Consider the following 70,484-nt stretch of genomic DNA (forward strand, 5'->3'; position numbering starts at 1 on the left):
AATATAGAGTACAGAGGGAGAGAAATTTAAGAGATACTGGTACTATGTACTCCTATATCAGTTAGTAGCAATCTGTGCATATAGTTAATTAATATCCATGTGTCAACCACCTGCGCGTACGTACGTAGTAGAGACGCACGACCAATCGTTGGAAATCAGCGTGGTCGATCTCAATTATAATTGCCCACATCTGTACCACCGATCGATCTGCACGTACACGACGATATATCACGAACAGTTTGATCAGTTGGTCAACACCGGCTCTGCAAGTACTACGTACTACAATATTGCAGACATTTAGTTAGTTCAGACAGTGGTGCTGTCTGCTTGGGCCGGATCGATTCACCGGCCGATTATATTGTCGGTCGATCGTTCTCTGATCCGAGTGCACGAAAAATTTGATATCTTTGATGGATGGAAAACGTTGTCAAGCTCTGATCAGAGGTTTAATGTATTGTAACTCACCAAAATGGTGCCAGCCTAACCCTCCCTTATCTCGATGATTAGATTACGCAGAATGAATAGTACGGTACTATAGAAGAATGCTAGCTGGTTTACAATGATAAGTTATGTTTGACATTCCTCCAACCACTGTGTTCCCTTCGTGCTAGCATTTGGTATTGGGCTATTGGCCCCTTCGATCTGATCCTGCAGCCAAGCTTAGCCACTGCACATCTATAAATAATGTTGGGTTTAGAATCTCATTTTGGCAATTGATAATGGAGAAGCACAACTAAAGAAAATGGAAACAATGCTTGCGTATCATATTTGTTTTTTAATATGTGTTTGGCTAAAGAGATGTGATGGATCAGGATAAAATGAACCAATTTTCAAGGGTTTGAGGGATGGAATGGTGTAATCTCCGAAGAAGAATACTCCCTTAACATCCCGATGAACTCTCTACCTTAAAAATCCGTAAAATCTAAATCGAGAGCGCTCTCGATTTAGTCATAATGAGCGACCTTATCATCCAATCAGCCGTTGTCCAGATATGTCTTGAAGAATCATACTTTACTATAGTAATAATTGATCAAGCAAATAGAACAAATATTTCTATCATCTATGCTTCAAATAAAATTTTCTCTTAAATTACTCATCTGATTTACAATCCGATTACACCGTTGTGTTCGTAACAATTAAATCTTTACAACAAGATCTCACATGATTATATTTTGATGAAAAATCACAAATTACTTTTGTAATATATCTAAATTGTAATTTAAGATTTCACTAAGTTACTTCTTAGACATATAAAAGTAATTCAATATAACCTAAAAGTAATTTACATATATTATAGAAGTTGTGATTTTTCATCAAAATATAATCATGTGAGATCTTGTTGTAAAGATTTAATTGTTACGAACACAACGGTGTAATCGGATTGTAAATCGGATGAGTAGTTTAAGAGAAAATTGTATTTGAAGTGTAGGTGGATAGTGTTTATCATAGATGGAGTGGTAGCTAGTTTAGACAAATCAGCTACCATAGCTGTGTAGCCATGTCCTTAAAAATCTGTGGACCCATAGGCCACACCGTCTCATCTCTCGTGGCAAACAGTGGTAGGAATTATTTCATTCAGAAAACAAGAATATGCCTACCTATCTTACCTCATCTCCAAACCAAAGTACCGAACACACGTTTAGATTTTGCAGACCCAGAGTTTAAAAATTATACGCCGATTGTAAACTTGTGGAGTAGATCTCGTCCAATGAATGTAACCTGGATAGTTCACGGGTGATAGATTGGGCTGCCCACTCTCACATATACATTGCTGAACTATATGTCCATATTTTTTTAAGACTATATATATATAATTATATGGCCGTCTGATCCCTACGTCCTTTATGTGAGTGTACAATGTCACGGAAACTATATATTCTCTCTCATCGTACTTCGCTTCCTCGTTCTAATCTCGTTTTCATTCATTTGAAACGGACTACGTTATGGATATGATTCTCTCTTCTCATAATGATGCGATGTGAAAATTTTCAAGCAATTAATGTTGACTAGCGAATCTAGCTAATTAATTAACGACGTTATTGGTTGGAAGAGGAGATACTGCAGAAGATTAGTTTACAGGCCCACAATCACGGAGGTGATGAGATGATCTGATTTTAATTAATTTGATCTTCGTTAGACAAATGCTTGGCCTTTTGTTCTCTTTTTCCTTGGCGCTAGTCCTGTCTATCAAGAGGACTTCTATCACCCCATATGAATGATGCATAACCCCCAATCATTCGTTCAGAGAACAAAAATATAACAAAAAGAAAACGTAAAATCTATTTGGAGGCCTCTCGTTTTTACCTTAACCAGTGACGCCTAAATATGGAGAAGACGTGGAGTCTACTACATCGTACTCGTACTACATGCATGCATTTTTTTAACGGGATGGCTATTTGGCAGTCACATGTTTTTTCTTGGCTCTATCGTTCGTTTTTTAAGCCATCGGATTTCTTTGTGATTCGTACTGGCTTGTAGTTCATTTTGTAGTATCGGTGTGTGGGCTTATGAGCTTTTTATTTGTGTCTAGGCTTTTGGGCTTTTTTTTTTGTGTGTGGTAATTATGTGGGACCCACATCAGAAATTTTTTTCGACAGCCTGTGTGGGACCCATGGGCACTGTTCGAATTTTGAAATCCGCGCTTGTCTTTTTTGTGCCGACGGAGAGAGAGTGAGTCAGATAGAGGGAGAGAGAGAGATATATTTCTCTCGTTCTCGTCGTCTCAGGCGACGTGGCAGCGATTCCGTCGGGCGGAGCGGCGGAGTTTCCGTCGGGAGGAGCGGTGGCGATTCCGTCCGGTGATTGTGCAGTCCTGTTGCGCAGTTTGCGGGAGGTGAAGGTGGCAGATTTATTTTCCATTTTTTATTGATTTCTTCTTCTATTTGTTGCTCTTGTGTTGATTCATCTCTTCATTTTTCTCTTCTCGTAGTTTTTGGTTTGCTGGTGGCTACGACGCGGCTGTGAAGTTGGAGCTGATTTTGGTGAGTTTCCCCTTCGTTTTTCTGATATTCCCTTGTGTTTTAGGTCGTCGATTCGTGGGGCTTGTAGATCTGAGTTTGTTTCGACTCGGAATCTATGTATGTGTTTGATATGGTGAATCCCCTTGATTCATATTCGTTTATGACTCGGTGATCTCTGTGTTCTTAGCCCTATATATTGTCTTCTTGTGCACTAGATCTGCGCTTTTGCTTTTGTGAACTAGTTACGTGCTTTTTTATTTTGTTCTAGAACTGTGTTTTTTGCTTTTTTCTGAACTAGATGTGTGCAAATAAGGGAGTAATGTACATATGTTCACCTATCTATATGCACTGATTGTTTTTTTAGTAATGCATTCAGGATGTTTTTATTCTAGAAATCTGCAAATGCTATATGTTAATTCAATGACAACCTTATATGAGCAGTTAAATTTGTTATTGATATTATCAATTGTTTTTTGCATGACTAAGATATGCTGGTTTGTACTAAGTTTCAAGTTTTATGTCTTTATTAGAATGGTATTTATGGTTGTTAATTTTTTTTGTCTCTGATGCATGTTCCATGTTCAGGTTCAGTATTCAAAATGAGAAAAGTACTGTTATGTTTATGGTTGTGATTTGTGTTCTTAGCCCTAGATATTGTTTATGTGGACTAGATGTGTGATTCATTTCATTTTAGATATATCTTTTTATGATTGCTTTTTTACATTTGTGAACTAGATCTGTGCTTTTGCTTTTGTGAACTAGATGTGTGCAATGTACATTTGTTGACCCTTCTGTATATCCTTGATTTGCATGTTCTGTGCACTGATTGATTTTGTAGTAATGCTTTGATGTCAGTTTCTAAATCTATGCAAGAAAATGCTATATGCTATTTAGGTGGATGTTTATGCACTGATTCAGGATGTTTTTTTTTCTAGAAATCCACAAATGCTATATGCCATTTGCATTTTAGTTTGGTATTTTTAATCTTTCAATGACAACCTTACATGAGGAAATAACACAAGTTATTGAAGATTTCTGTACTAGAATGTTTTTTATAGTAGTCAATTTTTGTCTCTTCATTTTGCATGCTCAGGTTTAGTATTCAGAAGGAGAAGAGTATTGTTAATACATTTGTTCAGAAGGAGAAGAGTATAGTATTCCTAGTCATCACTATACTCTGATATATGACATGAGTTTGTGCTACACATTTGACACTACTCTATGAAAATAATTATTTCTACTATATGAAAGTAATATTATTTTCATATGACATGGTGCATTTAACTTGTATGTTTTATTCTGTTTTGTTATATATTTTAGTCCATAATACTTATGTTTTGAGATCTTTTTTCTCTCCTTGCAGTCATGGGTCATAGAAAAAGATCAAAAGTTGATATTTCTAGTGAATCTAACAGTGACAATGATTGTAGTTTGAGTTCTGATAATCATGATAGTGATGTTCATTTATCTAATCATGATGAAAGTTCTGATAATCATGTAAGTTCATTTGTCATGTTCATTTATCATGGAAGTTTATTTTTTATTTCAATATTTTTTTTGAATCTTCTTGTTTTTTTATTAAGGACCAACATTTTGAGGAAAATGATCCTTTGCTTCATTTAACTAAAGAAGAGCTTATGAAGAAATTGAAAATAAAGCTTGGTAAAAGGCCATTTACAGATGACCATAAAAAGAAGGTATGATTAATGCATATTTAGATTTTTGTAATTTACATTATTTTTTTAATATGATATTTTTTTATTTTCAGAGACATAAAGTTGAATCAGACTCAATTATCGATGATGCATTGTTAGAGATTCACAATGATCTAGTTCTCCATTCTTTGAAAATGAAATTAAGCATGCTTGGTGAACAGTCTAAAAATAAGGTAATTTTATTACCTTATTACATTGGTGAATAATTTTTTCTTTAGTTTTTTTAATTTCTTTTCTTTAAATTTTTTTGGCAGAGAAAAACCTTTGAGAAAGATAACCAACAAGGGTGTGTTCTGACTGATTGCAAATTATTGTTTTATATGATCATGATCTTTAATTTTTTATAGTTTTTGATATGCTATGGGATAAGCTTGACACTTTTATATTTACTTGCTGAACATTTAGCTGTGATTGAATGCTTGTGCAAGCATGTGCTGCTCCATGTTAGAATGTCTGCATACTTTTTTTTTCTTGCAAAATTAACTGTAACTTTAAATATTTTTTCATGTAATTTTTTTCAGTTTCTTCATATATGTAAGTTTTGTACTGTTACTGCAGTCAAGAAACTGTTAATATTGATGGAGTTCACTGCAAATTCTCATCTTTTGGTTCTTCATTCAAACAAGGTGGAGAATTATCAAATTTTGTAATGTCTGTGTTCTGTCGATATATGTTTAAATCGATTCATCCTTCAAAATCCAAAAGACACTATTTCTTCTCTTCAATTGGGGTAAGTGTTTGTAATTTTTAATTTTTTTATTAAATACAACTCAGTTACTTGCAAATTGAGTATGTATTTTTTTTATTTCAGAATGATCTTATGAAACACCCTTCAAAAACTAATTTTGGAATGGTCCAAAAGAGTTTTTCTGGAGCATCACTTGCTAGACCAATTGAGATATGTGACATGGTATGTACTTATGTAATGTTTAATTGAATTAGTTTGTATTAGATTTCTCTGTTTTTACATTTGTTTTTATTGTATCATTTTTTTCAGCTGTTTTTCCCAATATTGCATTTGAGGCATTGGTTTCTGTTTGTTGTTGATTTGAAAGATGAGAGTTTTGTTTTCATTGACTCCTTATTTGAAGAAGAAGAAGAAGACTATCAATACAATGCTAGATGCAGACTGGTATGATTTTTTTTTTGCAAATTATTATATGTATAGAATAATTTATTTTTATGATTGTTTCATTTTGTCATATATCAAAATTTTCAATTGTATGGAGGAAATTTGTCCCTGAACATCCAATTAACTTTGCTAGTTTCAAGATAATATACCCACCTCGTCCAAGACAAACAAATCGGTAAATTACAAATGTTAACTCTTTGAATGTTATTTTAATTCTAGTAATTTTTATTATTTATGACTTATGTTTTTTTTATTTCTGTTTTTTTAGCCTTGATTGTGGTATTTTTACTCTGAAATTCATGGAAATTTGGCGTCCAAGAGTTCTGCTAACCAACCAGTTCTCTCAAAAAGACATTCCTAACATAAGGATTCAATATGTCAACAAATTGTTTTTCCATCCATGCAACATTGTGCTGAACTCTGCAACAAAGAAACTTGTTACTGACTATTATGCAAAGGTAAGTAGTCATTTTAACTTTTTTTAAAAAATATGTTTTTAAATTTTTTTTCTTCTGTTACCTTTACATTTAGCTTTTTTTTTCTTTTTTTTTGTAGGGCTGATTTAATTCAACAGGAATACTTTGAAAACCAAGATTACTTTAGCTCAACAGTTTATAGTAGATTTGTATAGATACAATTTCTGCGCCATATTGTAACTATTATAGTAAGATAACAACTTGAAAGGTCACATCACAAAAAGTACCAAACTTCATATATTGTAACTATTCTGAACGACTATTACAATTGTTCACTACGCAGGAATATAACTTCTCATATTCAGTATAACTATTTTCTGCTTCACTACTTTCTAACTTCAACTTTAGCCATCTGTCTTTCTTTTCTTAGTCCCTTTTTGCTCCATTAATACTTGTGTTGTTGCTTCTTGTTTTTTCCCTTTATTTGTCTTCTTTGAACCATCAGTTTGTTCTTCCTCTGCATTCTGCAATTGCAATCAAATTCAAATTAAATATTTTAAATCAAATGAGAATTCTTAAAATAAATACTTTTTTACCTTTTGTGCTGTGTTTTTTGTCTTTCTAATTTTCTTTCTTGGCAAATCAAATTCAATGTGCTTTAGTGGGCATGTTGGAAAAGTGTGATCTGTTCGTTGACAATAACTGCAATGATAAACTTCTTTACTCTGTAATTCCTCTCTAAATGATTTGTATCTTTGAGATGGTCTTCCCTTTGACTTTGCTATGTCTGGATCTATCAAAATTTCTTCATTGTTTTCTTCTGTTTCTTCAATGACTTCTCCATTTGTTGTATCTATTTTGTCTATCTCCATTTGCTGCTTTGTTCTTTGCTCTGAATTCATTGATATTGATTCTTTTTCTAACTTGTCAATCTGATCAACTGTAAATTGGAACGAATCAATACTTTTTGATCCTTGTGAGGCTATTTCAGCACATTTCCTTGACAGAATATTGAATCTGAGGATTGAGCTCTCCGATAAAGGTATAATTCTATCTTCAAAATCATATTTTTCTTTGTAATCCTTTTTTCTCCACCGATCGATAATATATTTCTTTGGAATCTTCATAATGTTGAGGTGAAGCATAATTTTCAATATGTGGGAGCAAAGAAGGCCATCTTTCTCAAATTTTGAGCAAATACAAGTGTATTCCTCCTTTTCAGAGTCAACAATTACAAGGTACTTCCTTCTTCTTACTACTTTTATTTTCTGATTCAATGCAAGAAAAACTTCATAAGTCTTCAATTTCTCGACCTCAATCAATTGTAATCTTGTTGTCCTCTTAAGTTCAACTTGGAACTTTTTGAATATTTTTGAATTGTACAGCTTGACAGCTTGGTACTCAATGTAGTAATGAGACCAAAGTTTGCTTGGCCTTTTTGTCCTTGAATTATGATCATCTAGCTGCTCCAAATTCTGAATAGTGTCCATTACTCTGACATATTCTATCAAAAAGCTTATTATACTGTATTGTGGACCAACATCTTTCTTAAACCTTGAATTTGTACCTTCACTTAGAGCTGTGCTTTTTATGAATGGACAAAAATTTGTTTTGAAGTATACTGGTATGAATCTCTTTCTAATTGACCACATGTGCTTCAAAAAGTAGATGTGCTGAACCTCATAGGAATCAACCATTTCATTCCACAAATATTCAAATTCTTCTTCAGTAACTGAATTGTTCATTATATCCTCATACTCATCATACAACCCTTCTTTTGACTTGAACAAAGTTCCAGACAGATTGAATGCTTTCCTTACTATATGAAAGAAGCAATTCCTATGTGTTGAATTTGGAAAAATCTGTCTTATTGCTGACCTCATAGCTCCGTCCTGATCAGTTATAATTGTTTTTTATGCTTTTTCTGACATTGCTTTCAAAAAAGTTATGAACAACCATTTAAATGTTTCTGCAGTCTCATCATGCAGAAAGGCACACCCAAAAACAATTGTATTTCCATGTCATGAAATCCCAACAAATGGAGCAAATGGAAGATTGTATCTATTTGTGAAATATGTTGTATCAAAACTAACAACATCTCCATACTTCTCGTACTAGTCAATTGACCTTCCATCAGTCCAAAACAAATTTGTCACCTTCTTATTCTCATCCAAATCAAATTCATAAAAGAACTTTGGATCTTTCTCCTTCTTCTTTCTGAAAAATTGAAGAACTTGCATCATATCATTGCTACTTGTCTCTTTATTTATACAAGTTCTCACATTACTAACATCCTTCTTAGTATAAGGCAAAGATGTCAGCCCTCCTCTCAAAGTTGACAAAATCACAATCATATGCCTTGTGGGAATATTGCATTCCTTTAGTGTCCTTATCATCATTTTCTCTTCTGTTGTCATATTTTTGTGTGACTTCAAGAATCTAACTTCATCTCTTGGACTCATCTTATGATTGTGATCTAAATTAACCCTTATAATTCTCCAAATCAAATTTCTCTTAGAAATTACCAGTGCACAGTTACAACTTGTGGCTTTAATCTCATTATTGTTTCTCTCTGCTACTACTGTCTCTTCTGTTTCTTCTTCTTGTGATTCTGACTTTGCTTTTCCATGTCGATTGCATTTGAATGTTACTCTAATCACTTCTCCATTCCTTTTTTTGCTTGTACTGTGGTAACTGTGAGCAATGACAACAGAAAATCCAGCCAACAAAGCATAAAAGTTAAAGAAATCGTGTGCTTCTTTAATTGATTTGAACTGCATATCAACTCTTGGAATGTACTTCGCATCAATTGCTGCATTATTTCCTTTTGTAGCTTCTTCTTGTTCTTGCTCCAAAAAATTGTTTATATCTTCTTCTGTCAACATTTCTCCATTTGCATCTAAATCATTACTTTCCACTGTATCAACATTTGTTGTTGCTTGATTTCCAATTTCAGTACTGTTGTCAGCTGAATTTTGCACCTGCTTATTCAAAAATTCAATTTCATATTTCAAACAATTATTTTTTAAAAAGTTTTTTTCTTTAATTTCACAACAATTATTATCAAATCAAATTTTATCTTTTAGATTTGAATAACATTCTTCAAATGTAAAATTTTCAGTAATGAAAAGTTCTTAGTAAATCTTACATTTTGACCGTTTGACAGATTGAACATATCAAGATTCCAATTTTCCAATTCATTATCTTCCAGATCCTCATCTTCAACCTTTAAAAATAGTTAGAACAAATAATATCATAAGTAAACTCAAACATTAATTGTATCACAAATACGATTTATAGAAACAAAAAAATAAATTAATTCATACCTGATTTGTATTAGCATAATCCATATCAAAAGGAATATCTTATGTTCTACTTGTTGTCAATATCATTGAATTCTACACAAAAAGTAATTCAAATAATAAGACAATTATTTAAAATTTAATACATATTTACTATTTTCTTTCTTCTTATGAAATATGTGAGTACCTGAAATGCTCTTGGTGTAGCAACAAAGTTTGATTCTGTTGATATTTCTTGCTGCATTTGAAATTTAAAATGTTAGTTTTACACATTAATAATATTGTTTATCTGTCTTCAACATTACATTTATTACACTTGTAAAATACCTGAACTTCAGATATTGAAGGTTGAGATGATATAATTTGTTCCATGAGACTTGTATATGAAAAATTTTGAGCCTGCAAATTGAAAACAAATTTATTTTATGACATGTATTGCTGATTTTTGTTTGATATTATAAATTCTGTCATTCCAAAACTTACTCCTAAAAGAGACCATTCATCATGTAGAGTACAATTGTTGTACTCATCACTTGAATTTGTTTTTTCTCTATTTAATTTCATCTTGTCGTTGATGCTTATTTCTTCTTGAGATGCCTGCAAATAAACATAACTCAAAATATAAACATAACTCATTACTCATTACTCATTTTAGTCTCTGCATATAAACATAACTCAAAATATGAAAGTAATGATTTGTTTTCTCTGAATTTTTCAGATTTGCTGCAGAGTCCAACAAAATTAAATAAAAGGTAAATCAAATTGCTTTACTTGTTTATATGAAATATATACTGCTTCTAGGAGTTACATGTATGTTCAACTCTATTTGCAGTGTTAATTCTATGTTTTTTTTTAATTTTTGGACTGTAATTTGTTTTTATGTTGATTACTAGACATATATATGAATATTAAGACCATTAAGACTGTGCAAATACACAATATCACTCTGTGATATTTTTTTAACTAAAGTGTTAATTTTTTTCATTAGTTACAGTGAACTAATATTGGAATTACAGTGTTTCTTAACTGTAATTTTAATTTTATTTCACTGTAACTTATTTGAAAATTATAATATCTACATAGTAAATGAGTGTCTGCATATTTATTTGTAAATGAAATTGTTTATGTCATCATGAAATCACTAATTATCTATTTTTGACAGATATTTTGACAATATATGATTCAAACCAGCTAAATTTTATTTTAACTATGATGTTTTGTCTAAATGTGATCTTTGCAGATTATATTTGAAACTAATTATGTTTCTTACCTGAAATCAATGTATTTGCGTTATGTTCTGTCAAAACTAATTGAGTCATATTCTGAATGTTTCCATGCTGAATGCTTCTTTCTGCATCTTTGTTATCTTTGTTTCCTGCAGAACATAATTTGTAATATAATTCAAATCAGTACATCAGTAATTAAATTTGACATATATAGATATATCCAAAGAAAGAAAGATATAACTCAAAGTGGTAATAGTACCTGTATCCAAAGAAATACTTCTTCCTGCTTCATAGAAATTAAAAATATAATAAGTTATTTCACTGTGATATTTGGAGAATATCTAGATGTAACAAATATTCAAATTAAAATTCACCTATAATCTCTGTATCCATAGAAATGCTTCTCCCTGCTTGTCCATTATATTTGTTTCCTGCAAAAAACAGAAGGTTTAAAACACAAGAATATAATTTGCAGTGAACTAATACTAGAATTACAGTCATTTTTATATGTAATTTTATTTTGAAGGGAGAAGCATTGATTTGTGCTTGTATTTTAAAGTTTTAGGCCAGTGATGAATCTCTATTTAGTATTAGTTTCAGCGAAAATATCTTTTTTGCCAACTCTGAAATTTATCTTTATATTAAATATCAATTTTTTTTATTGTCCTCTGTGTTGTTTGTTTACTTGTCTAAGAGCACCAATAATAAAGAAAATCTTCTCATCATCATAGGCGAAATTTTTGCCTTCACTTGTCAAGCACCTTTTTACCTTTGCTTTTCCCAAAATTAGTCCATCATCCTTGTACTTCAAATTAACATCTGTAAAGCAAAATAATCTAGTGTACTAGCTTCTTTTTGTTTTTATATATGCTAATTTGAAGTGCAAGAATTATATACTAGTTTTTGAGAATGGTGCATGTAAAAAGGTGCTTGACAATCTATAGCTAACTAATTCTTTTGAGCTTGCAAAATTGATAAAAATTTTGCCTATGTGAATATTGAAAAAAATTATAGTCTAATACTAAGAAATGTCCATTTTTTTTGTACTAATTGAAGTGGACAATTTCTGAGGCCATATATATGATATTTTTTTGTTTTTGTATACCTTTTTTTGTGTCTAAAGAAATGCTTCTCCCTGATTGTCCATTATCTTTGTTTCCTGAAAAAAACAGAAGGTTTAAAACACAAGATTATAAATTACAGTGAACTAATACTAGAATTACATTTATTTTTATATGTAATTTTATTACTATTTAACTATAATTTGTTTCAATTTGCTGATTTCAGCACCAATTTTTAATTGTGAAATTAAATAGTTTTTGAATTGAATTCAGTACCATTGTACAGCTTAGTGTTTTTGTTTTTTATTAGATTCAGCTGAAGTGTTTCAGCTTAGTTTTTTGCTTATTTTTCTCTCTGCATTTCTTCTATGCTTGGAGTACTAATAACCTGTTATGTGCTTGATGAATCTGAAACAATTTCAATTTGAAAATAAAACTGCCTTAGATTTAAAGTTCCCTGTATTTACATGCATATTGAACTAAAATTACAGTGTTCTTTCGTATATGTTTTTATTATTCTTTCACTGTAACTTGTTTGAAAATTGTTAAATGACTGAAAATAATGTAAGCAAATCTTAATTTTGCTTCTCACCAGGCAAGAAAATAATTTATACCTGTTCTTGATTCTTGTCTATTCACTTTGGTGGTGTATTCCTTGTGAATTCCTTCTGCATTTGCTGGAACTTGAGTCATATCTGCACAATCATTGACGTTACGTTTTAGTCAATACTAGACATTTCATTTTTGCTTTGAATTACTTTTTTTTAGATTTGTTGTATAGTCCTTATAATGTTGTAATGAATAGTAATAAAATTTGCTTTTAGTTGTTGATTTGATATGAAATATGTACTGCTTCTAGAAGTTACATGTTTGTTGAACTAAATTTACAGTGTTCCTTCTATGTAATTTTATAAATATTTGACTGTAACTAGTTTGTATATTGATTTGTAGACAAATATGTGAAAATTAAGACCATTATGTGCTCTTTTGAATATACTGCTATCATGCAAATACACAATTTCACTCTATGATAATTGGTGATTTCTAAAATATTTGAAATGAAACAAAAATAAAAGTCAAGTATGAGGAATACATACCTTTGGAAGTGTCTTTTGATTTTACTTGTTCATTTGTCTCCATTTCCTGTATGCTTGAAGAACCGATGACTTGTTCTATGCTTGATGAATCTGAAACCATTTCAATTTGAAAATAAAACTGCCTTAGATCATGCTTTTGTTAGAATTTGTACAGTGTTTCCTGCAGTTACATGCATATTGAACTAAAATTACAGTGTTCTTTTGTATGTATTTTTATTATTCTTTCACTGTAACTTGTTTGAAAATTGTTAAATGACTGAAAATAATGTAAGCAAATCTTAATTTTGCTTCTCATCAGGCAAGAAAATAATTTATACCTGTTCTTGATTCTTTTCTGATCACTTTGGTGGTGTATTCCTTGTGAAATTCTTCTGCATTTGCTGAAACTTGAGTCATATCTGCACAATCATTGACAGTACATTCAGATTGACTATATGAGTTCATATTAGAACAGATTCACACTATTCACCATTCTGAAAATTTCAGTGATTTGCCCAGTTCTAAAATGACAGTTACAGTGATTTGCCCAATTTACTTACAGTGGTCAGATTTACTTTCAGATTGACTCTATTTAGTTCATATTAGAATAGATTCATTTTTTTAGATCTAATCAGTTTCTACATTTCTAACCTCATTAACTTTTCTTTACAGATCTGATCAAACAAATTCCAAAAGAAGAATCAAATTCTGAAAAGAACCAAGCAGGTAATATTTGGAGAATTTTTCTGTTCACTCACCTTTGTTCTTCTTGGACTTGTCTTTTGTGCTCTTTCTGCTCTTCGATTCTTTTTTTTGGAGTTCTTTGGATTGACCTTTAGTACCAGTTTCTTTGATAGATTTGATATTCTTTCCTGACATTTCCTTCTTTTCTGGATCTTGATCTTTTCCTAAGCGTATCTTTCTCTTCTTGATCTCTTCTGAATTCATCTTGATTTTGGATTGATGTTTTGGGGGATCTTTCTCTTCCTCTAGCTCCATCTCCCTAGTATAATATGGATTGTTGCGGCGTGTGTTGTGTGATCTCTTTGGAAAGAGGTGGTCCTAGTTGTGATCTGTAATAGTTAGCTGTCATCACATGCCCATCAACTTGGATTGCAAGCTTTCTAAATATGTTTGTTTTGTGGGCTCTGTTTGATCACGTGCCTTTGTCTCTGTTTTTCTAGGGACCTTTTTAGACTTTATTGTGGGCTTGTCAATTTGTTTTTAAGATAGATGGGCTTTTTTGGCCTGTATTGGTCTCAAAAAAATAAATCTAGACTTTTATAATATGTTATTGTAGCAGTTTTTGTGAGTTGTTAGATGTAAATCGTGTGGTACAGAAATCTGACTGAAATAGGACACAAAAAACATGCGTTTGCAGTATAGACCGTCCCTTTTTTTAATAGACATGCATGTATTTTTCCTCTTCAAACAAAGTTTTCTCTCAAATTATTTATCCGATCTACAATCCAATTACACCATTGTGTTCGTTACAATTAAATCTTCGTAACAAGATCTTACATTATTATATTATGATGAAAAAATATTTATATTTATAAATTACTTTTATTATATATGTAAGTTACTTTTATCATGTGTATAAGTTACTTTTAGATTTAACTAAATTACTTCTTAGACATATACAAGTAAATTCAATAAAGTCTAAAAGTAATGCACATATATATTATAAAAGTAACTTAAAAACAAAACGGAAGTAACTTTGTCACGACATTAGAAGTAAATTCGTTGTAGGGATAAAAATATGACTTCACGTCCAATGAAAAAAGGCATTCATTAAAGTTACTTTCTTTTTATTATAAGTTACTTCCATAATATATGTAAATTACTTTTAGTCTTTATTAAATTTACTTTTATATGTCTAAGAAGTAATTTGGTGAAATCTAAAAGTAATTTAGATATATGATAAAAGTAATTTATAATTTTTCATCAAAATATAATCATGGAAGATCTTGTTATAAAGAATTAGTTGTGACGAACACAACGGTGCAATTGGATCGTATCGGATGAGTAGTTTAAGAGAAAATTACATTTAAAGTATAAGTGGATAATATCTCTCTTAAATGGAGTGGTAGCTGGCTACCACTAGCCTAGCTGTCTAGTCACGTCCGAAAGAAAAGTATGAGCTGCCGAAATTCCCACGTGCTTTCTAAAATGCACAGCGACGGCGTCTAGGGGGACACGGCAAAATTTCCCATGTTACGGTCAGGTCAAAATTAGCTTTCCTTTTTTTAGGATCGTGTGTCGAATTGTTGGTTGATCCAGGCTAATATCTAAGGCCGAGTGCATTTCTCTTCAGTGGACGAGTTATCTAAGTTGGATATGTCTCTGAGTTTCACAGCTGGTACTGTACAAGAGTAGAGAAAAGCCCCATACATAAGGTGATGATGCCTCTGAGTTTCACTTCCCAAAGCCCTAATTCTTAGCTTCAAGATGCCCGAGAACTGCCTCTCCTCACACCTTAAAAAAAAAAAAGGCCCGAGAACTTCACCTATTATAGAAAGCGCCTCGAAAGAAGAAAACACTAAAATTATGTAGTAATATTAATATTAGAAATCATGTGATTATGTCTTAGGCTAAGGTACATATAGAGATAATGAAGTTAGGTCCTACATATATCCCTCTGTTTTTTTAAATATTTGACACCGTTAACTTTTTAGCACATATTTAACGCTCATCTTATTAAAAACTTTTATGAAATATGTAAAACTATATGTATACATATAAGTATATTTAACAATGAATCAAATAACTTAATTTTTTAAATAAGACAAACGGTCAAACATATTTAAAAAAGTCAACGGCATCAAATATTTAGAAATGGAAAGAGTATAACAAAACTATAACAAATCTTTAATGTACAGTAGTGTAAGCATCCACATCAATATGAGTAGGTAACCCACGAATTTAGTGTGTTAAGGGGGAAGCTACTGCCATCAATATAGTACTACCTTGGTCTAAAAAGAAATTGTATTTTTTTACTGTTCGTATTTATAGCCATAGCTGAAGAGAGAGAGAGAGAGTGGTAATAGTATATATATACTCCCTTCGTCAAAAAAGACTCAATTCCTAAGTTTTGGTGTTTAATGTTTGACCGTCCGTCTTATATGAATTTTTTTATGATTAGTATTTTCATTATTGTTAGATGATAAAATATGAATAATACTTTATGCATAACTTATCTTTTTAAATTTTTTTATAATTTTTTATATAAGTCAAACGGTTAAACGTTAGACACGGAAACGCAGGAATTTAGTTCTTTTTTTACTGAGAGAGTACTCCGTATAAAGCAAAATTCCATGAAACCATCGAATTAAGTTAACCGGCCGCCATCAAAATTAATTGATGAGGGCCCCTTTGTTTTCATGAGGTCAGGTGCCGGGCACGTTGAAGTCTGACTGCCGAAATTGAGTTTTTGTCCTCATCATTAATTAGTACTCCATCCGTTTCACAATGTAAACCATTCTAACATTTTTAACATTCATATTAATGTTAATGAATCTAGACATATATATCTATATAGATTCGTTAACATCAATATGAATATGGAAAATATTAGAATGATTTATATTGTGAAACGGAGGAAGTAATAGATCCTAACTCCACAGATGATAAATTGATGTTACGTGCTGCTAATTGTTGTCTGAAAGCTACAGTTTTAATTAACAATTCACTTTGGTTAGTCCAATTCTGATCCACAACTTTCTTGCACGGTCCTACACATCAGTCTAGATAATTCATAATCTAGGATCGGATTGAATGGCATGGCCTGCTGATTTAATTAAGGGGACAACCGGCCGGCAATATTACGATGGTACGTTGTCAAAGAATAGAAAGGGATCGTCCCTGCATGCACTGCTTCAGAAAATGATGAGCTTTGTCAAGATCCATTCGTCGTAAACGTTCTTCAATTCACTGCCTATGTATACGTGAGGACTTTTACTGTACGTTTTACTGCGTGTATATACTTGCAGTATATAGAAGGGTATGTTTGGTATTTGTTAAAAATTTAAAATGGGTTGTTTAGTCATTTGAAATTGAGATTTATTTTCATCAAGAGTAATTGTCCATAGGAAGTAATTGTCCTGGATCTCGTCATCTGTTCGTGCTAGCGCTTCTTTTGAATGTATCGTGCATCCCCGGCACCCTTGCCTCCCGTCCCGGCGCCTCCATCCCGATTCCTTTAGGCTAGGAAGCCAAAAGAAGCCGAGCCTTTATGCGCCTAGCGTCTCCTGTGTCCCTGGACCCCGGCGCCTTGCCTCTCCCCCGCATCCAACCTCCCACAGCTTCTGTGTTCCCCAACCCACGCTGCCTCCCCCCGTCTCACATATCTAGCCTGGCCTCATTGCCCTGCCTGCCCTGACGCCGCTGAGTGTCTACACAAGCTTAGACTTCTGGTAAGACACGGACCTATATTTGGTATAACTGTAATGATTAATTTTCGCAATGGTTGTTTTGTTCTGCAATTTAAGGTGTGCTTAACTTTCATGTCGATATGAAAATTTGCTGTCACATTAAGAAAAAGAGGTGGGATTTAATCTTGTTGATTGACTTTGTATTTAGAAGATCTGCCTACGAACACTAGGCTGTCTTTGATGAGAGAAGTAGGATGAAAATCTGTAACTAGAATCGCATTAAACCTAGGTGTATAGCTAGATGAGTGAGCTATGTCAAATTAATGTCACAGAGCTGTAAATTGTGCTACTTAAATTTAGTAAAAATTAAGGTATTATCCATATATGTCATAAAGCTGGTTCCATTGAACGTTTATATATTGCAAGTTGTCATAAATCATTTGTTTTAACATTTGCCAATAGTTCGTCAAGCCTTTATTACTTTGTAGTTTGTAGGATGTTTTTCACAAAATAATTTTATCATTATTCTTACATCCATTTTTCTATTTGTGATGTGATCTGTGTGTGACACAACTCGTCTTTGTAACTACTTGATTTATGTGAAGACTTGCAAATTTTAATATATTTTTGTAAGTGATGTATGAAACGCAAGATGTTAATTTTATTTTAAAATATGCTGATATGGTTCATCTCTCTGTCTATGATTACTATGTACGTATTGACAGTGGCACACAATGGCTGAGAACGAAGTTAGCTTGGAGGAGATGGAGGAGTATAACATGGTTGCTAGTAAGCATTTTAGAAGCGAGTAAGATGGTTACAAGTTTTACAATGAATATGCAAGGTGTAAAGGTTTTAGTATTAGAAGAGACAAAGTGAAGCAATTTAGTGGTACCGAGCTTGTCTTCTAGAGGTGATTTTAGCAAGTATATTTACAATAGTTTGTTGTGAACATTTGTGCGTGTACCGTTTTGTGCAATACACTCCATTATCAGGTAGTCGATCATACCTTCATGCTGCTACTATGAACTCCTATCAACACCTGACCCATTCGAACTCTCTTAAGGTTTTAGAATTGGTAAAAAAAAGTAAGACGTCCTCTTTTCTATCGTTTCTTCTCTTACATACTCCCTCCGTCCCATAAAAAATCAACTTCTGGCTATAAATCTAGACACACGCTACGTCTAGATTCGTAACCAGAAGCTGGTTTTTTATGGGACGGAGGGAGTAAGTAGTATTGGTGCGGAAAAGCTAATTGGCGAACGATTGCCCTCCGGCCTCTGCGATCACTTTCTTTACGCATTCTCATTCCATATTCCTTCCGCCACTGGTTCGGACTGAGCATGTTTTCGGCGTTGGAGAGACGAGCCATGTCAGGCTACCCATGCACTTTTTTTTTCTTTTGTTACTTGACTTTTCTATTGCGTGCATGCAAGGTGGACCCACACCATATATTTTTAAGTTTGCATGTAGTTTACAAATACTACTTAACCTACATCTTTCTATTTTTTTCCATTTAGGGGCATATAGAAAGTTTATATATTCTTTTTACATATTTTTTTATTTTTAAAATTCATTCATACACTTTTTTAAAAAATCAATATCAAAAAGTTTATATGTGCAAAGTTCATATATAAAAATTTACCATGTATAAAGTTACCATGTGTATAAACTTTCCGTGCAGAAAGTTGCAATGTATAAAGTTAGTATATAAAATGTTTATATAGATAAAATTACTATGTATGATAAATTAGTAGTATATGTATTGGGCTATAGTCTAAGCCCACATAAAACATGTACATAGATAAGAGAACTCTGGATGAGAAAGAAAAAAAAAATACTTGAGCTAGTGGGCCTGGAAAGGTTTTTGCACGTGGGCTAGAGAACATGGATTCAGGGGTTGTTGCGTCTGTCATGCGCACACGAAAACGCCAAAAAATGAAATAGCGAGAGAAGCCGACACGTGCAGATGTAATAGGTCTTGACATGTCCGCCGTACTAGACCCACCCATGTTGGTGGGGCTCGGGCCCAATCCCACCTAGGATTATGTTGTGTTATGATTGTTACTGATTCCAATTATAAGTAAGTCGACTACACCATGGACAAATTATATTCTCCCTTCTATTTATTTTGGTACCACACAAAAACAATGAATGCCAACAAAAGCATGGCATTTTGATTTGATTTAAGGTCACTACATTTTAGCCAAATTGATTAGGATCCTCTGACTTTGGAGAATGCTCCAGATCAGTATACCGATCTATCCGGCACTGTAACCAACTAATTATCCTACTGTTTTTCCTACTCAATCCATCCATACATGTATATATTGTTTTTCAAAATATATTTTCTCCTAAAGTACTTATCCAATTTACGATACAATTGCACCATCATGCTCGTGTTAATTAAATCTTTATGATAGAATATCACATGATTATATTCCGATAAAAGAAAAACATATGTTTTAAACCGTTAAAAGTGAATGTTTCATACATTACAGCTATATGTTTCCGTGTGTTTTTAGCGTGTTTTAAAGTTTACGTAACAACGTCTTTCACACTCTCTCTCTCTTGTCTTGTACTATTTGCACACTCTCTCTTTCCATTTTAGATCTTTAAAATATTTTTTCTTCTAAACTACTTATCCAATATGTGATCCAATCACACCATTATATTTGTTGTAGTTAAATCTTTACAATAAGATATCACATGACTATATTCTAATGAACGAAATACATATGTTTTATACCGTTAAGACTTATTGTTTCATACATGACAGCAGCATGTTTCAATGTGTGTTTTCACTATAGGCTTGGTTTAGTTCCAAACTTTTTCTTCGAACTTCCAACTTTTCCATCACATCAAAACTTTCCTACACACACAACTTTCAACTTTTCCATCACATCGTTCCAATTTCAACTAAACTTCTAATTTTAGCGTGAACTAAACACACCCGTACTTTAAAAAAAGTCAATGTTTCAGTTACTAATTTTTTTTCACCATGTATAACTTAATGTTTCACCTAATGGTTAAGTGAAGTATTTAACCACCTGATTTAGAGGGAATCGAACGTCCGATTTGGAGTTCACTCCTCAGACTTTTAGTTGAATATAAAGGCATAGGTGAATTAAGTCGAACTTAATTTGGGATATTTTCCGATATCCAATTCACAAGGAATTAATAAGGCCAAACATGCTACAGTACTATTGAACGATGATTATTTTTGCATCATCTACACTGTTGTCACCGTATTTGCACCAAACTCATTTCTGTGTACCTTTGAAAAAGGTCAGAGAATCTGATTCTCATCTGTATCACTACATATTTTCATATTCACAACCTTTCTCAAAGCTAAAGCATAATCGATTTGATGCTAATATGTCAATTTATGGATGCGATTGTCGCCTGTGCCTACTGCCTAGTGTTCAGTAAATTTGCGCTAGAAACAGAAAAGAAAGAAAAATAGTGTCCACGCCAGCATTCTAATTGTATTGTACTCCTGTTTATTTTTATGTTATATGTTTAGTTAAAAAAGAACTAATCAACATCAAACATTTCATAATTAACAGAGAGAGTATTTCTTTTTTCAAATATGTTCACTGTTTAGCAAGCCCACGCAAGGAGCCAGCAATGATAGTAACATTTGATATTTCAGAGAGACTTCTAAACCATGCACGCATCTAACAAGCTATCGATATACATGCCTCTTTGCGTTAAGGTCAATTAACCCTTTACTTGAATCATACTACACAACATATAATTCTGTCTGCACAGTGTACCTGCTAGTTCATTGATAAAGTAGCTTATCTTAAGCAAGTAAGTATGTTAATTAGTGGCCTGAGAGTTCTAAAACGTAGTGTAACTAACCTCCCTAATAACTTGTCTAGAGTTAATTAATTAGTGGAGACTGTGGGTGGCAGACAAATACCAAGGGAGGAATCTGTGTGGATTATGGGCATGCTGACAAAGACATTCTTCTTTGGTCTTAAGTGGGGAGCAGCATATGTATGTATGTGTAGCTAAGTGTTCATTAATTGCCATGATTGGAGGATATAGTCCACTAAATACAGTACCAAATGGGGATTAAATTAGGCAACCCAGCACTCCACAAGGACAGTTTTGGTATAGAAGAGTAATTATTATAAGTGGGGGCAAGTTGATCGATCACCAATATAGTCTCAAGAAAATGAAAAGTGTAACATGGAAGCTGCCCCGTGCTTCCAACTTCTTTGTTTGTATCGGGAGACATGGATAATACTATGAAGATTGTTAAGAGTTACATTAGTTACATATCGATTCTTCTTTTAATAGTGGTGATCTTTCAAAAAAATATGATTCTTGTTTTAATGATAGATTAATTGTTGATGCTAGCTTTACCAAAAGTTGCAACATGACTTCGTGCGTGGTGAACAAAAGATATAGCAATGACAGTTGACAAATAATGAATGGGCATCTCGAAAGAACAAACCCAATAGAATCCTCGCCTACATAGCTGATATTTTCCCCGTGGACAAAAGAATTGAGGATGTTATAGGCTCTGTTCTATTCGTTTTTTTTCCAGATTTTTACCACAGATTATGTTGCTCCACGCTTATAAAAATACGATTTTTTTTAAAAAAAAACTAGTAACCAAATATTCTAAATTACTACTTTGTTCCAGGAAAAATCAAATTCTAGGGCATTGGACAAAACGTACATCTAGATACATCTTTAGGATTTGACAGGGTATTTGTGATTTTTATATGTTGCATCTCTTCACCCGTTTTCCTCTATCCTAGTACAAAATATATATGCTTGGCTCAATTATTATGGTCGTACTTATACATATCATAGGTTGTTTTTTATGAAATTAAATATCACTGTTGGACAGCGGCAAATCCTCATTTTTTCCACGACTGAGTGAGATCAAGCTAGATATATATACATTAAACCATGTATTTCGGTTCCTCACAAACCAAAATATAAGTATGTATTTCAGTTGACAAGTCAGTTGGTCCATTTTATACAATCGCTGATGTGGTTAACCAAGCATGACGGGCGATTAGATTGCCATTTTGGCATGTCATTTTCTGAAGCACGACTGTTATATCCGTAGGCCCACTTGCCAGTGACTAGGTTGGTCGAACATCCTGATGGTTCACCCTCAATAACCAGGGCTACGCTAATCATAGTTGGTGGATAGGTCAAAAGAACGATCGATCTGAAAAGCCTGAAAGGTGTGGCTACTAATCAGGGAATTAATTGAACAATTTCAATCCAAGAACTTGTTTAATTAGCAACTAAAACAGGGGTATCACGAAAGCTGATTAATTGTTGATGCTTCTCTTCTTTACATACGGGCCCCCTGTTTTTAAGAAAGAAGGGACTTTGGGAACTTTTTCCATGACTCAATCCCCAGCCTCACTATGCATAAAGTTTTTTTTGGATACCCCACAAAAAAAGGGGTTTTTTTTGACAATTCATAAACTAGTTGGTTATTCACGTGAATTAAAAAAATCTAAAGAAAGCTCGAGAGTACAAAATGGTCGTCATATTACATATGTATAAGTTTAAGGTTATTGTAATTTCAATTATTGAGCCAGATTACTATAAGTTGAATTATAATAAGCCAACACAGAATAAACTATAAGCTATTTGTTTCTTTAGATTATTAGATGTTTGTTAGCTGTTAGCCACCCAATAATCTAAAAAAGCATAGTTAGAGTGGATTACTATATTATAGTAATCTAGCTTATAGATTGTAATAAGCTACTCCTAATAACCCAGATTATTATAATCCTAAGCTAAATCAAACATGGCCTTAACTGGGTCAGGATACTTCTTTGTTGACCTTTTTTTTCTCTACTCCTAGCTTGTAGTATTATATTGTATTCTTGTGATAAATTTTAGAGGTAAGTGAACTAGTGCTGACATTATCTTATTAATGTGCCTAAATTTATGTTGAGTAAATAACTAGCATAAAGATAGTGCATCCTCCAATGTTGGTGCCATGTGCACCCAAATATATGGCTGTTTCAATTTAACCCACACTTCCATTATGCTTAGCAGAAGGTTATCCCATAAATCATTAATCATTTATGTATCCTTAATCAGTTACTATTGTTTGTTATTGCGTTTTTCATGACTTTTTCAGCAGGTTTAGCCGTGATGAGCATAAATTGACCGTACAATGAAAAACCAAACCCAACAGAAAAGAGTCGATTCTCTTGGTTTTCGGTTGGTCCGGTTATTCCAGCTTGGTTTTTGTGTTGTGGTAGATTTTTTTTAAAAAAACAGTAATATGGCAATAAAGTACCGCTGAGGAGTGAGGACTCATCCCAGTCAACTGACCACGTCACCGGTTGCCGTAGCTTCATTTGAATCCCGGATAAAACAGGAGAGAGAGAAAGATGAAGGGGTGAACGAAAAATGAGGGATAATTTGATTCAAGTTTTTTTATAAATGTATTGAAGAAGGGGTAAGTGGTGATATATTTCACTTTTTATTTAAATATAATAGCATATGCATCCAAATAGGCTAGTAGAAATAATTTCTTTTTAAAAATCGAGGAAGTTGTAATGGCATAGATCCCGTTCGAATCTGCTTAAAAGGATGATTAAATTTTAGATTAAAGTGGCGCGTTTTTCAAACTGCTAAACGGTGCGTTTCGTGCGAAAATTTTCTATATGAAAGTTGTCCTTAAATATCATATTAATCCTTTTTCAAGTTTGTAATAATTAAAACTTAATTAAGCACACGTTACTACCATCTCATTTTGCGTGAAACACTTAATCTTCATCTTCAGAAGATTCAAACACCACACTAATTAACCCTAAAACGAAAAGATAATCCAGCTATGGCCCATGAAACATTAGGCCCACCAGCCGCCGGCCCCCACCACCACCACCACTGCCACTCTATTCACTTCACTTCCACCGCGCGGCGGCGAGGCGAGCCTGGCTGCCTGCGCGCCGCCGCCACCGCCCGACGCCGCGGCGTGTGTTGGCGAGAGCGAGAAGGCCGCCGGCGAGCAGCCACAGGAGTTCCTCCTCCCCGCAGAATGCGGCCGCCGGCAATGGCGAATCGCCGCCGCCACTTGAGTCCGCCGGAGACCCCGGGGAGCCGTAAAACTCGAGACGAAGAAAATTTCACCGCTTTGTTTTTTTTCCCCTTCTTGTCTCACCTTACTCTATTCCAACCCTTCCTTTATCACTAAAGTTCTCAACCAAAAAAAAAAACTTCCTTTATTCCTTTTTTTTCTTCTCTCGCGCTCGATTCGCTTTTGTTTGTTGGGTGCAACAGCAACAAAATAAAAGAAGAAAAAAAAAATCGATCCGCAAATGCGTCGGCGTTGCGTGCGAGCTCCGATCTCCTAAACCTCCTCCAATTCCCTCAACGAAATCTCTCTCTCGATCCGACTCTGCTCTCTATCCGGCCTCGATCACCCCCACCAACATCCTCCTCCGATTCCCTCGCCTTCTCCTTCTCCTCCTCCAACTTCTCGATGACTTCCACTATACTAAGCTAGCTAGCCCCCGCCGATCCCCGCGGGGTTTTAGTTTAGCTCCGCGCCACCCAATCGCCGCAGGTGATCTTTCCCGGTCAAGAACTCGCGGTAAATTTTTCCCAAATCTTTGCTTGTTTTTACTCGAGTCGAGTCGCAATCGTTAGCAGCAGCACTGGTCGGCCATCGCCGCCGCCGCCGCCTAGTCGCCTTCGCCGATGTTTTTTTTTTCTCTTTTTAAATTCGGTTTGCGACTCGGGCTATCTCGCAGATTCGGGGGCGGATACGGAGGAAGGAAATCTGTGGTGGATTCGGATCGAGCTCTTCGTTTTCTTGCTCTTTGTATAAATTGCGATCAGGGGCGGCGGAAACAAGGGTTCTTCTCTGTCTCTCTTCATTAGCGCCGGCGACGAGGTGAGGTGAGGTGGTGGTGGAGGCGATCGAAATGGGGTCGGTGCTGTGCTGCTTGGCCGACGACGGCCGCCCCGTCTGCTGCTTCCGCCTCCCATGGCCGATCTTCAACGCCGCTCACAACCACAACCACAACTCGGTATGATTCTACCTCTGCTTTTTTTTTTTTTTGCTTCTTGATTGTTTATTTTGTTATTACTTTTGCGAAATTGCGCTTCTATTTTGTGTTCAGATTGTAAGCAACGATGAGGCGCTGATTCACGATTGAGTTTAGTTTTTTTTTATTAGTTTCTGGTGTCGGTAATGTGTGCTTTGTGATCTTGACTCTTGCACGCGTTAGGTGTTGTGTCCCGGTGTTATTGAGGTCACATTGCTGCTGAGATGAGCTTGGCAAAGTATGTAAAAAAAATGTGGGTTTGAATAGAGTTCGCATTGCATTGGTATGGGAAAGGAAAGAGTGATTGCATTGTGGCTTTGAATAAAGAAAGGGTTGATTCGTGTGTTTGCATGTTAATTTTGTTGGATACTTTCTCTCAGTTTTTGTGCATTACTATTAACTTTAATAATCCAGCAATCGATAAATTGTATGGATATGGAGTACTACTAGTATCAACTCGCTGCTATTTTTAGAAACTGGAATTGCACAACTGTCAACTGGGACTGAATAAGTAAGATGCTGCATGTTCTCAAATAAATATTCCTGCACTAGACTTTTCCTGCAATTTCTACACATCATTTTGTCATCTTTGCTCATTATTTTAGATCTTCTCTCTATGCCTGATCTTTCAACCATGTGCTATCCATACTCACTCTGTTCTAAATGGTTTCTCTACAGGGTTCCATTGCTCGTCCAAGAGCGGATACACGAGTTGCGCCTGATCAAGGAAGAATTAGTCTCACTGCTCCATCACAGCATGATTCGATGGATACTTTCCGCTGCCCGCCAAGGCCCTTGCCTTGGGATGATCCTCGATTCAGCCATCATACAGAGCATCACCCACTAGTAGGAGGACATGACAAAGCTTCAACAACGTTCCACAAATCTGGTAGCCTTGGAGAAAGCAAGAATGCTGATAGCATATCTAATTCCAAAGCTGTCAAGGATGATGGGCCTTCCACAGCTGTGAAGGATGATGGATCATCAGTAAAACACCATTCAGATGGTCTGCACATTGGCAAAGAGCAAGTACATGATCTTTTCGACTTTGAGGACGACTGTCCAATATGCCTAGAAGGTTAGTGAAAACAGTACCACTACTCTTTTGTTCATACATACACTATCTTATCTTTTTCTCAGCAGATAGTGTTTACTATTTAAATTTCTATAATGCAAAATATTAACAGCAAGAGAAAGGGGGGAGCATTCAAACATTGTTATGCTGTAGCAGAAGATACGTGTTCATGTTGTATAATTCTAGCTAATGAACAGTGTTCATGTTGTATAATTCTAGCTAATGAACAATGCTCAATTGTGGTGGATCACTACATTGTGACCACTCTGCTGCCATAATGTCAGTGCCATCATAAAAGAAAGCTAAATTTCCGTCAAAAAAAATAAAAGAAAGCTAAATCATGCTCAGGTCTATTTGCTTGCATGATTTTGGTGCTTGTGTCGTAAAGATCTTTTTTTTTCTCGCAGAGTATGATTATGAGAATCCAAAGATGACATTACAATGCAACCACAATTTCCATCTTTGTTGTATTTATGAGTGGATGGAGAGAAGTCAAGCTTGCCCAGTCTGCTCAAAGGTACTTGCTTCTACTTCACTTTTAACTTCACCTCAGAAGTGAAGCGTTTAGCTTGACTCCATCGACATTAATGATACCTTTCTCACTACAGGTAATGCTGTTCCATGAGGATTCATGATCATAATGCTGCAACGTTTCTGTGATGTTGGAGAGTGGAGACTCACGGGGACTGGATCACCTAGATTTGTGTACATAGCTTGACGAAAATCAAAGTCGCTAGATTGTTTGCTGAAACTTCCAGCGGCGCAAAGATTTTTTATTATTTTTTTGTTTCTGTAGAGCATATAATTCTTTTCTCATTTTTCAGAAAAAATTGGTAGCTTGTGTCAATCCACATATCACATTTCGATTGGATGTTACAGATGCGCGTTTGAGTGATTGCATTTGCTTCTGATGCTGAAATACGAAACTTCTGAAAGCCCTAGCATCTGAACTTGTGCTTCCTGTTTGAGATGACGAGAGATTCTTTGCATTCTTCAGGTCCCATCGTAATAAGCCAAACAGCATATTTGCAAACGAAAAATATTTGTGAATAAAACTTTTATATACGTATTCTTAGCGATCTAAAAGCAAAGGCTGAAAAATAAACTTCAATAAAAAAACGTTAAAATTAGCTTCAAATTTAAGGTTGAAAATTTAAATTTTGTCTAACAAGTATAAGCATAAACGAAAAGACGAGGCCCGTTCTTGCCATGACTGAGTTAAGTCCAATGAACATTTCTACTATTCCTACTTTGTGGACCTATCTAATATTCCTGCATTTTTCATTACAAAACTATATCACGCCTGCTTGCTCTCTCTCAAAAGAAAAAGGAGGAATAATCCTGCTTGCTCTCTCTCAAAAGAAAAAGGAGGAATAATTGTATTGTTGCAACCACAACAAATAGGAGTACTAATTTTCGTCATTGTAAGCTCGAGTGTTGTTAATTTAGCCAAAAAAAAAAGGGAATATTTTGAGCTTTCATGCGGAAAACTGGTCAGGAACTGTTTTAAAATGTCTCAAATAAAGAATAAATTGCAAAGAAAAATTTCCTGCTATGTTACTACCACTTTTCACTTCAAATTTTGTAGATTATACCAAACTGGATTTCAAAATGCCTTCAAACATTTGTGGTATTCAAAAGGTTCCAAAAAGGCAACCAATGAAAAACTTATCCGGATTTGGAGCTATAGTCTAAAATCCTATATAATTATTTCTAGAAAGCTCAGCCCAATAGCAACATTTTTTTATTAGCCGCATGCCTAAACCTTTGGTCCATGATTGGTGAAATCGTCCATCACCACACATGTGATGCTTCCAAGTCCTTAATATTTCGTTACTTTCTTGTTGTATTGTACTCGAACGGATACTCTTGGAACTTTATAGGACTCTGCTGAACTTTGAATTTTACTATTTCATCACCGGCAATCTGTGAGCAAAGGCATAGCTGTCAATTACGATGGCAGATTTATGCAAATAGAGCATCGCACCATCTATTCTTTAGTTCTTCAGTTGCACAGAAGAGGGGTGATTTTTTATTTTTGAGCTAGGAATGTAAATCGGCACACAAATCATTGCATCACCATTCATATACCGACAATTTTCCGTAATTAGGTAAGTGTTCGCAAGTCCATTAGAATTCGGTTCAGATTTCGTAAAATTCAACCTCTTCAGACCAGGTTAAATACAAAAACCACTAGGTTCAAACTGAATTTTAAATTTTCAAAATTTAATTAGATTCTATCAGCTTATCAACAGATTCCACGAAATCTAATGCAGAGGATTGTGAACCCTGATTAGAACTATTTGAAAATGTACAACAGCATTCAGTAAGATAGTTAATAATACTTTAATAATTTTCAGTAATTAGGTTAGTTTGAAAATGTAAGCATGTAGTAATATAGTTAACACCAACATTACTACTAATAACACATTGAAGCTCGCAGTCAGATTGACTAGCAGATTTATAAACACAATGAAATAGATAACTCAGGAGACTATCATTTAGGAGATATACTTAAAAACTAATCATAACCAGCTCACAGAGCATTCGATAACTGAATCATTTCTTCATCTCATCACAGGCAAATAGAGAACAGCAACATTGCTTCTAGAAGATAGTTCACTGGTTTCAGAACACAAGTACCAAAATTTTAAAAGTGCAAACAGATATTATCAAAGTCTGCAAGGGTTGGATTCCACAGTAACGTAACATCAAAGCACATAGGCTTAACGATAACGGCGAAGAGAGACAGTCTGGTTGCGCTTCCAGGTAGCCCTGCGGGACGGCCTGGCCTTGTGGTGAGTGTGACCCTTGCCGCGCAGACCACGGTACTTCTTGCCAGCAGAGGTGAGACCACGGAGCTCACGGTGCTTGTGCACAGGCTTGCAGAGCCAGTTGATCCTTGGGTCATTGCGGATAGCACTGTGAGCAACATCCACAAGGATGATCTCAAAGTACTTGTAGGTGGAGTCCTGCATTAAACCAAAGAAAACCAAGTCATTAATGGAAGGCAGATACATTGTTGATAATCATCTTTGAAAGATCTCAGTAAAGTGAAATGTACCTCGTTCACCCAGTAGGAGTTGAGCACCCTGAGTCCGCCCAACTTGCGCCCAGCTCTCTCCTCAGCAACTGACCTCTTGTTCCTCTGGAACTTGAGCTGGGTGATACCCTGGTGCTTGGGCTTGCCGTAGACAATACCCTTGGGCACTGGCCTCTTCCTGCCACCACGCCTCACACGGACACGGTAAACCACATAACCCTGAGGAAAGGTAACGACAAATAGTTAAGCACAATATTTTGATTACAGGACAAAATATTCAAATGTGATTATATAAATTGGTAAATAAATGGGAGCACCCGTACAAAATTTTGCTCAGAGTATCAATGACAAACAATGCAATTTAAGTTCAACTACGGCAGCAAACTGCTTTTGCAGTAAGTAACGCACCAAACAACATTACCTATGCCAATTACAAGAAAAGGTCTCAAGGGATGATACTACAATGGCAAGCATCTACCATCCAATCGAATCTAATGGAGAACACAAGACAAGTGATACTGTCCAAGAAAGCACTAAAAACAGATTAACTCAATGTTCTACTAACAGTTAACAAATGGCAGTAACAGGTTCCAACAAATCAACAGCACAGTCGTTGAACCTAAATCAGCAGAACGATAACCTAGCAGAGTCTAGATCTAGACAAAAAAGTAAGCCTCCATTTCTACAGGACAGATCAATACTTCAAACATTAACACCATCATCAACCGCGGGCACAAGAGAACATCTGGAGGAGGGGAGGTAACCTGCTTGGCCTTGTAGCCGAGGCGGCGGGCCTTGTCGGGGCGGGTGGGGCGGGTGAGGCGGACGATGGCCGGCTGCTGCCTGTACTCCCAGCACCGCACGCGCTGCACGAACCTCATCACGTCCGACTGCTTCCTCCTCCATAGCTCCGACACGTACTTGTACGCACCTGTGCACAGCAAAACGACGGAGGACGGATCAGGAGAGAGATGGAGGTGGAGGGGTGGGAAACTGGAGACGAGAGTGATGGAGGGAGGCGGCGTCGGAGGAGGAGCTCACCCATGGCGGCGGCGGCGGCGGCGGCGAGCGGCGAGAGGCGGCGGCGGGGAGGTGGAGCGGGAGAGGAGACTAGGGTTCGTGCGGAGGCGCGTGGCGAGAGGCTATATAGAAGGAGGCGGGGGCGCGGTGGCCGTCAGATGGGGCTAGGGTTTTTCTCGTGCGGTTGGATGTTGCCCGGGGAAGGAATGGATGGGTTACTGATGATGGGCTTGGCTTGGGCCTTATTAAGTGCAGTGGTGCCGCACAAGACTCAGCCCAGGAGCCAGCCTGCTGCTCTTTCTCAGCCTGATTAAAAAAATAGAGAATCTATTCTATTTATTCCACTGAGTTGGTTCGAGTTCATGATTTGCCATCAACATTATCACTTTCTATAATATACTGGTGAATTTATCAATTGTTATACAATACGCTATTAGGCTGGGACTTGTTTTAAAAAGTACCCAAAATACCCTTATACACAAACAAGGTTAACAATTGATTTATCTTATTAGAAGTTTCAAAAAAAAAAATAAAAACTTTTATGTGGCATCCTTACACAACATGGATATTTATATACAAGTTTCAATTTTTTTTATTTTTTTAGAAAAATATATAACTTATTTGTTATATGATACATAAAATACTTTTTTATTGTTGTTTTTAATATAAATCATCTTTCATACACTATATAAGATAATTTTTTGCTATTATTTCTTCTATAAAAAAATTATTTTGCATACACCACATAAAAATATTTTTTCTAAAAACTAAATATACCAGAAAAAAATTGAAACATGTATACAAAATTGCATGTTGTGTAAAGAGGACACATAAAAATTTTCATATTTTTTGAAACTTCTGATGAGATAAATTAATTGTTAATCTTGTATGTCTCAAAGGTATTTTGGGTATTTTTGAAAATAAGGCCCAACCCAATGACATATTGTAGAACAATTGATAAAGTCGCTGGTATATTATAGAAAGAGATAATGTCGATGGCAAATCGTTGAACTCGAACAAACTCAGTGGTATAGAATAGATTCTCTCTAAAAAAATAAATGATACTAGTAGTTTGTTATTATTCTTTATTATTTATTACGGTCTTGGAGATACAACTTTGACCCCAAATTATATAAGTGTATAAAATTACTTCGGAAGTTACATCTAAGAATATCATTTTTATGTTTTCAAACTAATTATTTTATTAAAATTCATTGATACATATTGATATGATCTTATCCAAAGCATCATATAATTTCCAGTGAAAAGACTAACCACGAAATTAGTATGAGTAATAGAATGTGTTGGAACAGCAATAAAATGAAATAGACAATCAATATATTAATAAATTCAGAACACCTTGTTGTTCACATAAAAATTGCTTGATCACTCCAACAATTCATCTCCTAAATTTAAGCCTTTTAATCGTATACATGGTGGATATTGAGCTAGCTTAGCTTGGGTTGTTATTCTAACGAGATAAAAGGTTGGGTCGACTTGATCTGTTTGCTAACTCAAGCTGGCAACACATTGGCGTTGGCTGGACCTCATAAAAACGGCAGGCTCCATAGCACCAGAGCTAGTCAACGAGGACTTTTGTGATGGTGCCAAAGCTCGTCAATTTTTCATTGGAGCATGGAGTCAAACGAGGCGTCGGAGCTCGTCAATATGACTGCTCAGCAATCGGTGAAGGGGATGGCAACTGGAGGAGGAGAGTTAGAAACGGATCCAAGGAGCTAGCATTTGGGCGGGCAACGGTGAACTAGGGGTCACTAGTGCTAGCACTGCCATGGCTAAGCAAGGACTTAACCATTTGGCAACAGGCTAGGATTAATGGTGTTGGCACTGCTACGGACAGCCAAGAAGAGCGAACTGGTGACTAGAGAAGGGGATCATCTGGTGTTGGCGCTGCTATGAATGGGTGGGCGACAAATGAAAGTGATGACGACAACTAGGGTGCGAGGCAGAGATGATTGAGTCATATATAGAGGTGGATATCGAGCTAGCTCGATTCAGTTCCTATAGGAACCGGTATTGTTCATCCATTCAAGAAAAAGGGAGGAAACTTTCCTACCATGCTAATTTGGTAGAAAACTGCGTGAAAAAAAATCGAGTGCAACATCTTTTTCTGTTCCCATTGCATAGGATCGAGGCAAATGAAGTCTTGATGCCACTAATGCAAGGATTAAGCATCATCAAGCTTTTCTACTTTTTATTATTTAGTACTGTTATTTAGAGATAAGAAGCTAACTCTCTAATCAACTTTGCATGTACCGTTGCTTCCTATGTTTTTCCTATGGTTTATCTAGTGCATTTCTAACCTATTCTTATGTGTTCTTTCTATTCATGTGTTTTTTTACTCTACATTCCAAATGAGCTCTTAATAGTTAGCCACTAAATTTGCATTTCTATGTTTCGGCAACATGTCTTTATAAAACCACAGCTAAAACACAGGGGGAGAACTCGGGAGAAAATCGGTGTTCAGGACAAAGTGCTACGTTTCTCAGAAGAGAAAAAAAAAGGGGGCACAGACGCACAGTGCGTTGCTGCTCCTCTGGCGCTTATAGGGCCTTTGGGGCTTCTTGGGCCATTTGGTTGGTCGTTTTGGTTGCCCAGCCCAACATGATGGTGTTGTGCAGCAGCAGTCAAGTTAGGATAGTTTTAAGTTGGGCAAGTCAAAAATGGTCCAACTCTTTACATATCCTCTTGCAGTTACAACTTTCTACCATAACCAATTCAACTTATCAACAACAACAACAACAACACAAGGTCAGATACCTTGGTCGAAATTATTACAGAAGAGCAAAGATGAGACCTTTTACAGAAGCAAGAAAGATGAGACCTTTTACTTTTACAGCAAGGGCAAGGTGCAACTGGAGCAGCCGTAATTTTCACAGGAGCCAAAAAAAAAAAAGCCGGTGCGTGCATACACTTAGGACATGTATTTTCTTCACAGCGTTCTCAATTTTTCATGGCTATATACAGCTGTTAAAAATGTAGAATATTATCATCATCAGATTACAATAGATTCAAGTACCTACCGTGTAGCAACCATATATCAGCAACTCTTATTCTTTCCTGCAAACCAGCTTTTATTCTATTTTGCACATGCTTTAAGTAACCTATAAGTGTTTCCCACACGCACAATCATTGAGCCCCATCTTTTGCAGCAACATCAAAAGCCCTTGTGAATGCATTTGGAGGCTGGCCGCCGCTGAGCTGAAATTTCCCATTTATCTGGAAAGTAAAGAAAAAAAAACACAGTAGTTTGAATTATCATGGACAAGTATCCAGTCACTGACCAAGTGATAAGATAAAAAGTGCAAGAGATGATAGATATGATCATTTAATTAGTCCTCATACCACAAAGTGAGGAACACCAGAAATTCCAGAGGAATATTTGTTGAGTTCTTCCTTGACCTTTTATCCCCAAAAGAAATGTTAGGATATTTGATTCGATTGCATCTGTCACAAAAAGATGGTCACTAGAAGTGAACATCGGTGGAAATGTACCTCATCGACTCCTTTGTTAGAATCTTGAAGAAGTTCTTCTGCTCCTTCTATGCCCACCTTTCTTGCAGCATCCAGCAGAACTTGCCTTCAAGCATTTGGAAATTATTCACAAGATTGAATAATATTGTATAAAATCACTTATTGTCAACATAAAAATATATATAGGGAAGCAGGATGGGTAGCTAAGTTGGCAGGTGGACATGTTTGCTGAAGCAAATCAAGAAGATAAAGGGTACTTTTCTTGCCCAAACATCAAAACTCCTACAAAAATTTATCATTGATAGATAGCATGGAATCATTTCTGACTGCAACTTTGCATAAAGAAAAGGTGCCTAAAAAGGGACATCTAGGAAAAAACTTCAGCAGTATAGTAAATGCTGAGAAACTATTCACAACCCTTACGCACCAGAACAAAGAAATTGGTTGGTTATTTTCATTTGCCAATACTGAAGCAGCACATGTAACAATGGAAAATGCACAACGTGCTATCTGCTTTGGTTTAACATTCTAAATAACTCGCATCCATAGTAGAATGTGATAATCTAGATAACGATTCCAATATGAAAAGGTCTGACATATTCCTTTTCGGAATTTCATCAGTCATTCTTCATTTTAGCAACATAAAATGAGTATGTTTATTACGAGTTTGTCTCAAGGAGTAATATAGCACAGAAAAGAAAAATGCACGCCCTTCAATGTACCACTACCAACAGGAAAGATGTATTATGCATCTTGCTGAAAGCCTCATACATAGAAAAACGATTAAGTATGGCTGATTTATGTGATTTCTCATGTTGTCCCATTTCTGACATGTTCTAAATCAATAATAGTTTGTCACAAATATATATGACCGAATATGCAGAATTGACAAAGAAAAATAAAGTGCAATAAGATTATAAATCCATTCCTACAATCTTGAATACATACTCACCGATCACCAATAAACTTTCCATGGCAAAAGTAACTTTGGAATAATTCTTCAACAAGAGCACTTTGTTTGTCATAACCTTGGTGCCCAGCAAGAGTTATGAGCCTATGGCTGTCCATTGTATTTCCACTGTATTAAGTATTTGTATCAGCGAACTAGCCAATGATGCATGCTAAAAAAAAATTCAAGACTATAGCTTACGTCAACCCAGACATGTCATATTCCATCCCAAGTCCTCTAAATATCTGCAAAAAGAGCAAATAAAAGGCTGAATATGATATATATGATGTGAACAAACTCTGCCTTTGCATTGTTCAAATGTATTAACCTCTGTCATACGAGCAGTTGCATGCTCAAACTGAATAGGGCCAAACTTCATCCGGTAGTAATCAGATTTCTTGATGCCTTCCTTAGGTGCATTCGGATTTAAAAAGAATGGATGCCAGCGGACCTAATCAGCAAAAAGACACGCTAGTTTTACGCTGTATGACCATGAAGTTGGACAACAATAATTTTGAAGAAGTGAAACCTCGAAATCAAACTTGTCCTTGTTTTGCTCCATAGCTTTCTCGAGGTTCTTTTTCCCGACAAAGCACCATGGGCACACCGTATCAGAGCTCACATCGATCTGAATGAGCTTCTTGCCAGCGTTTGAAGCCATGTAAATCCTGCATGTGTATAATTCACAAAGAAGCTAATCAGAAATCGGATCAAGGCGCCTCATGGATCCGGAAAGCAAGGACTGAAAACAAGTAAATATTTTGAATGGTTGCTGGTACAGGCCAAGATCCTAACACCTGTCAAGCTAGTGATCCGAATTTTTCATCGAACACACAAGCTAGTGATCTGCAGATGGCCTCAAAACACGGTTTATTTGCTATGCGATCTGCAACTAGAAACAGCAAAGACATTTGATCTTCAACTGTGTGGGAGAAAATCACCAACCAGAGTGGCTGTCAGAAAATTAAAAGAGTTGGGGATGTGGAAGACCATCTCAATGAAGTTCTCATATACAGTTGGCATATGTGGGAGGAACATGATATGAGGACCTTTCAAAATGAGGAGCTTGAGGCCCATGCGGTGTCATTCTTATTAACGAGAACATTGATAAGTGGAAGTGAGCAATGTAACAGTTTGGTGTAATTTGGTGACTTAATTATTCGATGTTATATCGTCCTCCCATAGCCTCGTAATGGCCCTAGCATTTTCTTTTGGTTTTTGGCCATGGCTACTAGCTGCTTATCCAAGTGTTTGTAACCTAAATTCTATTACATATTAATCTTTAAGAGAGAATCCCTTATATGCCACTAGAATTTGACCAGTTCCCTTATATGCCACTCAAAATTGGCTTCTCCCTTATATGTCACTAGTTTAAGTTTTTCCACCCTTTTATGCCACTCCCACCACTATAGTGTTAGTTGACTGTTAGTCAAAGGTTAGTTTTTTTCGTAAATGACCAATATGCCCTCTCAACTAAAAAATGTGTAAACTTCAAAAAATCATAACTAATTTATTTTAAATCCTTTTTGAGTAAACAAAATTTTATCAGAACCAGTGAAAATGCTCTTTATATTAAAAATATTATTGGAAAACTGCATATTTCATGCTTACATTGAAAATTTATTTGTGATGGTAATGGCTAAAATTGCATGTGATGCAAAAAAAAATCAATTTTCATATATTGTATCCAGTAGCTATATTAGTACTAAAATACATATTATTGGTTGTATACTAATTCTCAAGGACAAATGCGTCTTTTTACAATGAAGTTAACGGTCAACTAGCGGTGGACTGGCGGCAATGGCATAAAAGGGATGAGAAACTTGAACCGGTGGCATAAAAAGGAGAAGCCAATTTGAAGTGGTATATAAGGGAGCCGGTTAATTTGGAGTGGCATATAAGGGATTCTCTCTAATCTATAACAGGGTTCCTTCCTTTCTTTGAAAATAGAAATTGGCTGAAAGTTTCCTCTGCAAAAAAAAAAGGCTGTACAAACTGTGATTATGACTCCATGGTTTTGTTATCACTAAGCTCTACGCCAAACAAACAAAAAGCAAAATTGGTTTTAGAAAACAAATAAAAAGGAAAAATAAATTTAAAATAACTGAAAATTGACTTAGGTGCAGAATTGGGGATTAACATGGCTTGTAGAAAATGAAAATGGTAGTTCATCTTCTCCTATCTTTGCTCACTTGCTCTAATTTTTCTCACCAATGTATTAATCTAGCCAACCGGTTGGCAATATCAATGATAAATCGATGATCATCAGTCTTTGGAAGAAAATGTCTTGTGGCATGGCATCAGCATAAATAGCAAGAAACAGCGCCTGTTCTCTGCTATGCCTAGTATAAAGGAGAACTATGAAACACAGAAAGGTAGTAACTATCAAAGTATCAATTGATCAATCAATTAATTAAAGATCAGTTTCCTATTGAAATATAGTAATTGGCAAGTTCCCCTGTTGGTTTAGTAAAGAAAAAAAAACACACAGTAAAGATCAGTTTCTTGCATCCCTAGAGAGCAGGAAACAACTAACAACTGTACTGGAAGAAATTAGAACCGCCTGTTTTCTTGGGATGAACAGAAGAGCAGACAAGAGTATATGCAAGTATGCATCGATGGTTTCATTCAAAGGGGAGAGGGAGAGGATAGGATTGAGCTGGAGGGTTGATCCGAACCTGGTCCAGTTGTGGGGAGGGGATGCGGCTTGCGCGAGGAGACGACTCCAAGAAGAGGAGGGGAGGGAGACCTCTGCCACGGAATTTTGGTTAACTTTGATTTGGGGATTTGATTTGATTTGATTCATGTCCACGTCTCGGTGGCGGTGGCCGGGGACGGGGAGGTAGGTGAAGCTGCCCGGTGGTAGAGGAAGAGGGGAGGTGGGCGTTGGTGAGCTTGGTCTATGGAGACCACACGCTTGAATCACCTCACCGATCGGTGCGTCCTGGACGCGGTCCACAGGACGGCAGTGTGGGTTGGAATAAATGGCCCAGGCCCAATTTAACTCAATTAAAATCTCAAGAGCCCATAAGTAATGTTAGAGACAACAATACTGTCTTGCAAATCTAGGTGGAAGAATCTCAACTTAAATAGGGTGATATTAGAGATTCCTTGTTGACCGGTTGAGGTGATGGTTGTACTGCCACACGCGCGCGCGCGCCGATTCGGCCTCGGCCGTGGGCATGGCGAGGCGAGGCGGCCGACTGAAGCTGAGCCTGCTTGCTGCTCTTTCGTTATGTAACAGACGAGAATAAAGTCACCATTAACAAATGAGAGATTCATTGTGATGTAACCTTCACGACAAATGAGATTTATTTTGTGGTAACCTTCACAACAAATGAGATTTATTTGTGTGGTAATGGAGATCTTTCTCTATATATAATGCAAGGCAAAGGCTCTCAAAGAACATGTCTTCCTCCTGCTATTGTTCCTTGGTGATACTCTCCTTCTGTTCCTGCGATGTCTCTCTATTTCCCCAGTTCTGTTCATCCCGCGCGCACGGGTGATCGAAACGAGCAGGTGCCTCCGAAACTCCGTCCGCTTGAGAACCTGCACGGGTAGGCGGGCGATCAAGTTTTTGGGTAACGCTTCAAGCGCAACTGCTCCGCATCATCTTCACCAATATGTTGACAACCAGCGACAACAACAACACTGGAGACTTGGGGAGCCTCCCGTCAACACCAACGGAGGCAATACTGCCTCAAACTCCAGTGAAGGGCCATTCTCGAGGTATAATGTTTCACAATTACTGTTTGTTCTTCGTTTCCTACAACTGTCAGTCACAATATTATTGCGTTCTCTTGTCTATGTTAATGCTTATTCTATATTAAGCATGCTCATGTTGTACACATCTAGCACTGTCACTAGATCTACTCAAATTACAAATGTCATATTTATTGTCTTAATATTTTGGATTAAAATATGCTGCATTATGACCAAATTTCGATTAAAATATGCCGAATTATGACCAAATTTTGATTAAAATATACCGAATTATGACCAAATTTCCAACAGTGTGGATGTGCGCCGCTGCACATGGCTTGCCGCTGTGTTCAGTTCCCCACTCACACCAACGGCACGCCCCGCCCCGCCCTCGACTTCCAGGCCGCCTGTAGCCATCTCCAGCCCTATCATTTCGGGTATAAGCTATACGGTATATTTGCAAAGAATAGATAACTTGTAAATAAAATTTTTATAAGCGAAAAGATGAGTCCGGATTCTTCGCCGTTCCTGCAAAGTCCGCATCGACGCCGCTACCCGCTATCTCCGTGGCTTTAGCTTTTTTCTTTTTTTTTATAAGAAAATCATGTTCTCTCCATCGGATTTTCGTTTGCTCCGTTTTGGGTTCTGGCTTCTTCACTGTACACTCCATACACAAAGAAGCTGCGCTGATATGTGGACCTGTGAACTATGAAGCTTACATGTAAACCACTCGAATCAAACTCAAAATCAAAGGACAGTAAATAAGAGGATTTGGTTCCTCCATACAGCCATGTTCTTTCTCCAATAGAAGTTGGATAAAGTTTTGGATACTCGTGGCACGCTTTTCAAACTGCTAAACAGTGTATTTTGTGCGAAAACTTTCTATATGAAAATTGTTGTAAAATATAATATCAATCCATTTTTTAAGTTTGTAATAATTAAAACTTAATTAATCACATGTTATTACCACTTCGTTTTGTGTAAAACACTTAATTTTTATCTTCATCTTCATCTTGAGATTCAAACACCACCACAATATTGACGACATATGTAACGAGTTTTTTTGGGTGGATAAAAAGGATAAAAATGCTAAACTATATGGGTATATGTGTAGCTTAATTCTCATAGGTAGAGTACGTAGCAAGGTTGGGCGCCTTCTTTTGAAATAAAAGAAATAAAAGTAGCAGTACACAATACGTGTATGATCTACACCAAGCTAAGATTTGGTGTAATGGTTGTCGTGAATAGAATAAGAATGTTGATCATAACGCTTTATTAACATCATAGCTTGTCTTCAGTCATTTCTTTCTGACTTCGAAATTTCCTCTATTTATCCATGTCAATGCATTTGCACTTAGATAAAAAAAAATTCTCTTAGTATTGTAAGAAAGATCCAATCTTATTGGGCTTCTTCACAGTGTCCAGCTAAGAAAGTAGTTCTAATTACAGTATACATGACCCCAACGTAAAATAGTTTCTCCAAATGCTACTTTGGATAGTGTACTTACTTTTCTTACAAAATGGGAGCCTAAGGCTAATCTAACCTGCACGATGGACCTTTACTTTTGGACGACGATGGTGCCAGAGAATATAACTGTTGTTTGTTTTGCCCTTCTACAATAAAACATCTGAGCATAGGAACATTTGGAATTGTCACCAACTTTGGACAGTTGATCAATTTCATTTCTTCAAGCACTGGAATTGTGAATACTTCTATCACCTCATCTTCTTGCCACTTTTCCAAGCTTGGCATATCACACAGGATAAGACTCTTCAACCTCCAGAAGAATCGATAATAGCTGACCTCAATGTTGTCCATCGATACATTGTCGCAAAAAAGTGTGAGACTGTCCATTCCTTCAAGATGTAGGACCTCAAGTGATGGAAAATACTGCACAGGAGGAAGCCTCTTACATCTTGCGCAATCTTTGATGGTTAGTTTAACCAGATTAGCAAGAGTTTGACCTGGCCACCAAATTGGAAGTATGCTACCAGGGTATCGCCAAACCTTGAGTGTCTGTACACACATAGGGGTTCTAAGAGCCTCCATCACTTCCTCGGCATTGTATGCATTTACCTCGTCATTCCTAAACATACCCCAACACAACAACATATTGGACATTCTTGTTTTTAGAGATAAATTTGCGGCCTCGGCTTTTGATTTGTCCCTCACGTTCTTCAGATTATATATTTCAAGCCGCCCACCGAGATCCATGCTCTTGATCTCTTCAATTCCATACCCATCACCATTGCCCACTATGTAAGTTGTCAGTGTTTGAAGGTTCTGCAATTGTCCCATATTTGACGGCATGTTTTCTAATCGGAAGCAGCCATCGATATAAATGTGCCTTAAATTCTCCATAAACCTCATGTTTTCTGGAAGTTGCTTTAGGTAAAAACAATCGGAGAGCCTCAGAGTTTGCAGGTTATAGATCATGAAAAAGTCCTCTGGAAGCGACGTTATCCAACTTCTTGACAGATCAAGGTACCTGAGATGCTTCATATCTTGGCAACTAAATGGAACACTGGCGGACAAGAGACCATGCAGGTCTAACGCTCTCAAGGAGTTGGATTTCCAAAAATCAGGATTAGACACACTTATTCGACATCCTTCTCCTTGTGACAACAGTGTGTGGATACCCCATGCATTGGGTAGAATCATATCAACATCTAACCCTGAACCAACCACTGACAAGTGATGGAGCTCTGGCATCACTTCTGTAAGTTGGTGGCCTTGATGTAGGATTCGGATCTCTTTTCCAGCAGCTGACGTTGCTATGCCATGAACAAGAGGGTGCATCTTATAGATTGTTACTCCATTGTAAGGTTGACTGACATCTTGAAGAAATGATCTTGACTGTAGCCTATCTAACATCCAAGCCCCCATACCTTCAGTATCGTACCATACCATATCATTAGCCATCCACAGCTGGATCAGCATATCACCATCCACTTCAAAAGCTTCAGGAAATAAAGCACAGAATGCAAAGCACCTCTTGGTGTCTGGTTGCAAGTGCTCATAGCTCATCTGAAGTGCGACCGAGGCTACACCTGCCGTCGTGGTCAGCATATCGCTTTCTGCAAGAGCCAACCATTCATTGGCAGCTTCTATGACACTAGACCATTCATTAGAGGTTCCCTTCTTTCTCAGCAAATCCCCGAGTGTTACAGCAGCTAGAGGAATTCCATGACACTTTTGCACGAGGGATTGACCAACCTGGATGAGCTCGGGTTTGTCATCTAGGCCACATAACATTCGCTGCCTCATTATGGACCATATCTCATCATCACTCATTGGTCCCAGCTCAATGATGCCAGATGCAGGTGCTTCTAAGGTTCTTGCAACACAAAGTTCACGGGTCGTCACAATGACCGTGCTCCCTGATGCTCCAGATGCCAGTGAGGTTCTGAGTTCTTCCCAGCCATTGGTGTTCTCATCACAAACATCATCTAAGACGAGCAAAAACCTTCTTTCATGTAAAATGTTCTGGAGGTAGGATTGCAACTCCTTCTCTTCCTTGTGATCCATTTGTGTCTCCAATGGCTCACAGGTTGCAACCTCAATAATCCGTTTTGTGATTCTCATTGCATCAAATTGGCGAGATACATTCACCCATATGCACAATGAGAAATATTCCTTCACATTGACTTCATCAAAGATTAATTGAACCAAGGCAGTTTTTCCCACTCCTTCAATGCCAACTACACATAGGACCTTGAGGCCTTCATGCTTGTATCTGTCCAGACAGAATAGTTTTTGCTTTATCTCTTGCTTCTCATGCACCCTTCCCACAATATTATTTTGCATTACCAATGGCACGTGGTTGATGAAGCCATTGATCTCTGCACCTAGTGCATTAAGTTGGCCGGTGATCATTTTAAGCTTCCTCTTCATGCTTCGAGGAAGAACTAATGGAATATACATGTTGCGCATCATCCTGTTCCTGTGCCCGTCAACCAAAGCCTTGTTGTGCTGAGCCTCCCATCTCAACTCCTCCAGTAGATGCTCAACTTTGAAGGTGAGTAACCTCAACTCAGCCATTGAAAATCTTAGTGTCATATCTTTGTTGTTCTGTCCTGCCAACGATGACCGTTAGCCAAATTAGACATCATTGAGTACAAAAAAAAAACTCTAGCTTGACATATTATCGTAGACTTGTCACTTGTCACAAGTTAGGCATATTTTAATATCAAAAGCACATCGGTCCATGAATAAATATTAAAAAAATGGCAACAAACTCATAAAACCATGATATGTTCTTTAGGTATATTTGAAGATAGAGAGCACGTCAGTTCAAAGATAAATTAGAAGAAAAAAAAGGTTTTTATAGAGAGGCAACTGCATTATCCCCCTTATTTTCAACTCAAATGATGATTTTACCCCTGCTTTTCTAACTTTGTGATTTTGCCCTCATTTTTTTGAACTGAAGCTTGTGCTTGCCCCCATTCCGTGTCATCTTAACGGTGTCAAAGGAACGTATGCTCTTGCAGATTTGCACATACTTTTCTTAATATTTTTGTGATTTTGCCCTTGGTTTGACATCAAGCATTTTGACATGAATTTTTGCCCGGTTTTCACTTGAATTTTCACATATTCGATTTGAAAAGATGAGGGCAAACACAATCTTCAAATGAATTTTGCCCCTGTTTTTATATGATTTTGGACATTGTTAAGAGGAGACAACAAAATGGGGATAAAGCTCAAGCATTAGTTAAAAAAACAGAGACGGCAAAATCACAAAGTTAGAAAAAGTAGTGGTGGAATCACCATTGGAGTTTAAAGTAGCAGTAAGATCGCAATTGCTACTTTTTAATGGTATACCAAATTTGTCATATTGTTTCTATTTATCCGAGTGTTAATGTTGCTTTCTCATGGGTGGTAAAGTTCATTTATATCTATCTTAATTATTAAGGAAAATGGTATCTATTACTACACTATATTAAGGAAAGAAACATGTTTTTTTTATTATTTTAGTATCAAAATAACTCTCTGAAAATAAGAAAAATAATATTATAAAAAGCAATATTTTCTAGTGTGTATATTTACTTGGAGTATCAGAAAACTTTATGAGTATTATAAAAATAAAAAATCTAGCATTTACATAGATAGCATGGATATTAACATAGAAAGGATAACTATGTCTTGTTACTACTTTCCCTCTTTCGTGGATGTATTTGTGGAAGAAGGCGATAGGTTTTTATTTAGGAAAAATCGTAAAAAAAATATGGCTGGGATTTTGTGAAAGCTCTAGCTCGAGAGAGTAGATGAGTCACTTAAAAGAACTAGGAAAAAAAAGGCAGCAAATAGAGATAACAAAATAAAAACATGTAATGCATTAATATGAAAACCCTTGTGTAAGAAGCCATGGGCACACAAGTAAAAGATTGGTTACGAGGCGATAAATAAAACAGGGGATTAATGTACCTTTTTATTTATTTAACATTTTCAGATGTATCATTTCATAGCTTCAGCATTTCATATTCCTAATTGTCATGTGAAAATGACATTAATAGATCTTTCATGAACATCTTATTATATCATCAATTTTTATGAATGACAAGTAAAAGAACTTCATATACACTAGTTAAAAAACGATTTTCCTGGACGAGGAGCTATTTAGATTACAGACGGACCGTTTTCACGTCCGCCCGCAAAAATCAGCCTCCCATTTTCACGTGCGGACCCTTAAGAGGTCTGCACGCGAAAATCGATTTTCGCGTGCGGGCCTCTTAAAGGCCTACCTACAAGTCTATCCTTACTCCTTTTTTCTCTCCTCAACACTTTAAAATTTCATCCTTATCCACCCATCATGATCCTTATCCTCTCTCACTCTCTCACCTCTCTCTCACTCCCACACTGTCTCCTCTCTCTCACTCTCTCACTCAGTCGCGGCTCGAGGATGGACGTGGCCAACGGCATCATGCAGCTCAGCGACAGGCGCGGTCAGCGGCACCGCACGACTCGGCAGCGGGCGCGGTCGTCGGCACCGTGCGGCTTGGCGGCGGGCTCGGCAGCGTGCGCTCGGCGGCTGGCGACCAGGAGCGGACGACCGCCACCCGCTCGGATCCGGCGGAGGCGGCTACCCCTTTCCCGGATCTGGTGGCAGCGGCCGTCCCCCGCCTGGATCCGGCGGGCGGGCGGGCTTGGACGGTGGGGAGGCGGCGGATCCGGCTACCGCGACGGCGACGATGGAGACCGCGACGGCAATGATGATGACGACCGCGAGGAGGGTAGTGGCGTCAACTTTAGGGTTAGGGTTTTGTTTTTTTGGATTTTTTTCGGTTTTTTATTTTTGCGTGCGGGTGACATAGCCACCCCGTAGATTTTTGCGTCCAGATGCGCCACCTGTACGCAACAATAGCGATTTTTACAGATACTTCGTTACAGACGGTTGAAAGATCCGCACGCGAAAATCGCTTTCAACCGCACATAAAAATCGTTATTTTACTATTATTATACCAGTGGCTTCTATGGTTAGAAAAGAAATAGCTGAAGTTGTTTATTGTAAATCATGGTGATGTCCTAAATGACAAGTAGAAAACAACACAAAAAGTAAGGCTATAACTCGTTTCTTTTCTAGATTTTGTTTCTGAAACTTGCCTTTTGTTCTCAAATACTAGATTTCTTATAGGGTTTCAAGCGCTGTTTTTCCCAAATGGGCCGCTTTCAAGGAAGTAAGCACTAAGGACAAGTCAGGAGGCTTTTAATTGAATTGATTAATAAGCATCTTATGTTGCGCTGAAGTCTAAACAGCATCTTAAAAATAAGATGTAGAGTATCCTTAGATGCATATTGTAATTTGTAAGAACTATTAATCCAGAGTAGCCGAATAAGTTGGCCGATTAATTATAGCATATTAATAACGTGACACTGTTTCGCATGATGACTAAGGTGGTGTGTTTGCAAACTACTCCCTCCGTCCAGAATGTAACAACCTATTCCCATTCTAAGACAATATATCTGGGTATTGTCCTAGGTTGCTATGTACGTTCTGGGACGAAGGTAGCAGTAGACTTCAGCAATCTGCTGCTGCGCCCTTTTTTTTTTGCATTTCATTCTTTTTCATTTTCCAGGGGGAAAAATGATATATTATTCTCTCAATGCATGCATATACTACGGGCATGTTTGTTACAGCTCTAAGTTCTAAATATAACTCCAGAAGTTGAGTCTAGAGTAGAGTTGTGGAGCTGCCTAAACCCAGCTCCACAACTCTAGTACATTTTGTGAGAGAGCTCCACCCAATTCCACTCCCAGTTTTGGTGGAGTTGAAACTGTTTGGCTGAGCTCCAGCTCCAGGAGGGGTGGAGCTGGAGCTGGAGCTGTGCCAATCAGACCCGTACCCTCTGTTTTTTTAACATATGATGCCCTTGACTTTTTTGACAAACATGTAACCATTCATCTTATTCAAAATTTTTATACAAATATAAAGAATTTAAGTTGTGCTTAAAGAACATTTGATGATAAATCAAATCATAATAAAATAAATAATAATTACCTAAATTATTAAATAAGATAAATAGTCAAATGTATATAAAAAGTCAACAGTGTCACATATTAAAACAGAGAGAGAGTACCTGCTTATTGGCTTTTCAACAGTACCAGAGGCAACCTGGTTCATGAAGTTTACATCTGTAAACTCAAACCCTCGACACCCCCCACCCTAAAAAAAATCCACCAACACCAAATATATGCCTACAGTATCACAGAATAACTATTTGATTGAGCCGCACAGAAACACATGAATCAGATGAGAAAGATAAGCTCAAAAGAAAAGTTTCCAAGAGGTTAGAGCTCTTGCTAAATTTCCTCTAAAATATTTGTAGGATTGTCCATTCTATGATAATTTCAAAGGATATAATGGGACTTAATCCTGTTTCAAAGGGTTTTATAGAAAATTTTTTCTATAAGATTAAAATCCTCCAATATCCCTACGTTTTTCCTCCAAATTAAAGGAGCCCTAATTGTTGATTGAGCCATAGGAAAAACACAGAAATTGAATAAGAGAAATAGGGTTAAAGAAAAAAATTTTCAAGAGGTTGGAGCTATAAAATTATCCATTTCATATAAATCTATATAATCCTTTGTTTTAAAACTCCTCGTAGAAAATTCTTTTATAGCACTAAAATTCTCTGAAATTTCTATTTTTTCCCAACAAATCAAAGAACCAGGAGGGGTGCATACATACCAGTTCTTCCAGCGGATTCAGCCGCTTGTCGGAGCATCTGCAGACTTTCGCACAGGGTGGAGTACTCGCGGGCGATCGTGAGGACACCCATGAAACCTCTAAGAAATTTGTCAGATGCCTTCTGTACCAGGCTGTTGAGGATGGCCGTCAGCTGTCCGCCCCCGTCGTTGTCGTCGTCGTCGCCGCCGCTGGCGGCCTTCGTCCGCTGCTTTTCCGGGCGAAAGCCGCCTCTAAAGCAACTCGCCATGGATATTTCCCGTACGTGCTCGACCTCGTTCTCGTGCTTACTAGGATGAATGGCAGGATGTGGGAAGAGGCAAACAGATAGTAGTAGTACATGTGTACTACTCCTATGTATAGTACTCCTAGCTCTTACGTTGGTGTTTGGATCAGAGACTTAACTTTAGTCTTTATATTTAGACACTAATTTAGAGTATTAAATATACATTACTTATAAAACTAATTATATAAATGAAAGCGAGATAATTTTTTTAAGCCTAATTAATCCATAATTAAAGAATGTTTACTGTAACCTCACATAGGCTAATCATGTATTAATTAGGCTCAATAGATTCATCTCGCGAATTAGTCCAAGATTATGGATGACTTTTATTAATAGTCTACGTTTAATATTTATAATTAGTATCCAAACATTCGATGTGATAGGTACTAAAAGTTTTACTCCCATTCAATGTGATAGGGACTTAAAGTTTTACTCCTATCTAAACAGGTCTAATTCCTTCTCCCAAATATCGGAGCAGAAGGCGAAGAAGATGCGAATGCATGTACCAGTACGAATGAAGGCAAATCCAAAAGTCAAATTTTGCTACTTAGTGTTTACACATACTAGTACGAACAGAAGTAAGGCCCGCGGTTTAGTTCCCTCGCAACAAATTTTATACCCTATCATATCGAACAGTTGAACACCTATATAAAGTATTAAATGTAGGCTAAAAAAATAATTAATTGCACATATTAGGACTAATTTGCGAGACGAATCTTTTAAGCCTAATTGCTCCATGATTTGATAATATGGTGCTACAGTAAATATTTGCTAATGACGGATTAATTAGATTTAATAAATTCGTATCGCGATTTACTAACGGACTCTGTAATTAGTTTTTTTATTAGTGCCCGAACACCCTCGTGTGATATTCTATATAGTAATACCTGATGTGACACCGGAAATTTACATCCTGGATCTAATTTCGCTAAATCCAAAAGTCAAATTTCGCTAGCTCTAAAAGTCAAATTTACACCCTGGATCTAATTTTTAAACACCCCTAAATCCAAAAGTCAAATTTCGCTAGCTGTTGGTAATCATCACCGACGGAGACCGACCGGCTATCGAGAAGAGATATGATTGCAGCATTTATTTTTCTTTCCTTTCATTCCTTCCAAGATACTTACTCCGTCCCACGATATAAGAGATTTTATCTAATCTAGTTGTTTCACGATATAAGAAATTTTACTATACTACTTGTCACATCTATCAACTCTAATTCAAATTTTTATCCATTTTAACCATCAACTACCCACTCACCAATAAGCAAATATCATTTAATAGGGGCATTTTAGTATTTTTTTTTGTTATCCTTAAACTACCAAAAATGAATAATCCCTTATATTATGGGATGGAGGGAGCATTGCTATCTTCTTCCTCCATTTAAAATAAGACAACCTATTGAAGGATATGACATCTAGAAAGGGATAAATGATTGTCCAGATTCGTTACATCTCTCTTGTAGGTTGCTTATTTTTTTTATGTAGAGAGTACTTCATTCATCTTAGAATATAAGAATTTAAAACCGAATTATACTAATATTATAGATCTGGAGAAATAGTTTGTTCTAAACAAAAGATAAACCCGCATGTCGTTATACTACCCACGGTTTATTTTTCTAAGACGGATAGAGTATACATTACTGCTAGTCAACTTTTGCATGCGCAATCTCCAAAATCCTTCAAACTGCAGCGATGTGATGTACACAAGTGCCAACTTAAAAGCTACTACCTCCGTAGTGGGCTAGTGTGTGCTATTGGTCAACACACGGATCACCTGGTCAAGTAGCCAGTGCAATATTTGAAGAGCAAATTTCTTCGGAGAGTTCCTTTGACAGCTAATATATGGTTTAGGTGGTGTTTAGATTCGGGGACTTAACTTTAGTCCCTTTATTTAGATACTAATTTAGATTATTAAATATAGACTACTTACAAAACTAATTACATAAATGAAAACTAATTCGCGAGATAAATTTTTTAAGCCTAATTAATCTATAATCAGAGAATATTTACTGTAGCATCACATAGGCTAATCATGGATTAATTAGGCTCAATAGATTCGTCTCATGAATTAGTCCAAGATTATAAATGGGTTTTTTACTAATAGTCTATATTTAATATTTATAATTAGTGTCCAAACATTTGATGTGATAGGGACTTAAAAGTTTTAGTCACATCTAAACAGGGTCTTAGTTCCCTAAATTTTTTTTCTCAAAAACGTTATATGAAATCTTTAGACACATACATAGAGTATTAAATATATGCCGGGTTTAGTTCCCAACTTTTTCTTTAAACTTCTAACTTTTCCATCACATCAAAACTTTCTTACGCACATAAACTTTCAACTTTTTTCTTCAAACTTTCAATTTTAGTCAAACTTTCAATTTTGGCGTGGAACTAAACACACCCATAGATTAAAAAAACTAATTGCACAGTTATGGAGGAAATCGCGAGATGAATCTTTTGAGCCTAATTAGTCCATGATTAGCCATAAATGCTACAGTAACCCTCATGTGCTAATGACAGATTAATTAGATTCAATAGATTCGTCTCGCGATTTCCAGGCGAGTTATGAAATTAGTTTTTTCATTCGTGTCTAAAAACCTCCTTCGACATCTGGTCAAACATCCGATGTGGTATCCAAAAGTTTTCTTTTCACGAACTAAACAGCCCCTAAACAATTGTTCAAAGAACACAAGAAATTTTACAACATATGATTGAGATTTGAGAAACCGTACGTAGGAATTCTTGTTCCATCATGAGCTTTGATTGTAGGATTGCCTCCAAAATTCCTACTCCCCCATTCTAAAATATAAGCATTTTGAGGACATTGATAAGTCAAATATTTTTAACTTTGACCATTTATGGAAAAAAATCAATCATATTTAATTGACGCCAGACTTGAAAGCGCGGATTACAGAAGCATCGGTGATTTCGGGGATCGTATTTTTGCACTCATTAAAGCGCCGAATATAGTCCCTCAATGACTCGCCCGGATTCTGCGTCAACGCGTGTAGGTTGTCCTCGATCGCGTGGCGCTTGTATGTTTCTTGGAAGTTAGTGACGAACTGTTGCCACAGTTCTGCCCACGAAGAAATTGAGTAGGGCAGAAGGTGAACCAGCCATGAACGTGCAGATCCCTTCAACGCAGCCGGCAAGTAGTTCGCCAATGCGTTGTTGTCTACTCCGGCAGCATAGAGTACTGTGGAATAGACATGAAGAAATTCTTCAGGGTCGGTGCTTCCGTCGTATTTCTCTATTGCTCCCGGTCGAAACTTCTCAGGCCATCGAACATCTCGCAGAGTACGAGTGAAAGCCCTGCACCCGCTGCCAGGGGCAGTAGGTTGTCGGCGATCATACGCTCGTCGCGGATGTCTGTCCGATGAAGATGACGAAGATGATGATGATGATGATGAGTCACTTGGTTCCGGGGCGCGGTTTCGAGGACGACGCTCGAGTATGTGAGCCTTGCTGTCGCCCATCGTTGTTGTCCCGGCGTCGATCTTCGTCGTCGTCATTGTCACGGCGTCGACCTCGACTGGTATCGCCCGGCACCCGCTGCTCGCGATTAGTATGTTCGCGGCGGTTGTGGCGATCATCACGGTCTCGGTTCTCGCTCGGATGTCCTCCTTGTTTGCCGTTCTTGCGATGTCACGAAGAGACGCGATGTCGGGAATGGTTTTCATTATCTTGAGTGAGTCGCGCTTCTCGGCGGCCATTTAGATGGTTGCGGAGATCACTGGTGCCGCAAGGTGGAGGGGTAGCTTGACGCAGTGGCGTCCGCTAATCAGGCTGTTCCCCATTAGCGTCGCCGGTCGACGTTTGTTCTGGTGGCGCCCTCACGGCGGCCTCTGCGAATGCGTTACTAAGGTTAGCCACTGATTCCCGTAGTCGTTCTGCCCATTGATCGAGATCAGCGTTCAGGACGGGATCGAAGGGGCTTTCGCTCAATATCGCATTGAGGGTTCTGATATGTTGGGCCAGCGTCGGCGTAACCGATTGATCCTCCATTCCTGTGTTGCCGCCTCTAGATGTGCTGGTTCCATCGATAGCGTACACGTCGCGTGGTGTACTTGTTGATGATGAGGCCAGGTCTTCGAGTAGATGTAGGACAGATGGCTCGTGGGGATCGATATCGATTACCCCGACGAATCGATCTAAAGTAGTCGCCGCACCTTGTTCCTTGTCCGTATCTCTAGGAGAGATTTGTGATTGCTGGACCTTAGGGGATGACACCTTCATGGCGCTGAGAAGGACCTTGCAGCTTGAGAGGTCGTGAGTCTTTGCCTTATAGATAGGACAATAGACATCACGAGTTGGAGAAATACGTTGAATTCCACGCTCTTTGCAGGCACAGATTTCAGCTTGTACGCTGAGGAAAACCGAGCAAGCTTGCAAGGTGTGCTTGCTAGTCCTGTGGAGTGGACACCAAGCTTTAGTCGCCCCGGAAGTTGTCCTTGTAGGCTCGTGCTTCTTGTGGGTAGGACAAGATTTGGCCGCATTAGGATCCTTCTCGGGCTTGGATATTGTCGACGTTCCGTTCTCCGCTTCTGCGGGAAGATCTTTCGACATGGAGTCGACCGGGGTCGTAATCATGCTGTTCTCACTACCGATAATTGCTGCGCCAGTCGAGATCGGCATTGTGGTGTTGACCGGGAAGACGATTTCACCTACTTGAGTCCACATCAGCATCGTCGAAGTTGAAACTCCTTGGTCGATGCCGGTGTTGACGTTGTCGTCGAGAAGGCTTGAAGTCATAGTAGTAGAACCTTGAGCACCAAGTCTCCCTACTTGGCGCGCCACTATCGACAGTGGATACCCGTAGATCGGATATAGAGGGTATTGGGGTCCGTTGGTACCAGGATCTACGTAGTACGACATCAAGCAAAAAAAGACAAGGATTATACTGGTTCAGGCCCCTTAGTAGGTAATAGCCCTAATCCAGTGGATATGGGATTATATGATGGAAACCACAGATTACACTGGGAATAGCAGAACTCAATGATACCGACAAGACCGTAGTCAAGTTGGTCCGACTAGATCTCACGGCGACTTGGCTCCTGCACGCTCCAACTCCCTAGACTGTGGTGGGTGTGTTGGCAGTAATATTCGATGCCTTAGGTCCTGCCCAAGGGGTCCCTTATATACCGCGGGTCAGTTGATCTCCAAGTAGGACTCGGAGATATCGAACCCCTCACGATATGGTATAGACCCAGTCTCGTCTGAGTAGAACTCCTTCCATCCGTAGATTCCGTCTCTATCACGTGATAGATTTCCTTAACGTATACGGAAACTATCCGTATACGCGCGGGTATACCGTATCGGTATTCAACGTACATCCAAGAATAGAGGGTATACCTTATCCATAACCCTGACAGAAGGTAATATGTAATTGCCATATCTCTTGTATGCAGCATACAAGCATATTTCTATCTCGCATATCTCCTCCACAAGTATGTAATCAATTGTTTCCATCATGATTATCTTATAGAGCTTCGTACTACAAAAGTTATAATGTAGGTACTAAAATTTAAGGGTTAATTTGATATGTGCCATTATAAATATGCATATCCAGATAAATGTCATTACAATTCGTCTATTTATAGTCGTGCCACTCAAATTTTATAAAATTGTAACTATGCCATCGCCATCACGTTTTTTATCTTCTTCATCATTTGCACGTGGGACCCACCCGTCAGATTCATCTTCTTCCTTTCACCCTCCCTTATCATATTCCTCACCATCTCTCTGTACGGCGGATGGGAGGAGCGGACGAGCAGCGAGGTGGCGGCCGTCATTATCGCCGGAATGTTGGAATAAATGGCTAGGCCCAATTTAATTCAATTAAAATCTCAAGGGCCCACAAGAAATGTTAGAGACAATAATACCACCTTAGAGATTAAAAGTGGAGTATCTCAACTTAAAAAATGAGTTGAGATTCCCTGTTGACCGGTTGAGGTGGGGGTCAGACAGCAACACGCGCCGAGCGAGGCTGAGGGCGTGGCGAGGCGAGCGGCCGCTGCTCTCTTAAGTTTTGCAATGGTTGGGAATTGAATCCACCTACGATTATTTCTGTAACGGACGAATCAATTCCTTGATTGATTACGTTGTTACTACAGTAACGGAAGCAAAAGTGACCGGGATTGATTCTTAGCGATCGGGATTGATTCTCTTCCCCTTCCCCTCCTGCTCTCGATCTGGTCGATTTGGTTAACCACACCTTCGCCTGAGTACCTGCACGGGTAGATGATTGATTGCGTTGTTACTACAGTAATGGAAGCAGAAGCGATCGGGATTGATTCTCTTCCCCTTCCCCTCCTGCTCTTGATCTGGTCGATTTGGTTAACCACACCTTCGCCTGAGTACCTGCACGGGCAGACGGGTGATCAGGTTTTTGAGGAGTGCTTCCGCACGACTACTCGTGTTTCTTCCTCTGTTTGTCGGTGTAAACATCGTCTTCTGCTTCGGTTGTTCAGCGACCATGTCAACGGACAATGCCAACGGCAGTGCGCCTGGAGACGGCACCAACGGAGGCAATTCTGCCTCAAACATCAGCGGAGGGCCATTCTCAGGGTATAACACTGCTTTCATCGTGTTTATGTTCTTTTTTTCATATGCTACTGTTAGGAGCAATGGTTTCATTGTATTCTATTGAGATGAATATCTATGCTTATCCTTTACTAAGCATGATCCCAGGTTTACGTTTATTGATCACTAGTTTACTCCCTACAAATATCATACTTATTGTCTTAATATTTTGGATTAAAATATATCAAATTGTGACCATATTTCCAACACGGAAAGTTTGAATCCTCACCTAGACCCATCATTATCGTCAGGGGAGGGAACCGAGACTCGGAGAGCATAGCTACAGCCATGGCGCCGACTCATCACGATGCTTCTCTCGCGCCTCCACCGTCCACCCTGCTGTCGCCGCACCGTTCCCCATGCCACCGTCGCCATAGATTTGCCTCCAGGAGGTCTTGCAGCCGAATTTGCGGCTTGTTTGGTATCTCGAGGGAAGGGGATTGGGAGTTTACACGAGGGAATTGATGATGAGATTAAGATGGGAATTTGATTTTTTATCCCAATATCTTGTTTGGTGGAGGTGATGGAATTGATAGGGAGTTTAGTTGGAGATTAGGTCATTAATAAAAACGGATGGCTGAGATTTGCTTAAATAAATTAAAGGAGGAATTCCCTCCCAATTACCTGCCCCTACCCAGGTATTGAAAAGTAGGGAGTTCTTTCCTTGATTTTCCATCCCCATCCCACCAAAATTCCCATGTCTCCCAACCAAATAAAACACTTAATAGCCTCGTCCCTCTAAACTCCCAATCCCTCCTTAAAAACTTTCTCCAACCAAATGGGCCGTTGGTGTCTGGGACTGACGACAGCAAAAGATTAGGACACCCTCTCTGGTAGGCCTCTCTCTTCTTTCACGGGCTGGCCTATCCCTTATCCGAGCTCTTCTGTAGCCGCAACGCTCAACATGATGACACGAGAAAAAGGTTTGGGTGATGCAGTGTTACTCTGATCCACTCGTTTGGTCTTGTGCAGATTTTTCCTTTCACTGTTTCATTTTTTTTTCATGGTAACTGATTGGCGGAGGATCTTCGAGTGTTTCGTCGAAACAAGAATTCGGCAATAATAAAAAGGTAGTACACAATACCTAAAAGTGGATGAATACGGAGACAAAGAATTTAAACAGGTTCAGGTACTTTCAATGAGAGGTAATACCCTACTCCTGTTTGGAGATTTGAATCCACCGAGTGTAGTATTGATCTGACTATATGAATCCTCTGCCCTAGAGGACCTCCTATCCGTCTTATATAGGATGGAGGGCAGGATTACAAGATAGAAACCTTAACCAATACGGTATCGGTTTCCTAAATCTACTTTATAATATTATCAAACCAGGACTTTAGGTCGTTCCGTAATATACAAGGAAATGTAATACCTAAGTCATAATTTGTACATTTTTCATAGATATAAGTTATCCCCTATAACTAGTCGGATAACCATGCCGTGTGGGTATGGGGTACCCATAATCTCCACAGTAACCCCCGAGACCTTCATAGTCGAAAAGATAATTTTCTCTCGAACTAGATTACTCCAAAGCCGAGTGCTTCAATCATCTTCGCCATGGTCTCCCGAGTACTTTTACCAAATCTGAAGACTGTGGAGGGCTGAAAAATAATTAAATGTAAACTTAGGTGCATCGACTAGATGCACCTAATAGGTGTAGCCCCCAACTATGTGGTTAGTTGAATAAACTAAACATATAGTCAAGGAGTAAATAATCTAACCAACCGAGTGGTTTTGATAATTGTAGTCAACCAAGTGACTTAATATTAATGGTCAAGGCAAAGCATGATCATGAAGCTGGGGTGTCGAAGAGCAAGGAGAAGGGGGCACGTTGCTATAAGTGTCATGAGTTTGGACATATAAGGAGGAATTGCCCGTTACTGAACAAGAGGAAAAGTGCGATTGCAAGTTTAGCAGCTCATGGTGATGATTCAGATAGCAGTAGTCATGAGATTCTCACAGTGTCTAACGAGAAGTCTGAAGAAGCGTGGATGTTAGACTCAGCTAGTTCCTATCATGTGACATCGAAGCGGGAGTGGTTCTCGTCATACAAATATGGTGATTTTGGTGTTGTTTACTAGGGCAATGACACGAGTTATCGTGTTGTTGGAGTGGGCGATGTTAAGTTCAAGATGTATGATGGAAACGAGGTGCTACTTTCGGATGTGAGACATGTGCCGGGACTAAGGAAAAGTTTGATTTCACTTGGGAGCCTACATGAGACAGGTTGGTTGTATTAGGTGGATTCTGATAGGAAGACCACGAATATCATGAAGGACAGCAAGACTGTTATGACTGGTGAGAGGACAAGCTCATGTTTTGTACAAGTTATAAGGGAGTGATATTGCAGGTGGAGTCATGGAAGATGGATATACTGGTGTTGATGTTCACAATCCTAAAGGCGGCGAGCCTAGCATAGGCTCGTCGGGCGGCTCGGCGTGAGCGATAGAAGAACCAACTCAAGTCCTAGTACACGGAGGTTCAAGCAAGTAACAGATTCAAGTTGGCGTGGCATATTCGTCAAGGTGGAGTTTGTTAGAGTTTGTGTCGAATATGTGTACATAATTGGTTACAGTTTAGAACTTAGAGTTGTAATAGGCATTAGGACTAGAGTATGAGTTGGACTCTATCCTAGGATCTCTCATAAATAGAGGGACATGCCTGTTGTAACTGCATGATGACTTAGCATAGCGAGAGGGAGTGGCTGCCGGCAACGTCTGGCCGTGAGTCGTTGTAACTCTCATACGCTGTATATGATGGATCGGGGAGGAGCGCCCGTAATAAGTGCCCCAGAGATGTATACTACGGCTGAACTCCATTACCAAATATCGTGTCTCGGTGTCGTCATCATGTTTGGATCTCCTATGATGTTTTCTTCCGCGTTTAGCTACCGATGTAGATTTCGGGACTGGTTTTATAACAATACGGTCTACGGATATCCCCGCCGATAATGGTATTCCCTCCGTTTCATATTGTAAGCCATTCTAGCATTGTCCTCATTCATATAGATTCATGCCAAAAAGTCTTACATTGTGAAACGGAGAAAGTAGTTTTTATGGGATGAGAATGGTGAATTGAGGGAGAAACTTCCTCCTATTCAATATACACACCTTCTGTCCCATAAAAAACTCAATCCTAACCGGTACGGATATGAACACGTGGGTGCCTAGATTCGTAGTTATGATTGAAAATTTTCTAAGACCAAGGGAATACTTGGTAGGAGGTGATAATTGAGAGAAAATTATTCCTTTACGTCGCCTAAACAGATCAAGTCTCAACCATTCGTACTCCCTCCGTACTCGTAAAGGAAGTCATTTTGGACAGCGACACAGTCTTCAAAACACAACTTTGACTTCTTGTTTCTATAAAAATATTTATTGAAAAGTGATATTGTCAGGGTTATGGATACCACATACATAATAGTAGTTGACTAAATCTCGGCAGGATCCACCACATACTATGTCTTATACGGAAACTGGCCTCGAGGGAGTTCCGGATAAGGAAAGACAATCAGAGTTCTACATAGAAACGACAAGGACTACTCGGATTGTATCCATATTGGTTTCCCTAGTTCTACTTAGACAAGGGGACACCTATGGATATAAATACAAGATCCCCTAGGAGGAGAGGGGAGGGGGACCATGGAAGACACCCATGACAATCAACGTACGCCCACCAGAAGACACAACATACAAGCCTACATACGCCAAGACACGCCGCCGGATATCGACTTCAGGGATAGGCATGGCTATTCCCCTACGGTGTCTCCGGATAATGTCATGAGATACGAAAGCGCTATCTCTGATCTCGCCGGACACGGATTCGAGGAGGAAGGCTACCCTGTTGTCGACTAAAAGTCAGACCTTCAGACCGCCATGTCGACAATAGTTAGATAGGCTACCCCACATATTGTACTGGTGTGATTATGGTGAATAAAAAGCAACATCGGCTCCGACCAACAGGATGTAGGGCTATTACCTGACTGCTCAGGGACCCGAACCTGTATAAAAATCCCTGTCCCCATCTCTTTTACCTCAGTCTCGCATATATCCTAACACTAACGATCCCCATATTGTCCAAATACCGTAGTCGAGACATCAAACGTCGACAGTGGTGCGCCAGGTAGGGGGATTTTGGTGCTCTAGGATTTCGACGAGATGGGTTTAAGAAGATGGACTCTCCGACAACAAGCTACTCGACGACTTTAGCTATGAGGAGATCTAACCCAACCGGAGTACGTCCCCGAATGAGATCGGAACCATCAACATCAACAATTTTGATCTGTTGAGATCATCCAACCTTCAAAGATGACGCCGCCGCTGCGGAGGGCATCTGTACGGTATTTCCGACCATTGACGATCTTGAGGATGATGCCGGAAGGGTACAAGACGCCGACACCTCTAGAGACCGAAACCGACTACTACACTCATCGGGTTTAAGTGCGGTTTTGGTCAGACTCGGAGTAACAGGCCGGATATACTTCCTCCGTCTCAAAATAAAGCCATTTTGAGGTTGGCACGGGTATTAAGAAAGTAGGTGAGAATGATTGGAGGAAGTGTGTGATTGGTTGAAAAGAGAAAGTAGGTGAAGAAGAATAGTTGTGATTGGTTGAGAGGAGGAGGTAGGTGAAGAAATAGCTTCATTTTGGGACAAGACACTGTGCTAGAAATAGCTACATTTTGGGACGGATGGAGTACCACTGTCCGACATCACCACGTACTGATCGCTTCTGACATGTGCACATGCATATGCACAGACTCAATACGTGCCCAGGCATGCATTGGTTTGCCGTCATATACATGCACCGAAGACAATTCAACGGCTACTAAGGCTAGTTAAGGTAATTAGTAGATTAATTAATTTAATCAATCTACTAATTCCATAGATATATCCGGCATATATCTACACAAGTACGCAATATTTTATATGTAATTTATCGTATCTATCCAGATCATGCAGCATTGTCAGATCAATAATTTATTATGTTTACCTAGAGCATGTTTTTTATATAATGTCCGTTGTGCGAGTACTTCCGACGATAGGCCAACTACGGTCTAACGCTGGGGGCTCGCTCTATTTTCTTCTGTATAAATCATGCTTGTTTACGGTTTACATAATGCCTGATATTTAATCTGCTCGTTATATCCTGATAATACTAGAAGATCCATGCAATTTTTTGAGTACATACTCGATATTATCTGCTATATATCTTGCCTTCTAGAAAATATTTTTCAGGAACAATTGAGCACTCGAGTAGGTTATGGTCGAGTACACTCCATTATCGAGAATATTCTCGACAAATGTGGAGTTATCGCACCCAACCTACCAACAAAGACCGACGACCTATCTCATAGCACCGGCCATGGCTGGACTACTCGAGAAAAGGTTGTTAATAGATAATTCCTCGTGAACGCCGTCGGCTTGATCACCCGACATGATTGCGAACGGACATCTGGATATGCTATAAGTTGGGTACGTGATTCATGCTGGCCACATGAAATACACTTGCAATAAACCAACTCTAGCACTTCCATTGGTGTGCGAGAGATAATTCCGCTCGCTCACTGGTTCTCGCACTAGTACGCAGCAATCTCTCACACCGCAACGTCCATTGGTGTTCGAGAGATAATTCCGCTCGCTCACTGGTTCTCGCACCAGTACGCAACAATCTCTCACACCGCAACTTCCATTGGTGTTCGAGAGATAATTCCGCTTGCTCACTGGTTCTCGCACCAGTACGCAGCAATCTCTCACACCGCAACTTCCATTGATGTTCGAGAGATAATTCTGCTCGCTCACTGGTTCTCGCACCAGTACGTAGCAATCTCTCGCACCTTAACTTCAGATGGTCAAGGTACGACTACGGCAGCGTAGCGGTCCTCGCACCATGACTTCAGATGGTTGAGGAACAGCTACGACTGGTCTTCGACCGGCAGCGTAGCCGTCCTCGTACCACGACTCCAAATGATCGAGAGACGCCTATTCACTGGTTCTCAACCAGTTGATCATAGTGATCTCTCGTACATTTGCTTCAAGTGGTCGAGTTACGACTACTGCCTGGTCCTCGACCAGCGATGTAGCGTCTCTCTGGCTACTTCGACTTTCAGTGGTCGAGTTACGACTACTGCCTGGTTCTCGACCAGCGATGTAGCATCTCTCCGGCTACTTCCACTTTAAGTGGTCGAGTTACGGCTACTGCCTGGTCCTCGACCAGCGATGTAGCGTCTCTCCGGCTACTTCCACTTTAAGTGGTCGAGTTACGACTACTGCCTGGTTCTCGACCAGCGGTGTAGCGTTTCTCCCACTATTTCCACTTATAGTGGTCGAGTTACGACTACTGTCTGGTCCTTGACCAACGGTGTAGCGATTTCTCCCCCTACCTCTACTTCAACAAAGTTGGTAGCAGGTACACAATATCGCCAAGTTTTTTACCCAGAGATCCCTTACCACGACGACACCTAGCGTTGAAACCTATCCTACTGTCCCTTTACGCCGTCCTGACAAGGCCTCCGAGGAACCTAAGGGATCTTCGGCTGGAGACGCCCAGAGCTGATAAGACCTTGTCGGATCCTGTAGAGACAAAAGACCATGTAAGATCTGGTCGTGTAAGAGTTCTCGCCGTGCGTATTAACCAAGCCGTGTAATCGGAAATTGACTTTTCCAACTTCACGGCTGGGGGCTAGGATCAGTGCTTATTCAACCAAGGCAGGTCAAGGGTCCAAGAGCCTTATCATCCGAGAACGATTATCTGACGACAAGGCTGGGGGCTAGGGAGAGTGCATGACTCTACAAACTGACTGATCGAAGTCGTTAAGAGAGAAGACGCTCATACACAAAACATTGATCGGTAAAATTAATTCATTTTTAGTTTTCCATACATATTATAACATGTCACCCTTTGAGCATTCGCTCGGGGGCTATTTCTATTTGATATTCTTTTCTGAGTATTGATTTCAGGAAAATTCTATTCGACATTGATGAAGACTCCATGTCTCTATGGTTCTACACCAAGATCGACTAAGGCGAGTTCGACAAATGTCGACAAAGCTCCGTCGCAGACTCTACGCCTTCTCGATCGCTTGAGAACGGTTGCTGGATCTCGACAAGGAATACGGAATGAAGAAATGGTGTACCCGCCGAGATAAAATTTCTTGACTTCAATCCAAATTCTCGATTACAGCAAGACGAGAGACTTAGTCGTACGCTCTGTACTTTCTCGGTCGACATCAGAGATTGACTTAGACAAACCCTTTCGGTGCCCGCACGAGGCTGATAAAGGAAGTCTAACGTTATCTCTAAACTCACTGAGAACGGTCACGTGAGCTCGATAACAGTTCCTCCGAAGTCTGCGGTTGAGAATATGAACTCGTTCATTTGCATCGAAGTCGGGGGCTACTGTCAAGGTTATGGATACCACATACCTAATAGTAGTTGACTAAATCTCGGCAGGATCCACCACATACCATGTCTTATACAGAAACTGGCCTCGAGGGAGTTCCGGATAAGGAAAGACAACCAGAGTTCTACATGGAAACGACAAGGACTACTCGGATTGTATTCATATTGATTTCCCTAGTTCTACTTGAACAAGGGGCCACCTATGGATATAAATACAAGACCCCCTAGGAGGAGAGGGGAGGGGGACCATGGAAGACACCCATGACAATCAACGTACGCCCACCAGAAGCCACAACATACAAGCTACATACGCCAAGACACGCCGCCGGATATCGACTTCAGGGATAGGCATAGCTATTCCCCTACGGTGTCTCCGGATACTGTCACGAGATACGAAAGCGCTATCTCTGATCTCGCCGGACACGGATTCAAGGAGGAAGGCTACCCTGTTGTCGACTATAAGTCAGACCTTCAGACTAAAAAATAAGAGAGAGCAAGACTAAAAATTATAGCCCCATATTAATCACATCATCAATTTTCTCGTCCAAACTTTCACTCCTCTTGCCAAACAATCCGTAAATAGTTCCTAATCGAATGGATTTCTCGATAAGGCCGATGGTCGCATTTTGAAAGCTTGCTCAGTTTCGATCGCCTCCGTCGTCTTCTTCCCTTCTCCAGATGCCCTGGGCGTCGCACCGCCATGAGCTGAGCTTGGGACACCGCCGCTTGTCGACGAACCGGAGCTTACCGAACGTGCTCCTCAGCTGCCGCCACTCACAGTCCAGACGCTCCAGGAACCTCACCCGCAACGTCTCCACGACGTCCCACGTCACGTCGTCGCCGAACGCGCGGAGCCTCCCGCCCCGGACGCACAGCTTCCTCAGGCCGCCGCCGCGCGCCGGGTGCACGACCTCCTGCAGCTCCTCCGCCGGCACGCGCCGCAGGTCGAGCTTCGCGAGGCGGGGGAGGAGGGACAGATCCATCCTCCCGCCGCCGCCGGCGTGGGCTGCGGCGGCGCCCCACCGCACGCTCAGCGACTCCAATGCCGCGAACCCGTGCAGCCGCGGCAGCTCGTCGTCGGGCGCCACGGGAAGCTGGCGCCCCGTGCTGACGCTCAGCTTCCGTAGCAGCGGCAGTGCCGCGAGGTCGGCGAGGCGGCACGGGGGGATCTTCTTGCCACCGGCGGCGCTGGCGACCACGAAGCCCTTTAGGACCTGGAGCCGGTGGAGCTTGCAGACGCCGTGGGGCATTTGGTCGAGCAGGTAGCACTCGGACGCGTCAAGGTACTCGAGCTTCCCCAGCGACGCCATGGACGCCGGCAGGGTCTCGAGGTTGTGGCACGCCCTCAAGTCGAGCACGACGAGGTCGCGGAGGTCGCCGATGGACTCCGGGAGCGACTCGACGAGCGAGATGCCCCGGAGGCTAAGGTACCTGAGGTTCCGGCACGCCGCCGCCGCCGCGGCGCCCAGGACACCATCCGGCCGGACCATCTCGACGTGGTGCTCCGGTGACGTCTGCCACCGCCCGAGCTGGAGAGTCCCCATCCCCCGCTGCTCGCCCAGCCACGCCTCGTCCATCTCCAAGTATCGCTGGCTCAGGTTGTACACCGTGACATACTCGCCGCCGCCGCCGCCATGGCGGCTACTACCACGGGTCCTGCACAGAGTGACGCGCCGTGTCGTGCCGGGGAGGCACTCGTCGGTGGGTTCGCCGTCTCGGTCGAAGGCGAAGTAGCTGAAGCTCCGCGCGGCCGCGACGAGGAGGTCCCGGACCGACGGGTGGACCCTGCAGTAGTGCGCCGTGTGGCAGTGTGGGCGGAGCATCGCCGGCTGGAGGAGGCCCCGGGAGAGGAGGTCCTGGAAGCACGCCTTCCCGGCGGCGGCCGACCGCACGATGCCCTCGCCGATCCACCAGTGGATGAGCAGCCTCCTCTTGATCGCCTTGCCGCTCGGGAACACGGCGAGGCAAAGGGCGCACTGCTTCAGCTGCGGGTCCAGGGACTCCAAGACGCTCTTCAGGTGGCCGGAGCCGGAAGGGAACGCCTCGTCGCCGCCGCCGTCGTCGTCTTCGCCGCCGCGGGTGTTGGTCGTCATCCGCATCACCTTCTCCTGCAGAGCTGCTCGCACCAGCTGCACGGCTGATTTGATCTGCTCCATGAAGGAGCAGAGCTCGATGTGGTCCAGATCAAGAACGTCATCCTCATCTTCGCCGTCGCCGTGACCATCGTCATCACCGTCGCCGCCGTACCTGTGCAAGGTCCGAAGATCCATTTGCATCTCTTCGACCATCGTGTCAATCTTCTGCAGCCGGTGTTGGATAGCAGAGAAAACATCGATTGGTTCCCGGCGAGCTAACATGGTTGAGTGTAGACACGAAGGGGAAAATGAGGCAACCTGAATTGTGCTATGCACCTACCACGACCCCTATCACCCTATGATGTTTATAGTCTTTCAAAATTTTGCAAAGGTTGGAGTAGTAGATGTTTATTAGTGTTCTGATTTTTTTTTTAAAAAAACACACACAAAATTTGGGATGTTGTTGCCGCGGTGCTAAGAAAGGTCCATGGGCGTGGGGGACGAGCGAGTCCAGGATGGCTCCATAGAGGTTACCAGATAGCAGGTTGAGCCCACGTTCCTCGTCTATCCTAGCGAGAATGGGGTCATCACTGCTGCTGCTGTGCCTGGAAAGGATGGGATCACCATCGCCATTATCGCGCCGAGGGAGGACGAAGTAAGTCGCAGTCATTGTGCTGAGGGACGACGGGTAGCGTCGGCACCGGTGCTATTGAGTGAGTATGAGAAAGGTCGTTGCCGTTACACTGAGAGGCATTCATGGAGACCACCCTTGTCACTGTCAGGGAGGAAGGGGAGCATTGCCACCGTCTCCAGACGAGGAAGGAAGGGGGTCAGGGAAATGACACTACCAATGGGAAATGGTACGGTGGAACAAATATCCACGTCATTTTTGCATTTTCAATCTGTTGCCTTTGTCAGGGCGTCTCTAAAAATTGGAATTTTTAAAGTAGGCAAGGGGCTGCCGTGAAATACTGATGACATGTGTGATGCCTTCACTCTTCAACCTAGACGAATCAAGAGACATGACGAGAGGCAAATAAGGAAATGAACATATCGTTTTGATTGTCTGAATTAGGAGCTTAGCAACTCACTAGTCAATACTCAGGATGATCAGCCTCACGCTAATGCCCAAACGTGTGGTGGCGAAGCTGCACTTGGGTGCTAGCCAGATGAACCGTCGAGACGTCAGTGCAGGGCATATGCATACAGTCAATGAACCACATAGTCACATAGGGGTGTTACCGTATCAGATGGGTATGATTTGTGAAGGCAGCGCCTTAGCACTCATCAAGCTGGGCCGATGGGTTTTGCTCTCTTCGATTTTGGGCCCCCAAAATTTCTAGGGGCCCTATTCCATCGCTCAGTTGGCTCACCCTCTTCGACGACCATGATCTTTATAGATATTATGAAATCGGTATTTGGGTATCATATTTGGATCGTGGAGTGTCGGCTTACACCGACAAGGTATGGTGTGCAGATGGATACCTGATCTTATCTAATATTGTGATACCATATAAATCCTAAACTACACACGTTGAGAGATATTTTCTCTGTCCTAAAATATAAGTATTCTTAGAATAGTGACAAGTTAAATATTTTTAACTTTGACTATTAATTAAAAAATAAAAAAGATCAATCATATAAAATTGATGTAACTAGATTTATCATCAAACAAACTACTATCATACTCCCTCCGTAAAAAAAACTCAATCTAAGATGGGATAAGACATATTCTAGTACACAGAATATGTTACATCCCATCGTAGGTTAGGTTTTTTTATAGAGGGAGTAGTATGCAATTATTTTCATTTAAAATGTTTTATTATTATAGATATTGTTGGTCAAAATAACATCTCGAAGATCGTGTCGAAGTCTAAAATTGGTTATATTTTAGGACGGAGAGATCATGAACGACTCTCATTTTCTCGTGTGTTTCACGCCTGGCTAAAAATTAAAAAAAAATCTACTCCTAGCTTGGCACGTGACCTATGCGTGATCCGCAACCGCTCTCAACCTCCAAGAGCTCGTGAGTCGAGAAATTTCCGGCGTGGTCGGTGCCCATTTTGGTCAGAATCGCACGAGCAAAGCAACACCCCCCACCCCGCCTGAGAAATCCCCACGTCAACGGCAGCAACCCTCCCCCCTCGATCTCCGCCTGTAATCTTCGATTCGTCGCCGGCAACCGCCGCCCGCCGCCCCCCGTCGATCTCCAACCGCAGCCTTCGCCGTCCCGCTAAGTTGGAGAGCAGCACAAGTGCTGCTGGGAGCCGCTTGGGGGAAGCCGGTTCGGGCGACTGAACGCCGGGGAGCGCCGCCGCCACTCGCTAGCTCCGGCCTCCGGGGGCAACGCCGCCGAGCCACGTCGCCGGTCAGGTATATTTCGGTTTTTCTGAATACGGAAATTCCATCAACACCAGTATCCAAGCTTAAGTTAGGCCTCGCAAATATTTCAATCCAGGGATTTGTGTGCCGCATGATAACCTATTAGTATTATTAAACCATCCTTCCATTGCTCTAAAATTTGAGCTCTGTATTGGTCGATGATTCCACGAAAGCTCATTGGAGCCCCCCCAATGACCCATGTTAAATCCACCCCTGATTTTAGTTCATATGCTCCGCTTTATCATTTTTAGCTAAAGATGCATCATATGGTAGTTCGTTCGCACTGTAATGTTGCTTCGCCTGCTTGTTTGATTGAGTGGCTCTTCCTGTATGCATGTCCTAAACAAACAGGCAATGGATATGGATGATATGCTCGGTGGCCTGCGTGTTGCCGGAGTGCCGACCAAGAGCGCAATTTACTTATGGGGGTATAACCACAGTGGGCAGACGGCACGGAAGGGCAAGGAGTGCCACTTAAGGATCCCCAAAAGCCTCCCTCCAAAGCTATTCAAATGGCAGGATGGCAAGAACCTCAGGTGGATTGATGTTGCCTGCGGTCGCGGGCACACTGCTGCGGTCGCTTCTGATGGATCGCTCTACACCTGGGGTAGGTCCTTTATTTTTCCTTCTGTTCTTTAAATCAGACTCGAATAATTTGCTAGGTGAATGGATGAAACTTCAAATGAATTTATTAATACCATTATTGTTTATACTGAACTTTGATAGTTTACTTATTATGTCTCGTGTATTTTTTCCTCAATGTTATGTCAGCACAGGCATTTGCGTCAGTGATAAAAATACTATTATGTCTGCTCACACTATTTATAAGTCGTATCAGTGTTACAACTTTCTGTTTTCTGACATAACCATGTTGTATGTGTAGTTTAGTTAAAATAGCTATATAGTTTCTAAAAGGATCACAGTACTCCCCAAGTGTACCTAATTCAATACTAGGATATAAAGTGCTTAGTTTAGTGAGGGTTAGTTTGCAAAGTCATTTTATCAATTATAGCGCTTGAGCGCCAGAGCTAAGATGAGTTAATTCTGTTGCACCCATAACAGTGGTTTTACTTGTTCCTGAAGAAAATCACTCACATCCAACTTAAAAATATGTAGGGGCGAATGATTTTGGCCAGTTGGGAGACGGGACAGAGGAGAGTGCAAAGGAACCCCAAAAGGTGAAGGCACTGGAGACTGAATTTGTGAAATCAGTGTCCTGTGGAGCACATTGTACAGCTGCTGTTGCTGAACCTCGAGAAAACAATGGCACTATATCAAGAAGTAGGCTCTGGGTCTGGGGACAAAATCAGGTTTGCCCCTCATATGATTACTGTCCAATATGTGTGATCAGCAATTTATTTAATAAAATATTCAGCACTTGCGGTATCCATGCAGGGCTCAGATTACCCTCGCCTATTCTGGGGAGCTTTTGCACCAAATACGGTAAATTTGGATTGCACTGATCTGTTGTTCTTTTTGTGTGTTTCTAGTAGATATTTATGAGATCTAAAGTTTTTACCTAGTCAGACATTGCAGGTCATCGATGCTAGTATTTTTCAAACTCATCATATTTAAGTAATCACCCATAGTCTTCATTTCCTATTTATGTGTTAATCTTTTATCCCTGTTTGCTGTTGATACCTGTTATGCCATGGCCACAATGCTTAGATAGCAGTTCAAATAGATGAACTCTTAATTAGTTGTGTCATGTGTATGTTGATGTACCTTGGGTTAACTGTTACAGAGGTTGTGTACATGCATGCATCCAGGAGTCCAAATTCCATAGCTGTTACTATTCCTAGAGTTGGTTAGTGCCTTAAGATAATTAGGAATAAGAGATAAGATTCTAATTAGGAATATATATCATTTGAGTTAATAGAGGCAAGTGAAGATTATAATATTTCTATATCCTTCTTCATGTTGTTCCTGACTTTCTATATGTGACATCCCTGTTGATGTAGTTCCCTGCAACCAGCTGCTGGGAAGAACACGTCCATTGATCTATTGCTACTAGCTTATAACAGCTACCTTCTCACATTGACCACAAAGTAAACACAATAATGTATACCCGCAGTCTGCATTAAGATAAACCTGTTTAGATTTCAATTGGATTTACTCTGGCATATTGGCATCGTATACCATTGCCTTTATGGTTTGAGTAAATATGATCTAATCCACAAGGTAATGTATTTGAGGAAATAGAATCCAAATTTCCTCACGAAAATTGGTTCTATACCATGGAAGATCTATCTTCAAATTTAACCACCGAAGTTCACTAGTACACTTTAATACCATAAAAAATTACAATCTATTTATTGTTGTTTACCATTCCTTCATATTGCAAGGATAGAACTGTTAAAAGCTGACATTTACCCTTAAATACACCCTCACTTAACCACTTTATCTGTGCACGCATGAGTTTTGGAATCATCTGTCTTCATTAGCTAAATTGGCAGTGCACAAATGTATTCAGGTGTACAAAACCAATCATCCAACAGTAACAATCACAATTATATGTGAGATTGCACTGGATGGATGCACATAGGCATCGGGTGCAACAGAGCAGTCAACCATCACCTGCGCTTCCAGCCAGTTCCTCAGCCTTCGCTGCTTGAGCCTTGAGGTATCCCTTCCACTATGATTCCCCTCCCAGTACCTCCTAATCCACATCCCTCCCCCATCTCCCTTCCCTCCCGCTCATTGCAGCCATGGCAACCTCAATCTCGATCCCTCTGCAATCATCCAGCAATTCCCCATTTCCAAACTTTCACCCTCTTCTCCTTCCTCTCCTCCCATCCCTTGTTCCTGCAGGCCAAGTAGGGACTGCCCCTTAGACTAGGTGCAGCGCTGTATTGACTGGCAGAGAGAGGTGGCATTAAATGCAGGAGCAGCGCCATAGTCAGGGCAGCAAAGGAGGATTTGATGCTATGGACAGATCGAAACAGGAGGGGAAAAGGCGGTATTCTCATTATTGAATTTGATAAAAGAAAACAAAACAAACATTAGTCCTAACAGAATAAGGTGAAACGATATGAATAAATCTAAAAATTAGGAACTTTGGATGGCATTAAAATGTACCGGTGAACTTTGATGGTAAAAATCTAAAACCAGGATCTTTCAATGGTTTAGAAACAATTTATCAAATTCCTTAATGCCTTTGATGATTCTAAACCCCATTTGAAGCTGAAGTGCTCAACACTGAGAGGGTTAAACATAATGGCCATGTTTCTTTTGCACTAGAATGCAGCCGTTGCTGCCACAGCTGCAGACACGTAATACTGTTCGGGTTGGCTGCACTGCATCTGAAATAAGTGCAGCTGAACAGGGCCAAAGTCTTTGGAGTTACATTTGCTTATTGACCAAGAACTATCCTGTCTGTGCCCCCAATATCCTAATAAGCTAGTAAAAACTCCCGGCATTTGTTAAATAAAACAACAAGCAAAAGTGGATGTGCCTTTTTTGTGCATTCTAGGTTCTGCATTCTATGTGTGCATGCATCTCATGTTTCTCTGTTATTCTAATGTGTACCTGAAAGTGTATTTTTGGTCATTTTTCACTTGTCTTCGTTTCAGCCACAAACTTGTTCATTCATTAATGAAAAGTAGATGCATATGCTTGTTTCTTGGCTCTACAGTCTGCATCTACATGTATCTCCTAGCATTATAAGCTGATCTCTAAAGAAACTGATTGGAAGTAGAAAATCAAAATTGTGTCAGGTGCACATCTACAGTTGGTTTAAGAGAAGTGAACAGGTTGCTATGTGTGCTTAGAATGCCATTTATTTCACTATTTGATATTTTTGTACTTATGAATTGCAATTACTTGTTATTTTCTTAACTTGAGATTTGTGTCATGAATTCATTCTTAAAGATACTGGTTGGATGTACTTAATATCTTCCATATGTACACAGGTGATCCATCAGGTTTCCTGTGGAGCTGTTCATGTCATGGCCCTATCTGAAGATGGCCTGCTGCAGGCATGGGGTAATGTGCAAAACTAAAACTCATTTCCATCCTCTATACACGTTTTTAAATTGTGAACTTTTTATGCAACTGTGACACTTTGTTAATCTGATGGATAATTGGTCAATCAGTAGTGCTAGATCGTTAGGCTAATGGGATAGCTGGTTACGTGATGATATTTCTTGCAACACCACACAAACAAGAGGATATACCCCCCAACTTTTTTAGTTGTTTTATTTCTAGCTATTAACAAGATACATGCAACTTTTCTTACTAACCAGGCTATAATGAGTATGGTCAGCTTGGCAGAGGTTGTACTTCTGAAGGGCTACAGGGAGCTCGTGTATTAAATGCTTATGCAAGGTTCCTTGACGAAGCCCCTGAGCTAGTGAAGATTGTTAGAGTATCATGTGGAGAGTACCATACAGCAGCTATATCAGAAAATGGGGAGGTGTAAGTCATCTCAAAGGATGCTGATCTCTGCTGTTGGTGACAGTTATGTGGTTTCTCAGCTGAAAAAAAAAGGATTGATTTATAGTGGCCGAACTATATAGTGCTAACTGTAAAAATAAACAGGCAAATCGTCTCTCTTTCTGTCCTTTTTTTTGGAACATGGCACAGCAGAGGAAGCCCCTGCAGTTAGCTTTTCATTAATAAAAAAGATACTAATTTACAAAGTAGAAGTAAAAGAAATTGAAGTTACAGGGTCATAATACAGTTCAAAAGTTGATCTCTCAAAGTATCATTAATCCTAAAAAAAGAAGATAACAATCCTCCTTGAAAAGCATTGACAAGTCAAACCAACTTTTTTTTTTCAACTGATGACTTCCTTCACACTCCCTTTGCTGCTTTATTAAGATCACTATGTACGACATAATATATGTGATTTTCTAATTATGTAGACACCTTCTCACCTTCTGTGAACAGAAAATGTGTCATATGCTTATAACAGTTAAATCATGGTATTACAGAAAATAATTATGTAGACACCTTCTCACCTTCTGTGAACAGAAAATG

The 70,484-nt window shown here is 39.3% G+C and overlaps 7 protein-coding genes across 11 annotated transcripts in view; 2 read left to right on the forward strand and 5 right to left on the reverse strand.

Annotated features, from left to right (window-relative positions):
* Positions 1–8,875: 8,875 nt before the first annotated feature.
* LOC136355660 (uncharacterized) lies at positions 8,876–13,887 on the reverse strand. The gene is made up of 9 exons (XM_066308491.1): positions 13,647–13,887; positions 13,227–13,307; positions 12,910–12,999; positions 12,452–12,507; positions 10,009–10,122; positions 9,853–9,924; positions 9,713–9,763; positions 9,010–9,204; positions 8,876–8,917 (listed from the first exon to the last, which is right to left on the reverse strand). Exons 1-9 carry the CDS (start codon positions 13,885–13,887, stop codon positions 8,876–8,878), a joined length of 942 nt encoding a protein of 313 aa, XP_066164588.1.
* Positions 13,888–24,528: 10,641 nt separating this feature from the next.
* Positions 24,529–27,331, forward strand: LOC4333386 (E3 ubiquitin-protein ligase At3g02290). Its single transcript, XM_015773633.3, has 5 exons — positions 24,529–24,855; positions 25,016–25,294; positions 25,991–26,390; positions 26,795–26,904; positions 26,996–27,331. The coding sequence occupies exons 2-5, from the start codon at positions 25,190–25,192 to the stop codon at positions 27,020–27,022; spliced, it is 642 nt and encodes a 213-aa protein (XP_015629119.1). The 5' UTR covers positions 24,529–24,855; positions 25,016–25,189; the 3' UTR covers positions 27,023–27,331.
* Positions 27,332–28,973: 1,642 nt separating this feature from the next.
* On the reverse strand, positions 28,974–30,549 carry LOC4333387 (large ribosomal subunit protein eL15). Its single transcript, XM_015777257.3, has 4 exons — positions 30,472–30,549; positions 30,195–30,361; positions 29,452–29,649; positions 28,974–29,359 (listed from the first exon to the last, which is right to left on the reverse strand). Exons 1-4 carry the CDS (start codon positions 30,473–30,475, stop codon positions 29,114–29,116), a joined length of 615 nt encoding a protein of 204 aa, XP_015632743.1. The 5' UTR covers positions 30,476–30,549; the 3' UTR covers positions 28,974–29,113.
* Positions 30,550–33,273: 2,724 nt separating this feature from the next.
* Positions 33,274–37,782, reverse strand: LOC4333388 (uncharacterized). 2 transcript variants are annotated; one of them, XM_015775798.3, is made up of 8 exons: positions 37,570–37,782; positions 35,421–35,559; positions 35,220–35,342; positions 35,093–35,136; positions 34,895–35,020; positions 33,964–34,048; positions 33,814–33,870; positions 33,274–33,687 (listed from the first exon to the last, which is right to left on the reverse strand). In XM_015775798.3, the coding sequence occupies exons 1-8, from the start codon at positions 37,695–37,697 to the stop codon at positions 33,598–33,600; spliced, it is 792 nt and encodes a 263-aa protein (XP_015631284.1). In that variant the 5' UTR covers positions 37,698–37,782; the 3' UTR covers positions 33,274–33,597. The 2 variants fall into 2 exon arrangements, with proteins under 2 accessions (XP_015631284.1, XP_015631285.1); XM_015775799.3 differs by lacking the exon at positions 37,570–37,782 and adding an exon at positions 35,689–37,511.
* Positions 37,783–39,947: 2,165 nt separating this feature from the next.
* Positions 39,948–47,105, reverse strand: LOC9268533 (putative disease resistance protein RGA3). Of its 4 annotated transcripts, none has more exons than XM_015775802.3 (3): positions 46,780–46,927; positions 46,169–46,286; positions 39,948–42,665 (listed from the first exon to the last, which is right to left on the reverse strand). In XM_015775802.3, exon 3 carries the CDS (start codon positions 42,651–42,653, stop codon positions 40,128–40,130), a length of 2,526 nt encoding a protein of 841 aa, XP_015631288.1. In that variant the 5' UTR covers positions 42,654–42,665; positions 46,169–46,286; positions 46,780–46,927; the 3' UTR covers positions 39,948–40,127. The 4 variants fall into 4 exon arrangements, with proteins under 4 accessions (XP_015631288.1, XP_015631287.1, XP_066164730.1 ...); XM_015775801.3 differs by having other exon boundaries at positions 39,948–42,670; XM_066308633.1 differs by having other exon boundaries at positions 39,948–42,670; positions 46,169–46,254; positions 46,780–46,891.
* A 14,438-nt stretch (positions 47,106–61,543) lies between these two features.
* LOC4333389 (disease resistance RPP13-like protein 4) lies at positions 61,544–63,929 on the reverse strand. The gene has a single exon (XM_015774604.3). It carries the CDS (start codon positions 63,402–63,404, stop codon positions 61,686–61,688), a length of 1,719 nt encoding a protein of 572 aa, XP_015630090.1. The 5' UTR covers positions 63,405–63,929; the 3' UTR covers positions 61,544–61,685.
* Positions 63,930–65,049: 1,120 nt separating this feature from the next.
* LOC9267822 (ultraviolet-B receptor UVR8) overlaps positions 65,050–70,484 on the forward strand; it is a 7,370-nt gene continuing 1,935 nt past the window's right edge. The window contains exons 1-6 of the mRNA XM_015772622.3: positions 65,050–65,495; positions 65,856–66,111; positions 66,621–66,814; positions 66,900–66,947; positions 69,416–69,488; positions 69,749–69,920. Coding sequence (XP_015628108.1) covers positions 65,859–66,111; positions 66,621–66,814; positions 66,900–66,947; positions 69,416–69,488; positions 69,749–69,920 — 740 coding nt within the window. The 5' untranslated portion in view covers positions 65,050–65,495; positions 65,856–65,858. The remainder of the gene's footprint in view (positions 65,496–65,855; positions 66,112–66,620; positions 66,815–66,899; positions 66,948–69,415; positions 69,489–69,748; positions 69,921–70,484) is intronic.

The sequence above is a fragment of the Oryza sativa genome, chromosome 3 (genome assembly GCF_034140825.1).
Source record: "Oryza sativa Japonica Group chromosome 3, ASM3414082v1".
Lineage (NCBI taxonomy): Eukaryota > Viridiplantae > Streptophyta > Magnoliopsida > Poales > Poaceae > Oryza > Oryza sativa.

Excerpts from the sequence above, each read along its gene's own strand:
- LOC4333387 (XM_015777257.3), bottom strand. Across the intron at positions 29,650-30,194 it reads TCGGCTACAAGGCCAAGCAG|GGTTATGTGGTTTACCGTGT; the intron begins GTTACCTCCCCT and ends ACCTTTCCTCAG. Across the intron at positions 29,360-29,451 it reads ACTCCTACTGGGTGAACGAG|GACTCCACCTACAAGTACTT; the intron begins GTACATTTCACT and ends GGTTTAATGCAG.
- LOC136355660 (XM_066308491.1), bottom strand. The coding sequence starts at position 13,887 with ATGGAGCTAGAGGAAGAGAAAGATCCCCCAAAACATCAATCCAAAATC. Across the intron at positions 13,308-13,646 it reads CAAGTCCAAGAAGAACAAAG|ATATGACTCAAGTTTCAGCA; the intron begins GTGAGTGAACAG and ends ATGATTGTGCAG. Across the intron at positions 12,508-12,909 it reads ATCAAAAGACACTTCCAAAG|ATATGACTCAAGTTCCAGCA; the intron begins GTATGTATTCCT and ends ATGATTGTGCAG.
- LOC4333386 (XM_015773633.3), top strand. The coding sequence starts at position 25,190 with ATGGGGTCGGTGCTGTGCTGCTTGGCCGACGACGGCCGCCCCGTCTGC. Across the intron at positions 25,295-25,990 it reads ACAACCACAACCACAACTCG|GGTTCCATTGCTCGTCCAAG; the intron begins GTATGATTCTAC and ends GTTTCTCTACAG. Across the intron at positions 26,391-26,794 it reads CTGTCCAATATGCCTAGAAG|AGTATGATTATGAGAATCCA; the intron begins GTTAGTGAAAAC and ends TTTTTCTCGCAG.
- LOC4333388 (XM_015775798.3), bottom strand. The coding sequence starts at position 37,697 with ATGAATCAAATCAAATCAAATCCCCAAATCAAAGTTAACCAAAATTCC. Across the intron at positions 35,137-35,219 it reads CAACTGCTCGTATGACAGAG|ATATTTAGAGGACTTGGGAT; the intron begins GTTAATACATTT and ends CTCTTTTTGCAG. Across the intron at positions 33,688-33,813 it reads CTGGTGTTCCTCACTTTGTG|ATAAATGGGAAATTTCAGCT; the intron begins GTATGAGGACTA and ends TTTACTTTCCAG.
- LOC9268533 (XM_015775800.3), bottom strand. The coding sequence starts at position 47,026 with ATGGCGAGTTGCTTTAGAGGCGGCTTTCGCCCGGAAAAGCAGCGGACG. Across the intron at positions 42,671-46,779 it reads TGAATCCGCTGGAAGAACTG|GACAGAACAACAAAGATATG; the intron begins GTATGTATGCAC and ends CATCGTTGGCAG.
- LOC4333389 (XM_015774604.3), bottom strand. The coding sequence starts at position 63,404 with ATGTTAGCTCGCCGGGAACCAATCGATGTTTTCTCTGCTATCCAACAC.